At 44.4% G+C, this 66,589-nt stretch overlaps 1 protein-coding gene across 2 annotated transcripts; it reads left to right on the plus strand.

Moving 5' to 3' along the window:
- Positions 1-17,012: 17,012 nt before the first annotated feature.
- On the plus strand, positions 17,013-58,661 carry PLA2G12B (phospholipase A2 group XIIB). Of its 2 annotated transcripts, none has more exons than XM_068255333.1 (4): positions 17,013-17,295; positions 23,180-23,268; positions 28,669-28,834; positions 57,722-58,661. In XM_068255333.1, the coding sequence occupies exons 1-4, from the start codon at positions 17,064-17,066 to the stop codon at positions 57,838-57,840; spliced, it is 606 nt and encodes a 201-aa protein (XP_068111434.1). In that variant the 5' UTR covers positions 17,013-17,063; the 3' UTR covers positions 57,841-58,661. The 2 variants fall into 2 exon arrangements, with proteins under 2 accessions (XP_068111434.1, XP_068111435.1); XM_068255334.1 differs by having other exon boundaries at positions 23,180-23,256.
- Positions 58,662-66,589: the final 7,928 nt, after the last annotated feature.

Genomic DNA, 66,589 nt, shown 5'->3' on the forward strand with positions numbered 1-66,589 from the left:
TGCCAGCAGCAGTAATAGCCACTGATTAGCAGCTGCCACTGTGCCAGCAGTAGTAATAGCCACTGCTTAGCCGCTGCCACTGTGCCAGCAGCAGTAATAGCCACTGATTAGCAGCTGCCACTGTGCCAGCAGCAGTAATAGCCACTGAATAGCAGCCGCCATTGTGCAAGCAGCAGTAATAGCCACTGATTAACAGCTGCCACTGTGCCAGCAGCAGTAATAGCCACTGATTAGCAGCTGCCACTGTGCCAGTAGTAGTAGTTACTGATTAGCCACTGCCACTGTGCCAGCAGTAGTAACAACCACTGATTAGCAGCTGCTACTGTGCCAGCAACTGTAATAGTCACTGATTAGCAGCCGCCATTGTGCCAGCAGCAGTAATAGCCACTGATTAGCAGCCGCCATTGTGCAAGCAACAGTAATAGCCACTGATTAGCAGCCGCCATTGTGCAAGCAGCAGTAATAGCCACTGATTAGCAGCTGCCACTGTGCCAGCAGTAGTAATAGTCACTGATTAGCAGCTGCCACTGTGCCAGCAGCAGTAATAGCCACTGGTTAGCAGCTGCCACTGTGCCAGCAGTAGTAATAGTCACTGATTAGCCGCTGCCACTGTGCCAGCAGCAGTAATAGCCACTGATTAGCAGCCACCATTGGGCCAGCAGCAGTAATAGCCACTGATTAGCAGCTGCCACTGTGCCAGCAGTAGTAATAGTCACTGATTAGCTGCTGCCACTGTGCCAGCAGTAGTAATAGCCACTGATTAGCAGCTGCCACTGTGCCAGCAGTAGTAATAGTCACTGATTAGCCGCTGCCACTGTGCCAGCAGCAGTAATAGCCACTGATTAGCAGCTGCCACTGTGCCAGCAGTAGTAATAGTCACTGATTAGCAGCTGCCACTGTGCCAGCAGCAGTAATAGCCACTGATTAGCAGCTGCCACTGTGCCAGCAGTAGTAATAGTCACTGATTAGCCGCTGCCACTGTGCCAGCAGCAGTAATAGTCACTGATTAGCAGCTGCCACTGTGCCAGCAGCAGTAATAGCCACTGATTAGCAGCCGCCATTGTGCAAGCAGCAGTAATAGCCACTGATTAACAGCTGCCACTGTGCCAGCAGCAGTAATAGCCACTGATTAGCAGCTGCCACTGTGCCAGCAGTAGTAATAGTCACTGATTAGCCGCTGCCACTGTGCCAGCAGTAGTAATAGCCACTGTGCCAGCAGCAGTAATAGCCACTGATTAGCAGCTGCCACTGTGCCAGCAGTAGTAATAGTCACTGATTAGCCGCTGCCACTGTGCCAGCAGTAGTAATAGCCACTGATTAGCAGCTGCCACTGTGCCAGCAGTAGTAATAGTCACTGATTAGCCGCTGCCACTGTACCAGCAGCAGTAATAGCCACTGATTAGCAGCTGCCACTGTGCCATCAGCAGTAATAGCCACTGATTAGCAGCTGCCACTGTGCTAACGGTACTTCGGTTATTTCCCATGGAAATGTTTTGAGAAAATGTCACAGGCATAGTATGCACCCTGAGGGCCCATTCACACTTGAGCGTTTTGGCAAAACGCTCAAACACTAGCGCTTTTGAAAGCGCCAGTGTAATTAAACCCTATGGGCCCGTTCTTACTTGAGCGATTGGCACTAATCGCCGCAAATCACCCAAAATCGCGAAACGCAAACACGTCACCTGCACCATTTTCAGACGATTTCCCAGCGATTGCGTTTCAGTACTATAGAAGCGCTTAACGCGATCCCGGAAAAATCGACATAGGGCCTGTTTCCACTACACGCAGATTTGATGCAGAATGGATGCAGAAAAACTGACTCCAATGAATGCCTATAAAAAAATCTGCATCTGAAAAATCGCATTAAGTGGAAACAGGTCCATGGGCTTTCATTGGAGTCAGTTTTTCTGCATCCAATCTGCATCAAATCTGCGTGTAGTGGAAACTGGCCCATAGTGTTCAGTGATTTTTACGCTGAAAAATCACTCATGCAAAACTACCTCCTGCGTTTTGCGCTTTCAAGTGTGAATGGGCCCTGAGACCTTATTTCCCCTCTGGTGCTGTCTCCGTTTCTGAATCGCACGTGGCACCTGTGCTGCTACAAAGCCACAGCCGAATTGCTATAGCCGTGCCGGTGGTAAACTGCCACATGCCATCCACATTCGGACTTTGTGCTATTGACGGAATAGGCAGCTTTTTCCAGTGCAACTCTGATGCGGGGGAAGCGCTGTGTATTCCGCACAAGTGGAAATGGGCCCTAAATTCTGGTTTGGGTGGCGAAAGATTGCAACCCTAACCTGGCTCAAATCTGAGCATAGAGAGTATTGCTAAATGGTTTGTGAAATAACTGCCACAAGATTAGTCATGTGCAACACCTGCAGTGTAAACTTTTTATAATATATCCAACCAGTCCTGTATTTATGAGGTTTTCTCTGCAGGTGTGTGTGTGTGCGCTATTGCAACTGCATAACCACTTTTTCACCTTTCTGCAGTCCTCCCTATCAGTGTTCCCCAAGGGCCCTCAAGACCCACCAACAGTGCACGGTTTGTGGAAATCTACACAGGTAGTTAATCAGCACTGCTAAGGCACTACCTCACCAATACATGTGTGTAATTTCCTGCAAAATATGTACTGTTGGTGGGCCTTGAGGACAGGGTTGGGGAGCTCTTGTATGGCTCGTGTGCCATACAAACTTGCCACCTAATAGCAGGCTGCAAATGGGGAACAACACATGAAAATAGAAGTAAATGCCCAAGGGAGTTGTACATGAAAGAGGGGCTGCTGTACATTGATGTCACTCATAGAAGAGGGGGCTGCACATGGAATGGGATGGAAGGGGAGCCCCAGCATACTTGACCTAGGGGCGGAAAAAGTAAAATTCTGGCCTTGTGCAGACCATGGCCCATATGCAATTAACTTTTTCTCCTGAGTTTTCTCCTAGGTGATATTTTCACAACTTGTAATAAAATGAGTAGTTTCTTGCTTGCTTGCTAGCTTAAAAGGCAAAGTAAATTTGATAGTACTTTTTCACCAACTTTTGGGTACTTTCTCAATTGTAAAATGCTGCAAAATTTGTTTAAAACCTCTTAAGGACCAGCTAACGCCCATAGGCGAGCGGACTTTCCATGTCAGTTCACGGAGGGTGTCTCCGTGAACAGCCGGAGAGCCGCCGATCGCGGCTCGCCGCCAAAATGTAAACACGCGGGGAAGAAATCCCCGCTGTTTACATCATACGGCGCTGCAGCCGTAGAGCAGATCAGCGATCCCCAGCCTCTGATTGGCCGGGGATCGCCGTCATTTGATAGGCTGAAGCCTATCCTACAATGCGCAGGATGGATATCCGTCTTGCGCTGCTCACAGGGGGAGGGGGAGGGAGGGAGAGAGCGCCAAAAACGCTGCGGAGGGGGGCTTTGAAGAGCCCCCCCGCAAAGCGCAGCAAGCCGGCGGCGATCAGACCTCCCCAGGAGGACATCCCCCTAGTGGGGAAAAAAGGGGGGTAGTCTGATCGCCCTGGCTCTATCCTGATCTGTGCTGCGGGCTGGAGAGTCCACGCAGCACAGATCAGGCAAACCACCCCTGGTCCAGAGAACATAAAAAATTATCTCCTAGGAGATAACTCAGGTGAAAAAGTTAATTGCATATGTGCCCATGTTTAATAAATCTAGTCCAGGATAACAGATTTAAAGGAAACCTAAAGTGAGAGGGATATGGAGGCTGTCATATTTCTTTCATTTTAAACCATATAAATTGCCTGGCTGTCTTGTTGATCCTCTGCCTCTAATACTTGTATCCATAGACCCTGAACAGGCATGCAGCAGATCAGGTGTTTCTGACTGAAGTTTGACTGGACTTGCTGCATGCTTGTTTCAGTTGTGTGATTCAGACTCTGCCTCTAATACTTTTAACAATAGCCCCTGAACAAGCATGCAGGTTAGATGCTGTCACTGCAATCTGACTGGATTAGCCACATGCTTGTTTAAGGGATGTGATTCAGACACTACTGCAGCCAGAGAGTTCAGAATGGCTGCCAGGCAACTGGTATTGTCTAAAAGGAAATAAATAAGGCAACCTCTCACTTCAAGCTTCCTTTAGCCTCCCTGGTGGTGCATTTCTGTCTGGATTGATGGGTCTAAAAGTGGTACATTTTTTTCAACAATTCTAGGCCTCCAGTTCTTAAAGCGGAACTGAAGATTATAATAAATCAAAGTGTTTCACTTATGTGGAACTTCTGCCAGCCCCGTGCAGCCTTCCTGTCCCGCATCAGTCCTCCATGATCCTCACTTCTTCAACACTTTGATTTATTATAATCTTCAGTTCCGCTTTAAATCATAACTCACCAAAATACTGTATATCGGAATAAAGGCCTGGTAGACATTCTGCATATAAATAAGACTGGAACACAAAATTGTTGAAATAATTAAATTTATCAATAAACTGAAAAAATAGCAAAACTGTACAAATAAGCCACCGTATTATAATATAGTATGTACATACAGTACAGTATATACCTAATAACCGCCCGCTTGTGGTATATCTTAAAACAGGGAATGGCACATACCGCTCCCTCCGACGTCACACGGCCCCGACATCATGCCACCACTGCTGCTCTGCTAATCTGATTTGCCGCCTGGACCCCGGAAGAAGAGCGGGGATATGGGGATCCCAGCATCCCGGAGAAAGCTGCAGACAGCCGGGGAGAGAGGCTGGAACCCCGCTGAGCAGCACCGATCGCACGCGGGACTCCAAAACTGCAAGGAATGCAGGTATTTCACTACCCTGAACTGAGCTCGGGATTACTGCTTTGGGCATTTTTTCCTACACCGAGCTCAGCTCGGGGTTACTGCTAGGGAGGTGAAGGTAGCCACACACACATCAGTTTTGAAGTTTGATTCCCAGCAGATTCGATCACTGATCAACCATAAATCTGTACTGCAAGATGTCCAATCAAAGTTTTTGGAAAAATCGATCAGACAGGACAGAAAATCTCGATGGATTGGAGTTGATGGACAGCTTATAGTGACTTGTAGCTAATGAAATATAAAACCAGCTATTTAAGACTTGAGTATCCCTAAGTCTACTTTCACACTGGGCGTTGCATTCTCTGTAAAAACAGGATCACATCAGAGGAGAAAAGTCGCTATGTATGCAGTGTGACGCATAGAGAGTAGCATAGAAAGTATGCTTCGCTGCTACTCTTAACACGGTTCTGCACTGCATGCATTGCATTATGGCAGTGGATTCATTGCACCGCACCGCTAATGTGCCAGTGTTAACCAGGGCTGTGTAGTTGGAGTCGTGGAGTCGGAGCAATTTTGGGTGCTCGGAGTTGGGAAAAAATGCACCGACTCCTAATGAATTTAAACTGTAATTAAAATAGAAAAAGTGAACAATCCTGCCAATTCCGTGGTCGGATCACGACATGAATATTCTCTCCATTCACTCGTTGATACAGCGCCCCTCGGAATATAGATGGATTCTCAACCAATATCTTCTTACAGATGATACCATCACCCAGCAAATAAAAGACCAGCTAACTGATTATTTTAAGTTAAACGCTCAAAGTGAAGGCCTCTCAGACTTGACTATCTGGGAAGCTCACAAGGTGGTAATTCGGGGTCTCCTGATACAGCTTGCATCTAGGCGAAAGAAAGACAAACAGAAAATCCTCACAAAATTAGAAAAAGAACACAGACTCAAATTTGACCAATTCACTACCTCTCCTAATCCAACAACCAAACGTGAACTATCCAGAGCAGAAGAGGCACTCAACTTATGTTTAACTGAATTAGCAGACAGGCATTTATCAAAGACCAAACTAAAATTCTACTTAAAGCGTAACAAACCTGATACCCTTCTAGCAAAACGATTACGCCAATCAGATAATACTTTTAAGCCAATCAACCTACAAATAGGAAAAAACCAGTGCTCAGCGAACCCAATTAAAATTGTAGACACTTTTTGAGCTAACCTTGAGCGGTTATATAATGCCCCAGAATCAGCTACAACTAAACAAATCAATGATTTCCTATCGGCAATTCCTTTCCCCCCTCTCCCATTAGGATTCAACGAACGATTAGAAGCAGAGGTAACCCTTCTTGAAGTGCATCAGGCAATCAAATCCCTTAAAATTAATAAACAACCTGGTCCTGATGGCTTTCAGGCTACTTATTACAAAAAATTTGCAGACATCTTAGCCCCAGAGCTAGTAAAAGCTTTTAATAGCATACTTCATGATGCCCATTTCCATGCAGATTCCACTACAGCCAGTATAAGCATGATTCCTAAACCCGGTACAGATCAATCTCTTTGGTCCAATTTCAGACCAATCTCATTGCTCAATATAGATCTCAAACTCCTAGCAAAAATTTTAGCTTCACGTTTATCCTCAGATATCACTAGTCTAATATCCAATGATCAAGTGGGCTTTATGCCTCACAGGCAAGCAAGTGACAGCATTAGAAGATTATTACATTTAATTCATCATGCTAAATCTAGCCATCAACTATCTTTGCTTTTGTCTTTAGACATTACGAAAGCCTTCGACTCGGTCTCCTGGGCGTTCTTAATACAAATATTAAGCAAATGGGGTTTTGGTAATCACTTTCTTACTTGGGTCAAAGCTCTATATAATTCCCCCTCAGCTTTTATCAAATACAATGGCTTTAAATCCTCCACCTTTCCAATTACAAGGGGAACCCGACAAGGTTGCCCACTATCCCCATTATTATTTGCTCTTATTATTGAGCCACTCGCAATACTTGTCAGGAACTCCCCGGATATTAAAGGCATAAATTTAGGAGGGAAAGAACACCGTATTGCCCTCTTCGCCGACGACCTGATAGTCTGTCTTTCACGTCCCACTAAGTCTCTCTCCACATTATTTAGCCTACTCAATCATTATGGCCTTGTTTCAGGACTTAAAATAAATGCAACCAAATCCAAAGCCTTAAATATTAATCTTCCCTCTCGCCTGATGCAGGCTCTCCAGGACACTTTTGAATTCCATTGGGAACAACAAAAACTCCCCTATCTAGGAATCTTTCTTACCAATGCTTATGAGACCCTATTTCAACATAATTACTCTGGGCTTCTCAAGGAACTTACCTCATTATTAGAATGCTGGAAGAAGTATTCTATCTCCTGGTTGGGGAAGATAGCGGCGATTAAAATGACTTTCCTACCCAAACTACTCTACGTTTTTAGAGCTCTTCCAATCCCACTTCCTCCTTCCACTCTGGCCACTTTACAGAAAAAAGTACTTGACTTTATCTGGTTTCCTAGAAGACCAAGGGTTAATAAAAAATACTTATACAATCTGAAGACTGAGGGTGGTCTGGGTGTCCCAAATCTTTCACATTACTATCAGGCGGCCCAAATTGCTCAACTGACTTGTTGGCACTCAGATACTACTGCTCCTTCATGGGTAGACATAGAGAATCACCTAACACAACCAACCAATGTAAGTAATCTCCTATGGATGTCTCCCCAGTTTAGGAAAAAGATAGAAAACCCTATAATTAGGCATTCCCTTAAAACGTGGGACTCTTGCAAATATTCTGCTAGACTAATCTCCCCACATAGGCCATTAGGGTCTTTTATGGGAAATCCAGAATTCCCTGCAGCGATTTCTAATCCGAAACAATATCTCTGGTGGACAAACAATCACCGAACTAGGATACACGAGTTATCCTCAGCTTCAGGTCCTCTTTCAATTACACACCTCCGAGAACAGAACCAACTTCCTCTTTCTGAAACCTTTCATTATATCCAGATTATCCACTTTGTCAGACAGCATCTTATACACTCTGATTCTCCTCTCTCGCGGACTGCTTTTGAAAAAATCTGCGCCACAGACCCACTATCTCCTGGAACAATCTCCTTAATCTACAAAGAACTAGTATCAAATCGTAGCGCTAGTATGCCAGCTTATATTCAAAACTGGGAAAAGGACCTTAATATATCAATTGATAAAGAAGATCTTCTAGCTATCTGGAATAACATCCCTGCTACCTCTATCAACGCAGATTTGCTAGAAATTAATTACAAAGTACTCTTTCGCTGGTATTTAGTACCATCTAGACTGGCCAAGTTCAAAAAGTCTGGTACCCCTAATTGTTTCAGAGGGTGTCCCTCTCTAGGCACTCAAGGTCACATTTGGTGGTCCTGTAAAATAGTTAGGAGATTATGGATGAGGATATGTACCTGGATATCATCCTTACTCCATGTTCATGTTCCTAAACACCCGGCACATGCCCTTTTGAGTCTTCCCTACACAGACTTATCATATGCCCAAAACTCCCTAGTCAATTATATTTTTATAGCTACCAAACTCACTATAGCTTCCGCTTGGAACACTAGATCATTGTCAGTGGACCAGGTTAAAAACAGACTCGGGCGTATTTTATTCTTTGAAAAACTAAGAGCCAGAGTGGAAAATAGAATGGAGAAATTTATTAAAATATGGCATCCCCTGATAAATTACCTCTATGGCCCGGACTGCGAAAAATGGATTGAAATGACTTGACTGTATAGCAACATAGTTGGAGGACCTTATATATCTCATCGCCTTAAAGTGGATCACTCCCCGTCCCCTACCTCTTCACCTTCTTACTTCTTCCTCTTATCTTCCTCCTTCATCTTCTTCACTTTCCTCTCCCACCTTTTATGTACTTTCACTTTATGAATACTCCTCCATCCACTATATGACTAATAGTCTTAATTGACCTAATTCCCTTTTTTCTATAAACAGCCAAGTAAAGCTACGACCCTCCCACAATATACCCCCCCCCCCCCCAACACATGTACTAAATAGATAGTTCTTAGTCACGCAGGTGATTAGGCCAACTGAGCTTACAAATCTTTAGTCTTAGGAAGTCGGACCCCACCCGGCCTTTCAGGTTTCATGAATGGGTGGCTCCTGACTCCCCATGCACCGCACACAAAATGCTTATTACCATACCTTCACTACCTGGACGAGGGGACAAATGTTGGTTATTCCTTATGAGATCACTAACATGTAACGTTTGTTTCCACTGCAATTAATGTTTTCCTTATGCCTCCATGGCAGCACTAATGGGGGTAGTAGTCCCGCCCCCTACCCCCTATAGGACAGGTAACTAGATAAATTAAAGGTAGGCCTACTCCACCCTGTCTAATTTTTTCGTCCTCAAGCCTCGACAGAGTAACCAGGCAAGTGCACTCTTACCTATCAGTATTTCGTCAGGTTGGCCTCTCCTGATGTGGCATACAGGCCCTAATTAGGGTTCTCCGTGCATGACCCCATTCTGCTGGTCTTGGGGGTCGCTCGCCATACACTGCTGGGCTGTCGGGTGGGAGGCTAATAGCTTCCTTAGCAGGTTGGCGCTTTATGGTTACCGGCTAAACGCTGGTCAGGGTCTCTGGGTCCCCTAGATTGATCGGGGAGCCGCGCTCCGGCTTCCGGGAGTCTGCCTGACACGCGCGCACGTCACTTCCGGGTTGCGCTCCACGCGAACAGGAAGGCGGAAGTACGCGTTGCGGCGCTGCCTGCTGTGCGTTCCAAGCCTCGATACGGCTGAGAGGAAGGAGGAAGCTTCAGGGAAGGGCCGGAGTGGCCTACTTTAGCAGGCAAGATGGCAGAGTCGGCGTCCGCAGTTCCCAGGAGCGCAGGGAGGACGTGGACACGCTCTGCCACTTGCCAGGACTCTGAGTGGGTACTTCTCTCCGCAAAAGGTAGGAACCAGGGGTTTTGCTGGGCATCCTATTTTTCCCTCAGTGAGGTTTGTGCACACTGTGTTAAGGCTAGTGTTTTATCTGTTCTCTTTGGGCAGTGACACTTGAATACTTCCTGGATCATGGACCCATCTGTGCCCGTCATAGACCTGCAACAGACTGATAGGTGAGACTGCACTTAAGGTAGGCTTTTTACTTTATGTAGGAAAAGAGTGCGAAGATAATAAGACATTCATTTGTCTCCCGACAGCCCCATCGCAGAACAAAGCAGTCAACCTCAAGCTCCAAGGAAGGCTTCTGCTAAACGGAAACATCGTTCCAAAAGCAAGTCGCCTAAAGAACGTCATGACAAGCATCCTCCTAAACATTGTTGGGCATGTGGAGAAGACACACTCCCAGGAAAGCTAGTGTGCGCTGATTGCTTGGGCCACATTTCCAGGAAAGATCAACCACCAGTAGAAGTCTCGGACCTTATCCGACAGGCAGTACAAGAATCAATGTCACAATACATATCAACTCTTCCGCAGACAGCTGTACCCACTGAACCGACTCCATCGACCTCCCAGCAGTCAGGAGAGACGGACAAAGAAGAAGGTACTCTAGGGTTTAACTTTGCACTGGTGGAACCCTATGTCAACGCAGTAAGACAAGCCATAGAGTGGGAAGATGACTCCGAAGAGGAATGTGAGAGCGATAAAAAGAAAAAGAAGACTTATTATAAACACCTCAAGAAATCGTGCACGGCTTTTCCATTTATGGATGAAATTAGCGAAGTAATACAAGATGAATGGCAAAAAGCTGAAAAAAGAATCGCTATGACTAATAGACTGGCAAAACTCTATCCCCTACGCGAGGAAAGAGTGGAAATCTTCGACAAACCACCAGCAGTAGATGCGTCTGTCATCAGACTCGCAAAACATGTAACTTTGCCACTGGACGACGCAATATCTTTCAGAGATACGATCGACAGAAAAATGGACATGGATCTAAAGAAGTCATATACATCCTCAGGAGGCGCCATGAAACCAGCCATAGCACTTACGTCGGTAGCGAAGGCAGTGGCTGCCTGGACAAGTAATCTGGAGATAGCCATTATGGAAGATGCTGACAAAGAAACACTGATAGACGCCCTTCAAGAGTTTAAATTAACAGCAGATTTCCTGGGGGAGGCCTCCGTGGACATCATCCGTTCCACGGCAAGGGCCATGTTAACTTCTGTGACAGCGAGACGCGCCCTGTGGCTGAGATCCTGGTCGGCAGATCAGAACTCAAAGCAGAACTGGTGCAAGATACCGTTCAATGGCAAAAGTCTCTTCGGCGAACAGATGGACAAAGCCATATCCAGAGTGACCGGGGGTAAGTCTGGGTTAATACCGAGTGACAGAAGACCGAGGAGATCCTATCCATCACAACAACCGAAGACTCAGCAGTCGAGATTCAGAAACTCTAAAAATTATAGACCGAACAAAGACTATAGGAAGACATGGCAAGGGGGCCAGGCGACGTTAAGCAAGCTAAACAAACAGAGAACTTCCAGCACTTCAGGGAGTACCCCCAAGAGCTTTTGATGGTGCGCTCGCCCACTTGTGTCCAGTGGGGGGCAGACTTCGATCTTTTCGACACATCTGGGCGGAGAACTGTTTGAACAGATGGGTGGTAAGAACAGTATCAAAAGGCCACAAATGGTCCTTCAAACAAGAACCACCAAAAACACTCTTTATTCCCTCACAAATACCGACATCACGAGACAAAAAGAACATCCTCACAGTATACATAGAGGAACTGCTGACAAAGAGAGCCGTGGTCCCCGTTCCCCTGCAGGAGAGAGGAACAGGGATTTACTCCCCACTATTCTTCGTAGTAAAAAAGACGGGCGACCTAAGACCGGTGTTGGATCTTCGAACACTGAACAGCTTCATAGCGCTTCCGCGTTTCAAGATGGAGTCACTCCAGTCCACAATCCAAGCAGTAAGAATAGCAGACTGGATGTTGTCCATAGATTTAGAGGACGCGTATTTTCACATTCCCATACGCCAAAGCTTCCAAAAATTTCTAAGGTTCGCGATAGGAGACTTACATTTGCAATTTACTTGTCTGCCCTTCGGCATCAGTACAGCCCCAAGAACCTTTACGAAAATACTAGTTCAAGTAGTAGCAGCTCTTCGTCTGAGGAACCTGAGAATTTACCACTACCTGGACGACATCATCCTGCTTGCGCAAGACCCGCTAATGATAGTCCAGCACAGGGATCTACTGATAGAGACTCTACAACAACACGGGTGGCTAATCAGCTGGCGGAAGAGCCAGTTACTACCAACCCAAGACATGGTATACCTAGGTGCCAGGTTCCAGACACTCCACAATGCGGTGCGCCTACCAGAGGAAAAGAAAATGAAAATTCTTCAAAGAGTACAAGAAGTCATGTCCTGCAGTCACTTGAAAGCGAGACAGTGTTTGAGCCTACTCGGTCTGCTAACCTCAACAATCCCCATGGTGAAGTGGGCACAGTGGCACTCCAGACCCTTCCAATGGGGTTTCTTAACCCAGTGGCGGAAGTCGAATCTCGCACAGTGCATCCAAATAACACCAACAATGAAGAACAGTTTGTATTGGTGGCTGGACTTGAACAACCTGGACAGACACCAATCGATCCAGAAAGAAAAACCTCTTCTGATCACGACGGATGCAAGCTCCAAGGGGTGGGGAGCTCATATATCAACACAAGTGGTCCAGGGGACATGGAATCAGGAAACAGCACAGAACCCAGCGAACATTCTGGAGTTGAAAGCCATACTACAGGCCTTACAAGCGTTCTCCGATCAAATAGCCAACAAAGCAGTACTGGTGAAGACCGACAACAGAACGGCGGTTGCTTATATCAACAAACAGGGGGGTACACACAGCCTCCGCTTACTACAACAGACGGCATTAATCATGCAGTTTGCGGAATCGCATCTAACAAGTTTACAAGCCATGTATATTCCAGGGACGGAGAACAGGATGGCAGACTATCTCAGTCGAACTTCGATCAACAACAACGAATGGGTCCTCAATCAGAGAATGTACCACAAACTCTGCAGGAAATGGGGAACCCCAGAAATAGACCTTATGGCGACAATTCAGAACACCAAGTGCAGACGCTTTTTCTCCAGGACCTATTGTCACCAAGCGGAGGACACGGATGCCATAACAGCAACATGGACATTTACTTTGGGGTATGTGTTCCCCCCGATACCCATGATCCACAGACTACTCAGGAGACTGGAACAGGAGAGCATAACCTTAATCGCGATTATACCATTCTGGAACTATCGTCCCTGGTTTCCCCTCCTGTGGCAACTGAAGGTGCTACCACCGTGGAAATTGCCAGTGACTCCGGATCTACTAATGCAAGGCCCAGTACATCATCCGGATCCCAGCAGACTTCATTTAATGGCGTGGCTCTTGAAGGGCAAAGGTTAAAAGATGCAGGCTGCTCTCAAAGTGTGATCAATACGATCTTGCGGTCACGAAAGACTACTACAAATAAAACGTACCATCGCATTTAGGAAAGATTCATATCTTTTGCAAAGACAAGAAATTTTGATCCTAAACAGCCAGAGGTTCATCAACTGTTAGAATTTCTTCAGACAGGTCTTGAAAAAGAATTAGGTTATTCATCACTTAAAGTACAAGTAACTGCTTTATCTGCCCTGACAGGCGTAAGGTGGGCACTGAACCCATTGGTAATCCAGTTTTTGAAAGGAGTGATAAAAATTAGACCCCCAAGGAAGACCATATTCCCTGCCTGGGATTTACCGCTTGTACTAGAGGCCTTGAGAACCTCCCCTTTCGAACCTCTGGAGGAGGCCTCCCTGTGGCACGTCACCTTGAAAGCAATCTTTCTAACAGCCCTGTCATCTGCACGCAGAGTCTCTGAGCTTGGAGCTATTGGAACAAAGGAACCTTACCTTTGCTTTTTTTCTGACAGAGTGGTCATTAGACCCATGCAAAATTTCATCCCGAAAGTGGCTACCTATTACCACTTTAATCAAGACTGGACTCTCCCCACTTTCCAAGACGAGGAGTCACAATCTTTGCACACTTTGGACGTAGGACGCATACTAAAACGATATCTGGAGATAACAACGGATCTTCGTAAGGCTGAGAACCTTTTTATTATACCGGCTGGATATAGAAAGGGTCAAGCTGCATCGCCAAGAACAATCGCGTCATGGATTGTAAAAGCAATACAAACTGCTTACAAAGCTATCAGTCTAGAACCTCCAACCGAGCTAAGGGCACACTCGACGAGGTCCGTCTCGACATCTTGGGCCGCCTACTCCAAAGTGTCGGCGAACCAGATTTGCCAAGCGGCGAACTGGAAAACTATTCACACCTTCATACAGCACTACAAAGTGGATCCTGCAGCCAATTCTTCTGTTACATTTGGAAGGACAGTGTTGTCAGCCTGTCCTTAATTATATTTTTCCTTATTTCTTCCAAGCTAATTAGGCTAATAAATTGGTTTTTTTTTGTGTGCACTTGCAATCAGACTCTCCCTCCCTATGTTATTCTTTCTCATCGCTAGTTAAATCCCATTAGTGCTGCCATGGAGGCATAAGGAAAACGGAAAATTGAATACTTACCTACCGGTAATTTTCCTTTCCTGATGCATCCATGGCAGCACGTGGGACCCACCCACGTCTCGGCAAGTCCGAAATATTAGACAGGGTGGAGTAGGCCTACCTTTAATTTATCTAGTTACCTGTCCTATAGGGGGTAGGGGGCGGGACTACTACCCCCATTAGTGCTGCCATGGATGCATCAGGAAAGGAAAATTACCGGTAGGTAAGTATTCAATTTTCCGTTTTCATGTTTCTTGGCTGCTTTACTCTGTTTTATTAAATGTTATTGTAAACTTATAACTTTATCGTAATGCCTTGTCAACAGCTTTCCTCTCTTACACATGAGTGTCTATTCACTTATGTACATACTATTTGTTACGAAAATGTCACTGTTTTACATGCTCTGTTAAAATTTAAAACCTTAATAAAAATGATTGAAAACAAAAATAGAAAAAGTGATAAGATGTTCTATTTCGCAGAGAATAGTCATCATAAATTATTTGTAAATACAGTAATAGATCTGCTTAGTTCACAAAAATGAAATAAACCAATCAAAAATAGTTACTTGTGCTGCTTCAATAAAGCAGTCCTTGTATTTTTAAAGTCAGATATACATATCTGATTGTGACTGTATATATGATGTGTACACAGGAATCTCTTATATATACTAAATAACATCTATGCTGTAAGAATAAAGCCTGATGTGTAGCTGTGTCACTAATAGAGATGGTCAATGAGATGGAAATAATTTTGCGTTGATGCTGATTTATGCAAATGTATGCACTCTCTTTGCTCATGAAATCAAATAATTTGATATGCTGTTAAAATTTGGTTTGGTGACTACGAAATAAAGGGTACCTGAGACGGATGAAAAGAATAATTTTATACATTCCTGGGGCTTCCTCCAGCCCCCTTCAGGCCAATCAGTCCCTCGCTGTCCTCCTCCACCACCTGGATCTTCTGCTTTGAGTCCCGGTAATTCAGCCAGTCAGCGCAGTCTGGCCACGTGCCGCTCCTACAGCCAGGAGCATTCTGCACCTGCACAATAGTGCTGCACAGGTGTAGTACGCTCCCAGCAGCAGAGTGTGTGCATGCGCACTACGCCAGACTGGCTCAAATACTCTTAGTACTAGTACTCTTACCAAGGACTAGTTTTAGTCTATGAATAAAGGGAATAAATATGGCAGTCTACATATCCTTCTCACTGCAGTTGTCTTTTAAATTTCCTAAGCGTTGGCAGTTAAAGTAGACGTATTTCATGTTACATAATTTCAATCAACAAGATTGTAATATGCAAATTAGAGGAGGAGGAGTCGGTGGAATCCTAAACTGAGAAGTCGGAGTCGGTGGATTTTTGTACCGACTCCACAGCCCTGGTGTTAACATATCATTACAATATACCATAATTACATTGCATTAACAATGCGATTATATTGTCTGATGCAAGGTGCCAGAAAACACCAGTGTGACAGTAACTTTACTCCAGGAAATAAATATGGCAGCCTCCATATTCTTCTCACTTCAGTTGTCCTTTAAAGTTTGGAAGGCTCAGGTAGCTTTCAGTGAAATACCATTTATATGGTTGGTGGACTTCTGCGATAAAGGTACATTCATGTTTAACATTACACATTGACCTCAATTCTGGTAGCTACAATATGTGCGGTAAATATTTTTTTGTCAGTTAAATACCTTGTGGTATTTTCCGTTTTTTGGGGGGGGAGGGGAGTAATTCTGCATTTCTGCAAAAGCGGTAAAACATGCGGTATTTCAGCGGTAAGTCATTAATTGTCTTCCATAACTTAGGATACTCTTTGGAAGATGTTTGTTTGGGGGGAGGTGTATTTGATTATGTAGCAACCTATGGAAAGTATATTTATAGGCATCTCATAAAACAAAATTGAGTTTTTTTTCTACTATTCTTCTCTATTACACAGTCTAAATAGGAATTCCACTAAAACAGGAATAGGAACTCCACTAAAAACTGCAAAATGCACATAAATTGACTTTACCGCCAGGTTCAGGCGGGTCCTAAACTGATCAGTAAATTATGTGCTAACATGCCCCCCATTTTTCATGAGAATTCAAATTTTTTCGGTAAAAAAAAAAAAACAGCACATTTTATGACCTAATTTATTGCATGCTGTAAATTGTGACTAAAATTTACCAGAATAGCAAACTGCTTTTAGATTTACAAGTCAAAATAATTTTTTTTATATATATTATCTTTTTTATAGAATAATTAGAAGATATGCATATAGGCATTGTGCAGAAGAAACAAAGGAAACATCATTTAAAATAGTATACAATAAGTATGCAAACTAAAATAAATGGGTCAAAATTATTTTTAATTTGTCGTCTTACAAGGCTATGCCTGCCTCGCAATTTTTTGGATAATATTTTCTGAGATCCATACAAGGGTTCTGGAAAAACTAGATGTGTCATCATTGCTAAATACATTTTGGCATCGCTAAATGAGGAAATAATGGCAGGTGCCGCATTTGGCATATTTAGGGTCACGCAGAAATGTAGACAGTGCTGAATTTGGAAATCTCACCAGTTCTGAAGCTGACTTATCAGCTTCCATTAAGGCCAACCTTTGAACTGTGTGTTCTGTGTGTTTTTATTATTGCAGTGACCTCACCTCCATTCCAGTGAGTAAAGTCCACCACTCAGACTATATACAATCTGCAGAATCACTGTCCAGATCACTTCTCTACCTTTGTAGCCGAGAGCTCTGCTCAGACATGAAGTCGCTTATTAGAATCGCAGTGCTTTGTTCAGTGCTAAGCATAGCAGTGGGTAATGAAGAGGCGGCTCAGAACAGCACAACCAATTCGATCCCACCTGAAGATGCCTCCTCTGATTGGGGTATTGGAGTAGTTCGGGATGGATTTGAAGCAGTTAATGGTTATTTTGACTCCTTTTTGGAACTCCTTGGTGGAAGAAACGGTGTATGCCAGTACAAGTGTCGATATGGTAAGTATGTTTTGTGATACGTATTCCAAGTAAGTGCTTTCCCATTAAAACAGCAGGAAAGTTTACTACACAGTTAAACATCTGACTGAGTTCCTTGCTTCTGGAAAGTTATTTAATTTAAAGTACACCTGCAGAGAGAGGTATATGGAGGCTGCCATATTTATTTTCTTTTGAGCAATACCGGTTTCCTGGCTGGCCTGCTGATCCTTTGCCAGAGAGCCAGACTGGTGAAATGAAACACAATTTTTGCTGATTTGCTGTTAGGTACACTATGCCTGTGATATTTTGTCAAATAAAACATTTCCATGGGAAATAACCCATGTACCGTTACCACAGTGGCAGCTGCTAATCAGTGGCGGTTACTGCTGCTGGCCCAGTGGCAGCTGCTAATCAGTAACTTTTACTACTGCTAGCACAGTGGCAGCTGCCAATCAGTGGCTGTTACTGCTACAGTGGTGCGTGATAACCTGCAGGTAAGCAAAGGGGGGGGGGAGGCAGAGTGGTGACACAAGGTGCCCCCTGCATGTGGCACTGCAGATATGGCCTGTGGGCCGCATGGAATGAATAAATGTAGAGGGCTTTGGGGCCGCATCTGCCGGACTTTGGACATGCCTGCTTTAGTGCAATTTGCAATGGATTTTCATCATTTCACTGATCTGAATTTATCTATAACACATATAAGTACCTCAGAGTACTTGTTACAAACTACATTGAGGCCCACTATGTAGCGCCCAAGGCTATCTGGATACCTGCAGCTTATCACATGGGGTGTCCGCTTTTGTAGTCTCAGGAAACACAAAATAACTATGTTCTTTCAATCAAAATAGGGGTAAGCTGGGCTGAAGCCATTTGCCCCTCAGCCCCCTTTTTATCATTAAGTACATCCTAGTAGTGGTTTATAGGCCCACAATATGGAAATCCTCAGTGATTGGACAGTGGGTGGTAGAGTAGAACAAAAGCTCAGAAAGGAAGTAGTGAGGGATCAAGTAACTGCAGCAGTGTGGTCCCCCATCCTCTACTTGCGGTCACATGTAGGCCCATCCAAATCAGTTTATTGCACCGCTAGATTTCTTGCTGTTAATCAAGTTATAATGCAAGCAAGATATGGTGGTGAATTGGACCTTTGCTTGGCTAAACGAAAGAGAAATGGAAACGCCCAATTGATTGGATATAACCACTCTCTACTACAGTGTTTGGGGGTTCAGGGGAGGGAGCTAGTTATCTTTTGGGATAACTTCGGGCGGGGTTATAGTTATCAGTAAGGCATTCCCGGGTGCTTAAGGTCCAGTATTATTTAGTGAGGGAAGGAGGGGCATTTGAGCAATGGCAGGGATAGCTGAAAACTGCTAGTGATGAAAGTGCATAGCCAATATTACATGGAAACACCCAGTCTCTTGTCACATAACCCTTGATTCAGAGCTGGTTTGATGAGATCAAGCACATTAGAAGAATAGAGGAATTCATGTTTGAGGCCCTGGGGAATGAACCTGTCTGTGTTGACCTGGGGAGCTTAGGTAGACTTTAACCATGTTTGAAGGAAATTGGGAATGATGCACCAGATCGTTAATAGTAAACCTAAGAATGCTATGACGAAGGGGCTTTCTTTGGCCAGCTGACGTATGGGCAGAGTTTCCAAATTATCCCTTTAAATACTGGCACATCTAAGTAATGCAAGTTCTAGGGCTACCTTCACTTAATCAGTGCCTGGATAATTTATATGTGTCAGTGATTAAAGGGACAAGTTGGCAAAACTGTGTGTGGGCCTTGTTGAGGACTGGAGATGTGGACCAGCAACAATAAACTTGGTACATCCTGTGGGGTTTCTGCTGCACTATTGTGAAGGAAGTGATTCTCTGACCCCCCCCCCCCCCCCCCCCCCCCAGCAAACTGCATAACTTTATTTGTAGTTTTACACCGACATCTGTTATGCATCTTTTAGCTGTGCTTGCTTGCCTGGTTAATGTTATAGCCTCAAAATGAACTTGCTTGTGGCTTAATAGAAAAATCTTTTCATAGTCTGTTATTTTATGCTCCCAGATGATGTTTGTTTATTGCAGACTATATCTGAGGATGACAATCCTGTTTTGTGTCTCAGTTGTATTGCTGTAATTCTATCATAAAACTTTATTGGAAAGGTAATAGTGGAATGAGGTGACTAAATGTGATTGTCAGAGGCTAAGCACATGACCTTTTACAGCTAGCTATACAATTTTTAGTTGTCATAGAGGACACTTGAAAAATGAGTGACCTCTTTTGGATTTACAGTGATAATAATACAATGTTATTGTGACTGAAGCGAATCTGATGCAATAGAATGGCCACATTACAATCACTGTAATAAGGTCAGTTGTGACAGAACCTGAAATGTCAGATTGTGGTCTGATATAAATTCCCTCATTTCTTATGCCAATATTATCCTGTGTATAATATACTTTTGTCTCAACATCAATCCCTCAAACATGGGGTGGTTTTAAAAATATTGATTATTGTACATGTATTAATATCTCTAATTGAGATACAAGATAATTTAAATTTTAATCTGTGTCCATTAATGCTGTCTAAACTTGCATCTATGTTGTTGTTGTTGTTGTTGTTATTATTATTACAAATGTCTGTGGTGCCAGTATATTTCATGGCATTTTATAATTGCAGTGAAAGCGTGAATAGTTAAGTGCCGTGATATAAATAGGGGTAATACACATGATGCAGGCTATGGCCTCAATTCACTAAGATCATGCTAGAGATAATAAGGCAAGAGAAAACTTACCTCCACACGTGAGAGAGTTATCTTACCTCTTCATTCCTTAAGTTACCTCTCCTGTAGTTAATTTACCTGCTCTGTAGTTAATTTACCTCCTCTGTAGTTATTTTCACATGCAGCTAATTAACAGCTTGTCTTTAACTCTGGAGTTATTTTAAGGATTGGAGAGTTAATTTAAAGACAGAAGAGTTAACTTTAGGCTTGCCTGAGGTAAAATGTTTCCTGAATACTACATGCCTTATCACCATGGTAACAACTCTAGAAAAGTTATTAAAGACAGGAGATAAGTTTAGTGAATTGAGGCCTATGTGAAAGTACAAGTCAGAAGTGGCGGGTTCATTTGCAGCAATACATTGACACAACTGATGGGGATGGCCCTGTTTAAATGAGCTTAGTCTAAAGCAACTCTAGTCCTCAAGGCCAACATTGGCCAATTCATGCCAATGTTTAGCATGGACAGAAATGGAGAAATGTGTTTTAGTTGATGAGCCACGCCTTTCCTGATTCAGTCCCATCAATTAATTTGAGCTGTGCCAGAAATGTGTGAAGACCTCTGCCCTTGAGGACTGGAGTTGGACATCCAAGGTCTATGGCAATTGGTGACATGTTGTTGGTCAGATTATAAGCTTACCTGAAGAGGTACTTTTTTTTAAGCTTACATTTAAGAATGATGATGGATGTGGAGTATCAAAAGAATTGCAGTGTAGTGTTCCACAGGATAGGAGAAGTGTAATAGATCGCGGAAAAGCCGCCGCATGTACTGGCGGCAAGGCGGCCGATTCCGCGTCCAGCACAGCGGTTTGCACGCAGCAGCGTGCGTCTGGTGTGGCTGGGTCTGTTAGTTCACACAGGTTGAGGAATATGCGCGCGCGCTGAGAGGCAGAACCTTTATGACAAAAGAGGAGGGATCAGCTGACCAGGTTGGTCAGCTGACCTCAGAGCAAGTGGCTATTGGTTGATCGATGATGGGTGGCGCTGGAGAGCGCCGCTCTATATATAGTCACTGCTGGTCAGTCTCAAGTTGTCTGCCATTGCGAACACTTACGTGAAAGCACTCAGACCTTAGTCAGATCTCACAGTGTGTTAGAACCAGGAGGACCTGGGAATTCACACTGAGCCAGATTACTTCTGTGTTATCATTGTGTTATACTTCAGACTAGTTCCAGGGTGTTGAGACCACGGACCTCACGCCCAAGACTAGGGATTCTGTGTTATCATTGTGTTATATTTCAGACTAGTTCGAGGGTGTTGAGACCACGGACCTCACACCCAAGACTAGGGATTCTGTGTTATCATTGTGTTATACTTCAGACTAGTTCCAGGGTGTCAAGACCACGGACCTCACACCCAAGACTAGGGATTCTGTGTTATCATTGTGTTATACTTCAGACTAGTTCCAGGGTGTCGAGACCACGGACCTCACAAACCAAGACTAGGGATACTGTGTACCATCATTATACTTCAGACTAGTTCCAGGGTGTTGAGACCACGGACCTCACACCCAAGACTAGGCATTGTTTTGATATCTGTCATGACCTATTGCATTTCTGACTATCCCTCTGCTCTCTGATTCGGTACCTCCACATATCTGATTACCTGTTGCCAACCCTGCCTGCCCTTGGTTACTGAATCAGCCTTCTGTCTCTGTACCTTGTCTGCCCGTGTGTTGCCGACCTGGCTTGCCCGACCTTGAGAGCTATCTCTCTCCATTGAGAGATCAGTCTCCAGACCTGCTTGTGCCACCCACCTTCCTGGGGTCACTCAGCCACAGGTCCTTCCTGCTATCCAGCCTGGGGCTCCACCCCTTTGGACGTCTCAGGCTGCTGGAAGGTATTGGCACTTCCCAGAGGGAGGTATCTCCCATACTGCCAAGGACCACCTGCTCCTCGGGTGGTCCCACTCAAAGTCATTACTGTTGCACCAAACACTCACACTATATAGGTGTCCAGAGGTTAGTCATACTTGGATTATTGGTGATTCTGCAGATCATCAATAATCAGGTAAATATCTGTATCCTTGGTGATACTGCAGATCACCAATAATCAGATTCTCTCTGTGTGCTGACACCGATCGTTACAAGAAGATTGTGAGAAGTTTTAAATGCAGGTGTCAAAGGAGGTGACTAGACTAGATTATACAAGAAGTTTCTTTCTGGACTGGATGTTACGTTTTGAGTGGGAAGTGGGGATTAGTGTAGTCATATAAAAGGGCTGCGATATAGAGGGCTGTAACTTTAAAGGACCACTGTTACGAAAATCTTAACATTTTAAATATTTTTAAACATATACAAATAAGAAGTATGTTTCTTCCAGAGTAAAGTGAGCCATAAATTAGTTTTCTCCTATGTTGCTGTCACTTACAGAAAGTGGTAGAAATCTGAAATTACCGACAGGTTTTGGGCTAATCCATCTCTCCACAGGGGATTCTCAGCATGGCCTTTATTCTTTATAAAGACACTCCCTGGAAAAGATTTATACAAAGAGCCTCCGTGCTTGCTGCACACTTTGTTGGCAGTTGGACAGAGCAACTGCCATTCACTAAGTGCATACAGTTATTCAGCATATAAACACGAGTCTGCCATCTGGTCTAGCTATGAATTCATGTTTTCCAGTAATTCCTTGTTGAATATTTGGTGCTGCAGGACCAGTGGTGACTCATCACATACCTATGCAACCAAAACTACAACGTATTTGTTCAAGGACATCAGGAACTACCACTAAACCATCTATCCTCTTTATACTTGTTTGGAAAGTGTAGCTACATTGTTGTGGGATATGGTGCTGGTGTTTGTGGGAAGGGGCTACTTAAACTATAGGAGAAAGGTGTGGCCAGAGGAGGAGGCAAGTAATGGTATGAGCAAAGTGGAACAGTGGCAGGGGTGTCCCCATGACACTAAAGTTGAGAACCTTGTTAGACACTAGGTTAAATGTTAGTGGTCTAATGGCTGTGATGGATTGTATTTTCAGTGATACAGAACACCATGGAGATCTTGGTGTACTTGGAAGAGCAGGTAGAGCCTTCACTGAAAGTATGGCTTTGCTTTGAGTTTAACTCAATCATAACTCTAGTTATCCTGTAAAGAAAAACAAACCCTGTCTCTAACCTGTTTTCTTTCTATTTCAGGCAAAGCTCCACTTCCCCGACCAGATTACAAGCCTGCAGAACCCAATGGCTGTAGCTCCTATTTCCTGGGTCTCAAGGTACCAGAGAGTGTATGTACAGCTAACATCTACTGGCATGCTCCATTACTAAAGCCTCTTCATTAATCTATACTAAAAACACTAAAACAAATCCATCCTAAAACTAATGCGGCAGCTGTTACCTGCATGCACTCAAGTCCATATACCTGTAATAACTTTTATTGTTTGCTTCCAAAGTGTGTTTTATTGTTTCCAAATTGAGCTTCAAGACACACAGGGGGAAAATCCAATATTGACTTAAGATTTAGATCTTTGTCTGCTTTATTTCATTTTTGTGATAGTTCCCAATGTTTTGCTTGGCGCAGCACATGAAGAATGTCTGGCTGATATTGCAGTATGTAGTAACTTGGTAGCTTTCAGCATTTTATGGCTCCCGGTGCCCTTAGAGTTATTGATTGACCTTAACAATAGGTCAGGGCCTTTGCCGCTGTCTGGCCTTAAGGTCTCCTTTTGCTTGTGATGTACGCAGCATTTGTACAATATAAGAAATACAGAATTCTGTGTATTTTTCTTATAAGTCACATACCAGTTACTGTGTTTTCCATTCATATTATATAGATACTGCACGTTTCATTTTGGGCACTTTAACTGGCATGAATATAAAAGGGCAAAGTTGGCTGAATCGATCATATTGCTTGAAGAGGGTCTTCTGTAGTAAAATATATCTATAGTATAGAAAAATGTCCGATTGCAAATGTATTAGGATTTTATGCCATCACTGACATGGCTTTATGCTAGACTCGTGCTAGTGGAGCGCTTTATAAGCTTTATAAGCATTTTCCTTAAAAGCAAAGTTCTGTCTCTTGATAGATCCCAATTTTAAAGACAACTATCGCAAAAAATTGTAAAATTAAAAATACTTGCATATAAGATGTACATTTCTCCTGAGTTGGGTGCATTAGTTGAGTTGAGTGCACTAGAAATGTTTCCTTTGTCGCTTATGACTTACACAAGGTAGCGATATTCTGATTTGAACTAGTCCATTGCCTTAGGTGGCATTCTCGGGTATTGTTCTATTTTCAAAAGCACTTACTGAACTGCAGTTGCTCAGTCCAACTGCCAAAATAGCGGGCAAACGAGTAGGAAGGCTGGTCAGTATCTTTGCAAAGATTCTTTCCAGGGAGTGCTTTTGTAAAAAAAATAAAGGTAATGGTAAGAATCCCCCATGAGGAGATTAACAGATGTGACAGATTTTGGACTAGTCTGATTTCTACTATGAACTGTGTCAGCAACATAAGAAAATAGTAATTTCTTGTGCATTTTAAATTTAAATATATTTTTTTGCAATAGTGGTCCTTCAAATGCACAGTTTAGTACGCACCTCCACCCAAGCCTTACCCAACTATGCAGGTTGAGTGGCTCCTTCCATGCTAAGCTATCTCTCCACAGGGTTGTCAGTTCACAATTGGCTTCTCTACATCATCATCACCATATCCTCCAATGCAATAATACCAGGAAAGAAGGTAATAAACAATCCTTCATCCTTTGGGAGAGGAGGAGACCCCACTGCTGCCTACCATATCTATAAGCTAGTATAACTTGAAGGGGTCCTTGTGGTCTGGCCCATCAATGCAAGTCATTCATTTTTTTATGTGATAACGTTTTTGTTTGCACAATGTATACTGTATTTGTGAGCTGTGCCAAGCTTATATACGAGAAAAGATCAAAGGCTACTGCATAGAGGAAATCTGCACTTACTGTATATTTTGGCGTATAAGACTACTTTTTAACCCTTGCAAATCTTCTGAAAAGTCAAGGGTCGTCTTATATGCTGGGTGTCATTGATGACGGGTGATATGCCCTATCCTCTCAGATCTCGCTGCTGAGGACTGTAGTGAAGCAGCGCAGGCACACATGTGTAAGATCTCAGAGGCATAGAAGGAGGTAAATAGGATACAAGGGGGGGGGGGGGTCAGAAGGGTGAAAGAGGCGTGTTTTATGGGCACAGCGCAATCTATTCTTCCATACCGCTCTGATAAACAGGTAGACAAGGAAAGCTGATCATCACTCCACTTAGGGAGAGGGAGAGTTGACCAATCCAACCAGTCAATCGCCTATATTCTGTAATATACTGGGTACCACATACAGTACAGCACCAGTATCTGTTCATACATACAGGCAGCACGGTGGCGTAGTGGTTAGCTCTCTCGCCTTGCAGCGCTGGGTCCCTGGTTCGAATCCCAGCCAGGGCACTATCTGCAAAGAGTTTGTATGTTCTCTCCGTGTCTGCGTGGGTTTCCTCCGGGTACTCCGGTTTCCTCCCACATTCCAAAAACATACGAATAAGTTAATTAGCTCCCCCTAAAATTGGCCCTAGACTACAGTACTTACACTACATAATATAGACATATGGCAATGGTAGGGATTAGATTGTGAGCTCCTTTGAGGGACAGTTAGTGACAATATATATATATATATATACACTGTACAGCGCTGCGTAATATGTTGGCGCTATATAAATACTAAATAATAATAATAATACATAGCACCAGTATGTCATTTTTTTTTAAAATTTGTATTAGGTGTATGTTGGAAGTCTTATACAGCGAGTATATCCCAAACTCTATATTTTAACTAGAAAAGTTGGCGGTCGTCTTATACGCCCAGTCATCTTATACGCCGCAATATACGGTAGATCATTTATTACCTTCTTCCCTATGCGTACTGGGACCGTTGCATTGGAGGATATGGTGATGATGATGGTGTGGAGAAACCTATTGTGAACTGTTAACCCCTGTGGAGAGATATACATGCACTAAGACTTTGTTCGGGTCACCCGTGATGCGGTAAGCATATCCATATCCCAGGTGGTGGGCACTTCCTATGTGCTTAAGCGCTTATAGTGAAAAATCCTGTGTTTTAACTTGGAGGACCATGCGCTGCAAATTTGGACTATATTACTTTATATACTACTATATTACTATATTACTGCACTGTTATTGAGGAGCAATCATTTTGGCTGCATGTCTCTCTGGAATACCCTGATTGCGCTGACTTTTGTACTGTTTGTGAAAACCAGTTGCCTGGCAGCCCTGCTGATCTCTTTGGCTTCAGTAGTGTCTGAATCACATACTTGAAACAAGCATGCAGCTAATCTTGTTAGATGTTTACCAGAAACACCTGATCTGCATGCTTGATCAGAGTCTATGGCTAAATGTTTTACAGGCAGAGGATCATCGGGAAAGCCAGGCAATGTGCATTGTTTAAAAGTAAATAAATATAGCAGCCTCCATATCCCTCTCATCTCGGGTTCCCTTTCAGGTTAGGCTGATTTTTTTCTTCATTTAAATAACTATATCTCAAGTGCCCTTATTACAGGGTGTAGGAATGTGTAAGACTGGCTGACCTATTATTCATGCTATTGCAGTATCAGCTGAACATCAGAGATGTTAAATCTGCATTGATTTTCTGAAAATACGGCCAGATTGTAGTGGGTGTGCTGTAAGTCACTATTAATGTTCGTCTCGATAAACCTCACTTGTGAATGACTTATTGAGTATAACACTTTGTATCATGAATGCTGTGTATTTATGGGAATAATACAGTCATAGGAAATATTTATCATTTTTGACACCCCGGGTCAAGGTGGAATACTACTGGGTACTGAAGCATAAGTGGGATCAATAGGTATTGATAAGCTGTTAGAACAGTCCTATGCTGGGGTTTTTGAAAATTATTAGTGTAAAAATAACCTAGGCTATTTTTATCCGTTTTATTGGTGAGAATTAACATATATAGTGTTTATCTATAAACCAGTTGTAAATCATAAATGTTTACTGGTAGGAGATAGATATTATTTGAAAATCACAGTGATTCTAACATCTTTTGTACGGTAAGGTCCATGGAAAAAGACCTTCTCTACTCTCTGGATAATAGCAAGGAGCCTGTAGGGGGAGGGGGAACCTTACATGACAGAGCATCAATCATTATGACATACAGCTTCAATGTCAAATGACAGGACAGTCCCTCGGATTAATTAAACAGCCTCTCAAGGAAAGCCATAGGGTTCAGCAATACATGAGTTATACACAAGTGTAAGGAAGAGATTTGGAACACAAAGTTACTGAAGGGATATTTTGTGCTATTAAGTTGCAACTAAATTTAAAGGGTGCCTGTCATCAAGAGAGAGTATATGTATACTTACCTGGGGCTCTGGGCTCCCTTGCCACCCTCTCTGGCCACTCCGTCATCTTCTAATCAGCCCTGGTAATCTGGGCAGTCGTAGGCCCGTGCCCTGAAACGTTCTGCGCCTGTGCAGTACTACTGCTCATGCCCAGAATGCTCCCGGCTGCTGGAGCGCAGCGGGGGTGCTTGCTCCACGCATGCACAGGAGAGCGTGGCCGGCCCAATTATCAGGGCTGATTAAAAGATGACAGAGGGTCTGGAGAGGACAACAAGGGAGCCCACAGAACTCATGGGGCTGGTGGAAGCCCCAGGTAAGTATAAATTTACTCTTTCTCTTGATATCAGGTACTCTCTAAGTAAAGAAAGCAAAAGAAAAGCAACAACAATGATTAAATGACCACTTTAAAATGCATGTGTAAATGCTGAAATGAGGGACCCTAGCAGTCTGGGCCACAATGCTGCATTTGTCTACTTTGGTAGTTATCTTTAACCTCTTGCCAACCGCGTCACGCCGATGGGCGTGGCCGCGGCGGCAGCCCCAGGACCGCCTAACGCCAATTGGCGTAAAGTCCTGGGGCTCTGTTTTGAATGAGATCGCGCGCACTCTGCGCGCGCATCTCATTCTCGGAGGGCGGAGCTCCGCCCCCTCTTCGCTCGGGAGACTGTTAGACGGCGTGATCGCCGTCTATTTACCCGTACAACGCTGCGATCGGCAGCAGCGCTGTACTGGGGACAGCCGTGTGACACGGCTGTCCCCCTGGGACACTGGAGAGCGATCGGCTCTCATAGGCAGAAGCCTATGACAGCCGATCGCCACAATTGGCTGGCTGTGGGGAGCGAGGGGGGGAGGGAGGGAGGGAATATTCTTAAAGTAACACACTTTTTTTTAATAAAAACAACAACAAAAATATTTGCACCAAAAAAAATTAACAATCTGGGGGCGATCAGACCCCACCAACAGAGAGCTTTGTTGGTGGGGAGAAAAAGGTGGGGAAATCACTTGTGTGCTGTGTTGTGCGGATCTGCAGCTTAGTCTTAAAGCTGCAGTGGCACATTTTGCTAAAAATGGCCTGGTCACTAGGGGGGTTTAGCCCTGCAGTCCTCAAGAGGTTAAGTTATAGTGTGTGTTGGGTGGGGGGATAAGGGGTCGTTTTGGAGTTCCTCTTTCATAGCAAAGCAACTACCATAAATTCTGCATGTTTAAGGTAGCGTCTTAATCTTTCCTAAATGTTATTATTCATTGACACCTAAATGCCTCTCCTCTGAAGGTTTTCTTCTTCTCTCCAGTTAGATATGGGTATCCCGGCAATGACAAAGTGCTGCAACCAGCTGGATCTTTGTTACGATACCTGTGGGGCTAACAAGTACCGCTGTGATGCAAAGTTCCGCTGGTGCCTGCATTCCATCTGCTCGGACCTGAAGAAGAGCCTGGGCTTTGTCTCCAAAGTAGAAGGTAAGAACATATAAATGCAGTGCGGGTTCTCACCCATGCTTTCATGATGAAATACTGCTTAGAAATAATAAAGCGACACACAAAAAGCAAATGCACACTCCCAGCTAGCAAATTCCTACCTTATATCTGATCAGTAGACGCCTGTCGGCCAATCAGGTGCAATGGTATACACCCTTTGTCTGCCATATTAAATCTAGCAGGAATTGCATACATTTAGCAGCATTAAGGTGGGAGGCTTCGGTCGGACGTAATCGTAGACGTAAACCGTGTGCAGATACAGCCCCCACTTGGTCCCCTCCCTAACCACTTACCTATCAACCGCAAAAAGCTGCAAAAAGAAATTTTAAACCACAAAACACTGGTTCACACGGAATCTGCCACAGACCGGGACCCCTAAACTACCATGGGATACCCAGAGGGAGATACAGGTGAGCCCTGGACCTCTCACCACCAGAGGAATCACTCTCACTGCCTCTAAACTGAATGCCGATTGCAACACACACGAAAAGCAAATGCACATTCCCAGCTAGCACATTCCTACCTTATATCTGATCAGCAGCAGGCACCTATACTGGGGGTACGTAGGCCTGGCCAGCCTATACTGGGGCACCCATATCTAGCTAACCTATACTGGGGGCACCCATGCCTGGCTAACCTATAGTGGGGGTACCCATGCCTGGCTAACCTATACTAGGGGCACCCTTGCCCGTCTAACCTATTATGGGGGCATCTATGAATGGCAACCTATATTTGGAGCACCTATACCTGGCTACCTATATATACTGGGGTGAGGAAAGTCTGTTTGATAATGTGGGTAGTAGGGAGAACGAATCTGCATCTTCTTTATTGTGTTTTGATTGAGGGGGGGGGGAGGGGATTCTGCAGCTGCACAATCATGCTGCAATATGAGCGGGGGGGGGGGGGGGGGAGGGAGAGAGAGAAATGTGCAAAGTTTAGCATTTTAAATGTTGGTAGAGTTCTGTGCTCTGTAATTTTCACAGTAGCTCGTGATTCAAAAAGTGTGGGCACCCCTGCTCTAAATCGTAATGGAGATTTTGTGTTATCAATTTTGGCGAGTCTATCTGGGGTATTTGCCAAAGCTGAGCAGCAGTGAGCCCAGAGTTTTTCATAAATGGTACGGCCCACGTCCAGTTCCCCTTTATGCTTAAATTAAGGGCTCATCTCGTGTAAAGGGGTGTTGAGAATAGCATAGAGCACCAAGATTAATCCATTATCTAAAGGACAATCTTTACAGCAAGCCTCAAAGTGGGAATAGGAAACAGTGTCCTGGTCAATTTTAAATAGTTTAATGAAATGGAAGACTTGCTGGATTCTGAAGTATTCCGAAACCAGTGGAAAAAATTCTTCTAAAAACTGTTTATTTTGTTATCAGTTTATGGTGTCTAATAAAATTGCAGATAGTATATAAATGTTTATTAGTCCACCAGGTAGATACTTTAGAGTCCCAGCTTGGAAAAAATTTGGGATTATGAAGCAACTCAGTTATAAATGATGGTTGAGACTGTAGAGCATTGTATGCACATTTTAAAGCAAACTGTATGCAGCTTAAATTTTGGCCAATCAAATGCACTCCCTGACTATTTTGTATGGCCTATGCTGCATATACTTTGCATGTAAGTTGTAATTGGCAATCTTATGGACCATCTCTACTGATAGAGTAAACTATTTAGGAAGACATGGTAAAGTCTATTTCTAGTTTTAAGAATTGTGTAACCACATTGCTCCCCAAACTAACCAGAAATGGTATGTCCATTATAAACACAGAAGAGCACCCTTTTCAGTGTTGAGTCACACAACAACAGTGCTTCTGTACCTCCTACACTGCCTTGTGGGAGGGGTCTTGATGCAGAAGGCTATTCGCCCCGTTCACAATGACACTAAAGGACGGAAGACCGTGGCTTGAATAGTGAGACTCCTAGAGAGTACCAGCGGAGCCTGGCAGTACAGACCAGAAAATAAGAGAGAAACAGGTTCATCTGTAAGAAGATGAAGCCTTTTTGCTACTTTTTTTTATTCGGGGGAGGGGGCAGAGCTACAAAGCTTTAAAGGACAACTGAAGTGAGAAGAATATGGAGGCTGCCATATTTCTTTACCTTTAACCATTTCAGGACTCAACCTTTACCCCCCCCCCCCCCTTAAGGACCAGCGCTGATTTCGCTGATCTGTGCTGGGTGGGCTCTACAGCCCCAGCACAAATCAAATACCAGGCAGAGCGACCAGATCGCCCCCCTTTTTTCCCCACTAGGGGGATGATGTGCTGGGGGGGTCTGATCGCTCCTGCCTGCGTGTGGCTGGCGGGGGGGGGGGGCACCTCAAAGCCCCCTCCACCGCAGGATTCCCCCTCTCTCTCTTCTCCCTCCCTGCCCCGGAGATCGGAGGCTGCACAGGGACGGATCTGTCCTGTGCAGCCTCTAACAGACTCCTGCCTGTCATGTGACAGCGATCCCCGGCCGCTGATTGGCCGGGGATCGCTGATCTAGTAGTACAACGCTGCTACTGTTAGCAGAGTTGCAAAAATGTAAACAAAGCGGATTATTTCCGCTTGTGTTTACATTTAGCCTGCGAGCTGCGATCGGCGGCCCGCAGGCTATTCACGGAGCCCCCCGCCGTGAATTGACAGGAAGCAGCCGCTCGCGCGAGCGGCTGTTTCCTGATTAATTAGCCGGCGACGCAGATGTGCGTCGCTGGTCCTGCAGCTACCACTTTGCCGACGCGCGTTATGAGTGCGCGGTCGGCAAGTGGTTAAATACTAGTTTCCTGGCAGCCCTGCTGATCTATGTGGCTGTAGTAGTGACTGAATCAGGGATGCTCAAATCCGCTTCGGGAGAGATCCGGATAGTTGAGTAAAGCTGTGCAGGGGTGGGGGGAGGGGAGGCAGGGGGGGTCAATCTCACCTGTATGACGTCTTCTTCGGTCCGTCTCTGGCGCCTCCCACGATGCGCTCCAAGTGCCGCGTGTGCCGGTCACGTGACTACAAACACTTCCTCCTTCAACCCGGAAGGAGGAATTGTTTGTAGTTACGTGACTGGCGCATGTCTCCCGGAGCGGATTTGAGCATCCCTGGACTGAATAACTCCAGAAACAAGCATGCAGCTAATCTTGTCAGATCCGACAATAATGACAGAAACACCTGATCTGCTGCATGCTTGTTCAGGATCTATAGCTAAAAGTAATAGAGACACAGGATAGCCAGGCAACTGATATTGTTCAAAAGGAAATAAACATGGCAGCCTCCACATACCTCTCACTACAGTTGTCCTTTAAAACATACAGGTAAAGAGTTAAAGTGAACCCGAGGTGAGAGTGACATGGAGGCTGCAATATTTATTTCCTTTTAAACAATACCAGTTGTCTGGCAGCTCCGCTGATCTATTTTGCTTCAGTAGTGTCTGAATCACACCAGAAATAAGCATGCTAATCTTGTCAGTTCTGTCAATAATGTCAGAAACACCTAGGGGTAGATTCACTATAACCAATAACGTGCCTTATCAGAGTTAACATGCCTTATCAGAGTAGCATAGCCTGCTAACTGGCAATGATGAAAGCTCCACTCGTCCTGCCCTGAACCCCTGCGGGTCCAATCACTTTAAAGGACATTAACCCCGCACTTTGATTGGCCCAATAGGCTGCCTGTCAAGTTTCCTGTGAAGTGACAGGAGGCTATTGGGCCAATCAAAGTGTGTGGATAATGTCCTTTAAAGTGATTGGACCCGCAGGGGCTCAGGGCAGGACAAGTGGAGCTCTCTTCATTGCCAATTAGCAGGCATACGTTTGTAGCGCTCACTATGCTACTCCGATAAGGCATGTTAACTCTGATAAGACGTGTCAAGTCTGATAAAGCAAGCTATTTGTTACAGTGAATTAACCCCATAATCTGCTGCATGTTTGGTCAGGATCTATTATTACAGGCATAGGATCAGCAGGATAGCCAGGCAACTGGTATCGCTTAGAGGCAATAAATATGGCAGCCCCCATATCCCTCTCACTTCAGGAGTCCTTTAAAGACTGGTGGATTTAGTGGTGTGGTATCAGATTTGTTGAGTTTGCATTGTAAGGTCCGTGCATATCCAGTAGAACAAAGCTCTCATGCATGGAAGAAAATGCTGCTGGATAAGTGAGCTGGACCAGCCAGAGGCTTCCAACTACTTAGGTGAGTATCTCACATCCACCCCCCTCCTTCGGGTTTGCCTGAAATGAATGCCAGCATAATATGGTATTTTGTTTCAATAGTTTCATTGAAAATGTTTAATATAACAAAAAATAAAAATAAAAGTTACACACATGCTGTAAACTCGGAAGCATCACTAGCTAGACCAGGCATGGGCAAACTTGGCCCTCCAGTTGTTGAGGAACTACAAATCCCACAATTAATTTGCAGTTACATGACTGTGGCTGTCAGACTCATGCAATGCATTGTGGGACTTGTAGCTCCTCAACAGCTGGAGGGCCAAGTTTGCTCATGCCTGACCTACAACATGGTTCAAGTAATCTTATAAAACTACAGAGCATGGCTGAAGAATATTCTGTTGCCTTCATAGATAGTGTGGTAAATGTATGCAAATATTTCTCAACATTCTTCAAGTTCCACTGGTGAGCAGTGGCTGCTCCAGCTTCATTTTTTTTCAGGGGGAGGGGCACAAAGGGGGCACGATGGCTGGCTGGTGGGGCCCATTAGGATGATCAAAATCAATGTTTGTATGGCGAGCTTTAGATATTTTTTGCCTCTGGTGATACAATTAAGGCTAACTAGTTCAGCAAAGATAGGAACCAAATGTTAACATCACAAGCAGAACTCAGAGGCTGTTGAGTAGAACAGATTGTCCAAGCGATGGTGCTATAATTGAAGCAAAGTTACCTACAGATGTACTTAGCTAGTTTTCTGCCATGCTTTATTCCTTATTAGCAAGCTGCTCCTGTGTGGGCAGATCAGACAAATCATTCCAGCCCCCAGCCTGTGTCTTACGACTCTACAAGTAAGCGAAAGGATTAGGAGGGAGAGAAACACTGTGTGTAATTACTTATCTTAGTAGCTAAGCATTGCTGGAGACTAGAGCTTGTATTTTACAGACAGAAGTTTTGAAGAAGGATTATTAACCTGCTTCAAAACTTCCTGTTTATAAGCTCTAGCGTAAGCTCTCAGCTTGTAAGCCTTCTGCAGACTCTATTCCTGTTGACTGACAATGTTAGAACATACAATCAGAAGGCGGTACAGAGATTTTTCTTTTTTTGCAAATATAAGTGTCATTCAGATACATTCATTACAAGGGATCTTGCAGGGATTGTGAGGTATTCATGGCAAATAGATAAAACCCTTGGCTTACTAAATGCCTACATAGACTCAGACTGACATGGAGTTTTTTTTACAGACCCTATCCTGTTCACTGTATGCTCCTGGAGCATAAACACAGTTAACTATATGTTACTGAGCAGAGGGGGGGGGGGGGGGGGGCATTCAGGGGGGGCACAGTGACTCCTGGGGGGGAGGGGCAGTGCCCCAGTGTAACGCCACTCATGCTGATGGGTTGTGTACCCCAGACTAATCAAATCCCTTTAAGGTGATATTTGGTCCATTTTCAAACTGTATGAATTTGCATGCAGATTTTGTATAATCCTGCATCAACTATGAATTATTTGTATCTTGCTGACTATATCTACTCAGGGGCAAACCCAGTATTTTCAAGGGGGGGGATTCCTGAAAGGTCTCCCTCAGCCACGCACAATACAGTATAATAACATGGTGGGTACACATAATTCAATTTCCTATCCATCTGACCGATCAGGAGCAGTTTGGATGCAGATAATAATGAGGACAGCCAACATTGCTAATGGATGGGAAAGTGAAGCATTCACACAGCAGGACACAGGGCTGTGCTCATAACTGCCTGTTAAGTTACCCAGAGCTACTCCATGCTCTGTACACACGCTGCTGCTCCATCCAAAGTCAGCTGTAGTCGGTAAAGAAAGGGGGCAGTGCTGTGAGCTGCAGGATACCTGCTGCAGATATTTTGGTGTCTCAGCTTGTGCCTCTCCCCAGACACTGAACCAGGCCTTGTCTGAGGGGGGGATTATCCCCCTGTGTTTGCCTATGCTATTCTTGAGCACTTGATCCTTTAGATTAAAACTTTAGGGTGTGTACATACATCCAATTTTGGTTGGACACTTTTACCACTTCCTTGTCATACGAGAGTTTACCTACAAAATTTGTTCATAATATTCAAAGTCTGTTGGTCATTATACTACCTGGAGGTGGTAAAATTGGCCAGCAATTGGCCAATCAAATTTGCATGTGTGTATGTGCCTTTACCTTCATGCTTTAGGCCTACAGTCCAACCTGCTCGCGGAAGTATCAGAGCTCCAATACATTTGCGGGTGGGACAAGTTTGACTGCATGATGATTGGCTGCATTTTGGAGAGAGGCTGCATGATTGGTATCAGTGGTCTGACTGACTCTGTGGTGCTGATCACTGGTGGTGCAAAATGACTCCCAATTATTGACTTAATTAAAATACAGCAATATAGTACACTTTGGGCTCTATTCATAAAAAAGTTGTGGCGAGAAAACTCCTGGAGAGAAAATACCGCAGCGGTATTTTACACTTCTGGGTGGTCATTCAAAAAAATCTTGCCAGCTGCGATGCAAGTGCGGAGATCTCCCGCTGAAAGCTGGCGGTAAGCTGTCGGAAGGCATGCGGAAACACTTCAGCCGGCAGAGTCCCTCCGTGCACTGCTCTCTCTGGGAGGTCTGTCCCATTCACTTGTATGTAATCCGCAAAATCAGAGGAAGCGGTATTTCCCGTCCACATACTGCTTCCTCTAAACTTCATGAATGGCCATTTTGTTACTTTTTTCTAGATAAATCTAGAAAAACACTGGAGAGGGCGGAAATTTCTCGCTCTGCTGGGGGATTGTAGATTTTCATGCGGGAACAGCTTTTATGAATGCCCACTTTGCTAAATGGACGGGAAAATCCGCTATTTTGAGCGGAAAACTTGCGGTAACTTTTTATGAATAGAGCCCTTTATGTGCATGTAAATGACAATTTCTGATATAGTAAACCACTTTTCCCTGGTGCTTCCATGGCAGCATACTATGGGTTGTGGCCCCGCCCCTGAACTCTATTGGACACCATAACTATAAATTTGTTGAGAGTATCACTCACCAGTATTCTTTTTCCTTTGTCCTCCCCTTTGGACACTATTTCTATTTTCTTTCCTTCTCTTCATTTCTTTTTTTCGGTCCCCTTTCTACCCCAGGGTTTATCCCTTTCCCTGGGAAGTCTCTGCATAGGTACTAAATGTACCTCACATAGAGAGCCCGGTCTTCTGGTCCCGGAGATATACATGTGTGCTAAATGCATACGAATGAGCAATGCCTGCATCAGTATCCTGTGCTAAATGCATACGAATGAGCAATGCCTGCATCAGTATCCTGTGCTAAATGCATACAGGTGCACTATGAGGTGAACTATGGCTACATTACTTTCATGTGCAAGATGCATACAAATGAACTATGGCTGCATTACTTTCATGTACAAGATGCATACAAATGAACTATGGCTGCATTACTTTCATGTGCAAGATGCATACAAATGAACTATGGCTGCATTACTTTCATGTGCAAGATGCATACAAATGAACTATGGCTACATTACTTTCATGTGCAAGATGCATACAAATGAACTATGGCTACATTACTTTCATGTGCAAGATGCATACAAATGAACTATGGCTACATTACGTTCATGTGCAAGATGCATACAGATGAACTATGGCTGCATTACTTTCATGTGCAAGATGCATACAGATGAACTATGGCTGCATTACTTTCATGTGCAAGATGCATACAGATGAACTATGGCTGCATTACTTTCATGTGCAAGATGCATACAGATGAACTATGGCTGCATTACTTTCATGTGCAAGATGCATACAGATGAACTATGGCTGCATTACTTTCATGTGCAAGATGCATACAGATGAACTATGGCTGCATTACTTTCATGTGCAAGATGCATACAAATGAACTATGGCTACATTACTTTCATATGCAAGATGCATACAAATAAACTATGGCTACATTACTTTCATGTGCAAGATGCATACAAATGAACTATGGCTGCATTACTTTTATGTGCAAGATGCATACAAATGAACTATGGCTGCATTACTTTCATGTGCAAGATGCATACAAATGAACTATGGCTGCATTACTTTCATGTGCAAGATGCATACAAATGAACTATGGCTGCATTACTTTCATGTGCAAGATGCATACAAATAAACTATGGCTGCATTACTTGAACTATGGCTGCATTAGTTCCTGTGCTAAATGCATACAGGTGTGCAATGGCTGCATGAGTTACCTGCCTGTCTGTCCTTTTCCTCCCTGCTTTCTATCTGGTTCTATCTCCGTCCATCCTTTCTTCCTCATCTCCTGGCTGGAGTAGTCTCATGGTTTTGTAAATACCAGTTCTCTGCTTTCTGCAGTGGCAGGACAGTGTGGATTGGTGGGGAGTGTTCACGAGCATGCAGGCGTGTATAGCGCGCGCGCGAGTGTGCACTTCCTTTTATAGGCCAGTAGCTTTTTCCTCTTTGCCCATACTTGGGTCATGTTGCAACCATCTTGGTTGTGGGCAGCTTGCTTCTGAGCATGCTCACAGCCTCCTGGAGGTTTTTGCAGGGACACTGCTAATACTCCTGTGAGAAGTCATTTTCTCCCAAGGGATTCATTTACTCTTCTTTAAAGTATCTTCCAATAATATCCTTAAAAAAAAACAAAAAAAAAACTTTCTTACTATTTAACTCTTGCAGCCTATTCCTGCTGGAAATATGGCACGCAGCTCTAAAGACCAGACGGAAGCCCATAGAAAGGGGACTCTTGGGCAATGTTTAAAAAAAAAAAAAAAAAAAGAGGGTCATTGGGTGTTGCAAATACGAAATTATATTCCATTTCAGCCCCTCTTGACCTAATAACACTGAAGATTGGCGTTCTCAAGAAAGTTCCTGACATCGTTGGCATTCACACTCTTCATTAAGATATTCTGATGACAGGAGTCATTGGGCTTGATTCGCAGGGGGGTGCTGGCTGTTGGCGCGCCCGTTTTCACGTTTTGCGCGCGCTCGCGGGTTTTCGCACGGGGCGGTGGCGTTTTCGCGCGCGGGCGCAGATTTTCACGTGAGATGGATGTCGGTTTCACGTGGGGGTTTGCGTTTGCGCGCGGCGGCGTTGTCGTTTCGCGCGGGGGGTTGTGGATTCGCGCAGGGGCGTCCGTGCTGGCGGTTGGCGCTCTTTTGTGAATCAGGCCCATTGTCTGAATAAAGGGCATTCTTGAAGATCTCCTTCCTCAAGATTGAATTGTCATTATAGATCCAGGTCGACTCGGCACACTCCGCCACTGATCTCCAACCACTCGACAGGAAAATCAGCTTACTGGAAGTGTAGAAAAATGACGATGCCGGATAAGACTTGTGTGAATTGTTATACTGAAAATTCTGAAGACAAATCTGAAGACTCCTTTTAAAATGTTACATCTTTATGAAGCAAGCAGTAAGAGGGGAAATGCGTTCCCAAGCGCCAGTTGCAGTTTTGTCAACTTCACAGAATGTCAGATCTTTCCAAGTCAAATCTAATCAAGAGGTTGTTTCTGAAGCATAAGGTAATGGTATTTTCCACTAAAGAACCTTTTACAGTGGAAAGAACCAGAAGATCCTTCCATAGAAGTAGATAAATATTATCCACATCTTACCGAGGTTGGACTTGCCTTTCCTTTAATGAAAGAAATCATAAGAGTGATTCTTGAAGAAACGGGCAAAGTCGATAATAAACAGAAGGAACATCTGGAGATCTTCCCCAAGATAGAAGACTCAAGTTACAAAGATTTGTACAGAGAAATCCGTTCCAGCAAAGATTCAGGAATTTTTGTTCCTATAAACCAGATGAGAATTAAAAAAATAAATTAAAAAAAATAAAATTAAATTGCAGATTTCTCAGTCAGCCCTCTCTAAGGCAATCAAGATTGCTCCAGCTAATCGACAAACCCAAGGAAAGTCCTTTTGGGTCCCCATCCGTCCACACTTCTGGGGGCGGGGTTTCAAGCAATCTCTGAGGGTTATCGGTGGAGATTTAAATCACTCTGCAAGATATGTTTATGCCTACCCGGAGAGAGAAGTCTGTCGTCTTCAATATGCCAATTAATAGTGCAAGATGCAGTACTGGAGGTACCTTGCTCACAGAGAGGCAAAGCGATGTACTCTCCTCTGTTTGGCAAGAAAACAGGAGTTTGGCAACCTGTCATAGATCTGGAATATTTTAAACAAGTACACACTGCTTCCAAAATACAGGATTGAATCTCTTCAATCCATTATCCTGACAGTCCAATAAAACTATTTTCTAGTTCCAATAAACTTAAAAGATATTTATGTATTCCCACACATCCTTAGTATCAACAGTTTGTTTGGTTTGCAATTAAAGACATTCATCTTTTAGCAAGGAAATGTCTTCAAGTCTTGGGAATGTTAGCAGCTACAATAATGATGAAGTGGCCACACTGGCGCATGATGCATTTTTCAACTCCCTTTCTTATATTAGTGGGGCAGAGTGTCTCTACAACATAGAACAGTGATTTTACACATCAATGAATAATTCTCTTATCTGGTGTGGCAATCAGGATTATTTACTCAATGAATTCTGATTCTGTCTCAATTGACTTATGTTTCAGGGATGCTGGTCTATTGGGATGGGGTGCATGGTGCCAAGACCAGGTTGTTCAGTCCAGATGGCCATGTCACCCCTTAACAAACAATTCAAATCCTTTGGAATTAAGATCCGCCTGTTTAGCCTTTCAAGCTTTTGCACATCTTCTAGTAGGGAAAACCTAGTGCAACAGGACAGTCAATTATACCACAATTTTCTCCCGGAGTTATTGTCAAGCAGCAGTGGGAATAGATGCTCTATCACAGTCTTGGCCGCCTCCTGCTTCGGTACGCTTTTTCTCCAGTACCAATAGTCTTTCGGTTTCTGAAGAAATTTAAGAAGGAGAAATCAAAAGTTCTTTCAATAATTCTATACTGACCGTACAGACTGTGGTTTCCACTTCTTCTTCTCCAATTATCTCAGACGGAGCCAATGTTTCTCTCGGTCTGTACGAAACTGTTGTCTGAGCCATGGTTATCTCAATCAGCACCTCACAAATTTTGTCTGGTAGCCTGTATATTTAAGGGGAGAGGTTAACTAAGTTGGCATGTTCCAAGACAGCAAGTAAAGTATGAACAAATGTGGTATGCCAGAAAGTCTGGAACCGGTTTCAAGACTTTGTTTCTGGAGACAATTTTGATCCATTCTCCCCATCAGTAAATAATACTTTAGAGTTTCTTCAGGCGGGATTTGACCTTGGTTTTAGCTACAATACCTTGGAGGTCCAGGTGACGGCACTGTTCTCATTTTCTGGAGACAAGTGGGCCTTAAATCCATTGCAGCAATTGTTAAAGGCAGCTCTTAAAATTAAACCTCCTAGAAGAAATGTATATCCCATATGGGATTTAATGTTGCTGTTGGATTAACTTAGTTTTCCTCCGTTTTATCCTATGGAAGGCTGTCTCATGTCAATAATATCTGCTAGAAGAATGTCAGAATTGCATGCTCTAGGTTGTGAAGATCTAAGCTTTTATCATGATCAAGCTACCCTAACACCAGTGATGAACTTTTTACCCAAAGTGGTATCAGTGCTCTACCTAGATAATGATTGTCTTTATCAAAGAAAAAAGGGTAAAATCCAATCTGCCTCTAATACATCCTCTGGACGTGTCATGCTCTTTTAAAAGTTGCAAAGTATCAAAAAACAGTGAGATAGAGAAAAAGTGGGTATGACCCGGTTGAGCACAAATCACAGATAATCAGTTGCTATATCAAAAAATAATACTTTATTAATCCAAATATATATCACATTAAAATACATGATTCAAAATGTGCCCGCCCCACACCCCCAATAGTCCCCCCACAAACCTGAACCCCCAAACCCTCACAGCAGACCCCACTATTGGATCTATACCTCCACTGATTATTTGGAGAGATGGAGCATCAAAGCCCCTATCAATGGTTTTGTCCAGCTGTAAAGTAAAATATCACTGATTTAGAGGTAAAAGTTAATGTGCATGTGTATCAATGAAAGCAGAAAAACATGGATAAATCCGTATTATTAGCCGGACTCAGGCGCTTGGTAAAGACAAATTCTGCAATTTTCCAGCAAGTCACATGATTATGCATCCAAGCCAAAGAACAGCACAGCCACAGCAGATCCAACGATCATGCATCTGTATAGTTAAGTCTGTATGACAACAGCCTGGTTTAGCAGCAGCGAGAAGCATTAGAAGAATATATGCAGCACAGTTCCGTGCAGAGCAGAATTAGTGAGGCAAAGGCTCCATACTGGTATCAGGCAGACACAAGCAGCGATCCAGCCTTGAAAATGGGAGACACTTGCTCATATGCAGGCAGAAAACGGCAACAGGCAGATGTATTGCAGAAAAGTTGCTGTCTCAAAGAAGTAGGCTTACATGCTCCAGGGATAGCTGTGCCAAGATGGCGATGGGATGCTTTGTTTGTAGGCTCAAACAGGAGTACTGATTGCCTTGTGAGATCCGGAGTCCGCATCAGAGGCTAGGCCAGGTCCACGTGCAGGAGGACAATGGAGGTCGGGACGCAGCACATGCGTTCTCAACCGGTTTCGCCGGACTTCCGGCTTCCACTGGAGGTATGCGTCACTTCTCTAACCTCCCCTATGGGGATCTTAACTCCCCGCCGGCCCGACATCACTAAAGGGCCGGCCACGCCCGCCCCCACAGGCGGCCAATGCCGGGCGGGCGGGGCAGGCTTGCAAAGTAGTTGTCTGAAGTCTATCCTAAAATATGGTGAAGGTAAGGTTGTATATCATGGAGGCAGAGACGGGACAAGATCCTCCAGCACCCAAGGCTGAGACACCAAAGTGCGCCCCTCCATCCCTGCCACCCCAGCCGTCACACACTGGTTGCTATTAGACTAAGAGGTGCCACAAGGCCCACAACCTCCCCAACATCTTAATATCTAGTTATCTGGCTTGCAGTCACTGCTATGTTTTCCCTTTTCTTATTTCTTTCTGCTTCAAACACAATTAGGAATGACAGCTGAATGAATTGTGTGTCCCCTCCTTCACTACGCCCTGAGGCTGGAGCCTCTCCAGCCTATGCCTCGGCCCGGCCCTGCATGGAGGGTCTGTGTACTGCAGTGATTTCCCTGGCAGACAATTTCACCATAAGCAAATCAGGAGCTGACTGGCATAAGCAGAGTTCATTTAGGACAATCTTTTTCTATTGCTACCCAAGAAAGCCAGACAGATCTCCAGGTGTTTCATCTATGATGGAGGCCAGCCTTCGGGCTCTACAATTAACCACTTGAGGACCTAGGGCTTTCTACCCCTTAAGGACCGGCCACTTTTTTTCCATTCAGACCACTGCAGCTTTCACAGTTTATTGCTCGCTCATACAACCTACCACGTAAATGAATTTTGGCTCCTTTTCTTGTCACTAATAAAGCTTTCTTTTGGTGCTATTTGATTGCTCCTGTGATTTTTACTTTTTATTATATTCATCAAAAAAAGACATGAATTTTGGCAAAAAAATGATTTTTTTAACTTTCTGTGCTGACATTTTTCAAATAAAGTAAAATTTCTGTATACATGCACCGCGAAAAATGTGGACAAACATGTTTTTGATGAAAAAAACCCCATTCAGTGTATATTTATTGGTTTGGGTAAAAGTTATAGCGTTTACAAACTATGGTGCAAAAAGTGAATTTTCCCATTTTCAAGCATCTCTGACTTTTCTGACCCCCTGTCATGTTTCATGAGGGGCTAGAATTCCAGGATAGTATAAATACCCCCCAAATGACCCCATTTTGGAAAGAAGACATCCCAAAGTATTCACTGAGAGGCATAGTGAGTTCATAGAAGATATTATTTTTTGTCACAAGTAAGCGGAAAATGACACTTTGTGAGAAAAAAAAAAAAAAAAAAAGTTTCCATTTCTAACTTGCGACAAAAAAAAAATGAAATCTGCCACGGACTCACCATGCCCCTCTCTGAATACCTTGAAGGGTCTACTTTCCAAAATGGGGTCATTTGTGGGGTGTGTTTACTGTCCTGACATTTTGGGGGGGTGCTAAATTGTAAGCACCCCTGTAAAGCCTAAAGGTGCTCATTGGACTTTGGACCCCTTAGCGCAGTTAGGCTGCAAAAAAAGTGCCACACATGTGGTATTGCCGTACTCAGGAGAAGTAGTATAATGTGTTTTGGGGTGTATTTTTACACATACCCATGCTGGGTGGGAGAAATATCTCTGTAAATGACAATTTGTTCATTTTTTTTACACACAATTGTCCATTTACAGAGATCTTTCTCCCACTCAGCATGGGTATGTGTAAAAATACACCACAAAACACATTATACTACTTCTCCTGAGTACGGCGATACCACATGTGTGGCACTTTTTTGCACCCTAACTGCGCTAAGGGGTCCAAAGTCCAATGAGTACCTTTAGGATTTCACAGGTCATTTTGAGAAATTTCGTTTCAAGACTACTCCTCACGGTTTAGGGCCCCTAAAATGCCAGGGCAGTATAGGAACCCCACAAATGACCCCATTTTAGAAAGAAGACACCCCAAGGTATTCCGTTAGGAGTATGGTGAGTTCATAGAAGATTTTATTTTTTGTCAAAAGTTAGCGGAAAATGACACTTTGTGAAAAAACACAATTAAAATCAATTTCCGCTAACTTGTGACAAAAAATAAAATCTTCTATGAACTCGCCATACTACTAACGGAATACCTTGGGGTGTCTTCTTTCTAAAATGGGGTCATTTGTGGGGTTCCTATACTGCCCTGGCATTTTAGGGGCCCTAAACCGTGAGGAGTAGTCTTGAAACGAAATTTCTCAAAATGACCTGTGAAATCCTAAAGGTACTCATTGGACTTTGGGCCCTTTAGCGCAGTTAGGGTGCAAAAAAGTGCCACACATGTGGTATCGCCATACTCGGGAGAAGTAGTACAATGTGTTTTGGGGTGTATTTTTACACATACCCATGCTGGGTGGGAGAAATACCTCTGTAAATGGACAATTGTGTGTAAAAAAATCAAAAGATTGTCATTTACAGAGGTATTTCTCCCACCCAGCATGGGTATGTGTAAAAATACACCCCAAAACACATTATACTACTTCTCCCGAGTACGGCGATACCACATGTGTGGCACTTTTTTGCACCCTAACTGCACTAAGGGGCCCAAAGTCCAATGAGTACCTTTAGGATTTCACAGGTCATTTTTGTTTCAAGACTACTCCTCGCGGTTTAGGGCCCCTAAAATGCCAGGGCAGTATAGGAACCCCACTAATGACCCCATTTTAGAAAGAAGACACCCCAAGGTATTCCGTTAGGAGTATGGTGAGTTCATAGAAGTTTTTATTTTTTTGTCACAAGTTAGCGGAAATTTATTTTAATAGTTTTTTTTCACAAAGTGTCATTTTCCGCTAACTTGTGACAAAAAATAAAATCTTCTATGAACTCACCATACTCCGTACGGAATACCTTTGGGTGTCTTCTTTCTAGAATGGGGTCATTTGTGGGGTTCCTATACTGCCCTGGCATTTTAGGGGCCCTAAACCGTGAGGAGTAGTCTTGAAACCAAATGTCGCAAAATGACCTGTGAAATCCTAAAGGTACTCATTGGACTTTGGGCACCTTAGCGTACTTAGGGTGTAAAAAAGTGCCACACATGTGGTACCGCCGTACTCAGGAGAAGTAGTATAATGCGTTTTGGGGTGTATTTTTACACATACCCATGCTAAGTGGGAGAAATATCTCTGTAAATGACAATTGTTTGATTTTTTTACACACAATTGTCCATTTACATAGAAATTTCTCCCACCCAGCATGGGTATGTGTAAAAATACACCCCAAAACACATTATACTACTTTTCCTGAGTACGGCGGTACCACATGTGTAACACTTTTTTGCAGCCTAGGTGCGCTAAGGGGCCCAACGTCCTATTCACAGGTCATTTTGAGGCATTTGTTTTCTAGACTACTCCTCGCGGTTTAGGGCCCCTAAAATGCCAGGGCAGTATAGAAACCCCACAAGTGATCCCATTTTAGAAAGAAGACACCCCAAGGTATTCTGTTAGGTGTATGACGAGTTCATAGAAGATTTTATTTTTTGTCAAAAGTTAGCGGAAAGTGACACTTTGTGGAAAAAAACCAATAAAAATCAATTTCCGCTAACTTTTGACAAAAAATAAAATCTTCTATGAACTCGTCATACACCTAACAGAATACCTTGGGGTGTCTTTTTTTCTAAAATGGGGACACTTGTGGGGTTCCTATACTGCCCCCGCCATTTTAAGGGCCCAAAACCGTGAGTAGTCTGGAAACCAAATGTCTCAAAATGACTGTTCAGGGGTATAAGCATCTGCAAATTTTGATGACAGGTGGTCTATGAGGGGGCGAATTTTGTGGAACTGGTCATAAGCAGGGTGGCCTTTTAGATGACAGGTTGTATTGGGCCTGATCTGATGGATAGGAGTGCTAGGGGGGTGACAGGAGGTGATTGATGGGTGTCTCAGGGGGTGGTTAGAGGGGAAAATAGATGCAATCAATGCACTGGGGAGGTGATCGGAAGGGGGTCTGAGGGGGATCTGAGGGTTGGCCGAGTGATCAGGAGCCCACACGGGGCAAATTAGGGCCTGATCTGATGGGTAGGTGTGCTAGGGGGTGACAGGAGGTGATTGATGGGTGTCTCAAGGTGTGATTAGAGGGGGGAATAGATGCAAGCAATGCACTGGCGAGGTGATCAGGGCTGGGGTCTGAGGGCATTCTGAGGGTGTGGGCCGGTGATTGAGTGCCCTAGGGGCAGATAGGGGTCTAATCTGATAGGTAGCGGTGACAGGGGGTGATTGATGGGTAATTAGTGGGTGTTTAGGGTAGAGAACAGATGTAAACACTGCACTTGGGAGGTGATCGGACGTCGGATCTACGAGCGATCTATTGGTGTGGGTCGGTGATCAGATTGCCCGCAAGGGGCAGGTTAGGGGCTGATTGATGGGTGGCAGTGACAGGGGGTGATTGATGGGTGGCAGTGACAGGGGGTGATTGATGGGTGGCAGTGACAGGGGGTGATTGATGGGTGATTGATAGGTGATTGACAGGTAATCAGTGGGTTATTACAGGGGAGAACAGATGTAAATATTGCACTGGCGAATTGATAAGGGGGGGTCTGAGGGTAATCTGAGCGTGTAGGCGGGTGATTGGGTGCCCGCAAGGGGCAGATTAGGGTCTGATCTGATGGGTAACAGTGACAGGTGGTGATAGGGGGTGATTGATGGGTGATTGATGGGTAATTAGTGGGTGTTTAGAGGAGAGTAAACGCTGCGCTTGGGTGGTGATCTGATGTCGGATCTGCGGGCGATCTATTGGTGTGGGTGGGTAATCAGATTGCCCGCAAGGGGCAGGTTAGGGGCTGATTGTTGGGTGGCAGTGACAGGGGGTGACAGGGGGTGATTGATGGGTGATAGGTGATTGGCAGGTGATTGACAGGTGATCAGTGGGTTATTACAGGGAAGGATAGATGTAAATAATGCCCTGGCGAATTGATAAGGGGGGGTCTGAGGGTAATCTGAGCGTGTAGGCGGGTGATTGGGTGCTCGCAAGGGGCAGATTAGGGTCTGATCTGATAGGTAACAGTGATAGGGGGTGATTGATGGGTGATTGATGGGTAATTAGTGGGTGTTTAGAGAAGATAACAGATGTAAACAATACATTTGGGAGGTAATCTGACGGCGGGTTTGCGGGCGATCTAATGGTGTGGGTGGGTGATCAGATTGGCCGCAAGGGGCAGGTTAGGGGCTGATTGATGGGTGGCAGTGACAGGGGGTGACAGGGGGTGATTGATGGGTGATAGGTGATTGGCAGGTGATTGACAGGTGATCAGTGGGTTATTACAGGGAAGAACAGATGTAATGAATGCACTTGTGAATTGATAAGGGGGGGTCTGAGGGCAATCTGAGCGTGTGGGCGGGTGATTGGGTGCCCGCAAGGGGCAGATTAGGGTCTGATCTGATAGGTAAAAGTGACAGGTGGTGATAGGGGGTGATTGATGGGTGATTGATGGGTAATTAGTGTGTGTTTAGAGGAGAGAATAGATGTAAACAATGGATTTGGGAGGTGATCTGATGTCGGATCTGCGGGCGATCTATTGGTGTGGGGGGGTGATCAGATTGCCCGCAAGGGGCAGGTTAGGGGCTGATTGATGGGTGGCAGTGACAGGGGGTGATTGATGGGTGATTGACGGGTGATTGACAGGTGATTGACAGGTGATCAGGGGGGATAGATGCATACAGTACATGGGGGGGGGGGGTCTGGGGGGGGTCTGGGGAGAATCTGGGGGGTGGGGGGGGGTGATCAGGAGGGAGCAGGGGGCAGGGGGGGGGGTATAAAAAAAAATAGCGTTGACAGATAGTGACAGGGAGTGATTGATGGGTGATTAGGGGGGTGATTGGGTGCAAACAGGGGTCTGGGGGGTGGGCAGGGGGGGGTCTGATGGGCGCTGTGGGCGATCTGGGGCGGGGGGGGGGGGGGGAAATCAGTGTGCTTGGTGCAGACTAGGGTGGCTGCAGCCTGCCCTGGTGGTCCCTCGGACACTGGGACCACCAGGGCAGGAGGCAGCCTGTATAATACACTTTGTAAACATTACAAAGTGTATTATACACTTTGTATGCGGCGATCGTCGGGTTAACATCCCGCCGGCGCTTCCGTATGGCCGGCGGGATGTTGCGGCGAGTGAGCGGCGACAGGCGGAGGCGGAGGATCGCGTCACGGATGACGCGATCGCTCCGCCCATGCCCAAACAAGGACCGCCGCATTTTGTCAATACGGCGGTCCTTGCGGCGTCTGCTTCCCAGCCGCCATTTGTCTATACGGCGGTCGGGAAGTAGTTAAGGCTAGAGTCACACGCTGTGCATGGGCGTAGCAATCACCCCTGCATCCCCTGCCATCGCAGGGGGGCCCAGAGGCTTTGGGGGCCCTTCTCCTCCCTCTCTCCAACTGCAAGTGCAGCCAGTTAGCAAAAAAACCTCCCTGTTCACTCACAAAAACGTTCCCCGCCACCTCCTCCCACCATACAGAATAGGGAGTGGTGTCTCATTTTTTCCTGCTTCTAGAAACTGCTTCATAGCAGAACACTCCCAATCACGTGACCATCATGGGGTTCAGGGACCAAGGGGGGCCAATGTTATCATTTTGCAGGGGGGCCTATTAAATCTAACTACGTCTGTTACGCTGTGCATTGCTGAATGCACATATTAGAATGTGTGTGTATTGCAATAGACACTGCATATTATAAAACGTTATTTCAAAGCCTGGTTAATGTCTATGGCATGTGCAAATATTCGTATGCAATATCCAGAAATTTACTGCATGCACAGAGTTAGAATAATGCAATCTGTGACCCTGTTGTTCTCTTTAAAGGGACTCAGAGCTGATAAGTTAAAAAGATTTTATACATACCTGGGGCTTCCTCCAGCCCATCCACTCCGATCGCTCCCACGCCGCTGTCCTCAGTAGAGATGCAGCGAACGGTTCCAGGCGAACTTTGGTGGTTCGCGTTCGCCTGCACCATGCGAACTTTTGCGGAATTCGATTCGCCCCATAATGCACTATGAGGGTCAACTTTGACCCTCTGCATCACAGTCAGCAGGCACATTGTAGCCATTCATATTAGAAGGTGAACAGAGGCGCCAGAAGGATAAAAGTACATAAAACTTTTTAAAAAATTGCTGGGAGGAAGTGGTGGACTCGCCTCCGTTAAAGCAGACACCAAGGACTGTAAATATATAGATATACACATTTATTGAAAATATTTTTTTCAATAAATGTGTATATCTATATATTTACAGTCCTTGGTGTCTGCTTTAACGGAGGCGAGTCCACCACTTCCTCCCAGCAATTTTTAAAAAAAAGTTTTATGTACTTTTATCCTTCTGGCGCCTCTGTTCACCTACCAATATATTTGAGTCCACCCCAGGTGGAGGGGTGATCTACCCCCTTTCTTCCTATCTACAGAGAGCGACTTCTTAATCCTGAGTGAGGACAGGTCTAATCTCCTCACCTGCCTAATGAGTGGTTACCTAGGTGGTAACACGTGTTTGTGAGTATTACCATCTCACTGTTTCATTTATCCAATCAATTTTGACATACTACACCATATTGGGCTCTCGATTTCTCTTTAACTTTAATTGTAGCCATTCAGGCTACACAGAGCCCTGGAGCCCCCCCCCCCCTTATATAAGGCAGGCTCGCTTGCCATGACACTCACTCGTGTGCCTGCTGCAAATAGACAGACTAGGGAGAGCTGCTGCAGATTTTTTCTCCTAGGGAAAGATTAGTTAGGCTCTTGGCTTGCTCCTGGCTGATTGTTATTGCTAAAATAGCACCCCTCAACAGCTCTTTTGAGAGCTAATGTTTTCCTGATGTGTTTTTTTTTGTGTGTGTGTTGCTCAATGCTCACTGACACTGACATTATACAGCCCTATCTGTTGCAGCTGGACCTTGGTAATTGTTATTACTGTGCCAGCCAGGCCCTGCCTAACTATCTATACTGGGACACCTACCTATGCCTACCTAACTACGGGGACACCTACCTACCTACCTACCTATACTAGGGGACCTACCTATGCCTACCTATCTATAGTGGGTCTCCTACCTATGCCTAGCTAACTACTGGGACACCTACCTATACTGGGTCTCCTACCTATGCCTAGCTAACTACTGGGACACCTACCAATGCCTACCTACCTATACTGGGTCTCCTACCTATGCCTAGCTAACTACTGAGGCACCTACCTATGCCTACCTACCTATACTGGGACTCCTACCTATGCCTAGCTAACTACTGAGGCACCTACCAATGCCTACCTACCTATACTGAGTCTCCTACCTATGCCTAGCTTACTACTGAGGCACCTACCTATGCCTGCCTACTTACCTATACGGGGACACTTACCTACCTACCTATACTAGGGGACCTACCTATCTATAGTGGGTCTCCTACCTATGCCTAGCTAACTACTGGGACACCTACCTATACTGGGTCTCCTACCTATGCCTAGCTAACTACCGGGACACCTACCTATACTGGGTCCCCTACCTATGCCTAGCTAACTACTGAGGCACCTACCTATGCCTACCTACCTATACTGGGACTCCTACCTATGCCTAGCTAACTACTGGGACACCTACCTATGCCTACCTACCTATACTGGGTCTCCTACCTATGCTTACCTACATACAAGAAGATAATAAGGTCGTTGCTTCATTGTGGACAGACCAAATTTGATCAGCTGGACAGTCACTGTTGTTCTATCATTGAGCTACCACAGCCCGGCGACCATATGGGCTGAAAAACTGCCACGGCCTGCACTCTGGCCATGTTGCGCATCAGTCCAGCATGGCCGTCACTACGCAAACAGCTGTTTGCACTGCGTTACACAGTGAGTTTGGTGTGTCAGTGTGAAGCAGAACTCTAATTACACTCCCTGATTGATGTATACACATGCAAGATGTTTGAAAGCAAGCAGTCAATGTAATTTCTGCCCTTAAAACGCTGCTTTGCGTCACATCCAGATTTTCCCCGGGACTTTGGCCATATATCCCACTCTGCCATGCCCCCCTCCAGGTGTTAGACCCCTTGAAACATCTTTTCCATCACTTTTGTGGCCAGCATAATTTTTTCTATTTTTCAAAGTTCGCATCCCCATTGAAGTCTATTGCGGTTCGCAAACTTTTACGTGAACCGAACCTTCTACGAAGGTTCGCGAACCGAAAATCGGAGGTTCGCGACATCTCTAGTCCTCAGCTTCGGGAACAAGGGCCCGTCACTGAGGTCAGTCGTGGCCAGCTGCGCAGGAGAAGTGCGTCCTCTACGGAGCTGGCCACGCAGCTGCTGGAGCGATACGCAAACAGCGCACTTCTCCTGCGTAGCTGGCTCCGACTGACGGAAGTGCGGGGACCCGGCTCCCGAAGTTGCAGGCAGCGGAGGATGGCGGTGTGGGAGAGATCGGAGCGGATGGGGCTGGAGGAAGCCCCAGGTATGTATAAAATCTTTTTAATTTATCAGCTCTGGTACAATTTAAAGAGACACTGAAGCGGAAAAAAAAAATTATGATCTAATGATTTGTATGTGTAGCACAGCTAAGAAAAAAAAAAGCAGCAGAGACACAAGTCTAATATTGTTTCCAGTAAAGGAAGAGCTAAGAAACTGCAGTTATCTATGCAAAATTAGCCATTGAGCTCCACACTTTCAGTGCTGGAACCCACTAGAGCAGGGGTCTCAAAATCGCGGCCCATTTGCGTCCCTCGATACAATATTTTGTGGCCCGCGCCGGCAAAAGCTTCCTTATAGTTCGCTTCAGTGCTCCCAAGTAATCCGCCGCATCTCCGCCGCTAAACGAGGGCTGCAGAGCCCCCAAATCGCCTGGGGGGCAATCCGCCGGCATTTCCTGGAAGGGGCAGAGCTTTCAGCTTCAGCTCTGCCCCTCCTCATGTCAATCGCGGCGCATTGCCGCCTCTGCCCGCCCCTCTCACTCTTCCAGAGAGGGGCGGGGAGAGACAGCGATGCGCCACGATTGACATCAGGAGGGGCAGAACTGAAGCTGAAATTTCTCCCCCTTCCAGGAAATGCCGGCGGATTTGGGGGCTCTGCAGCCCTCGTTTTGCGGCGGGGACACGGCGGATTACTTGTAATGGGAGCTCTGAAGCAAACTATAAGGTAAAATAGGCAAAATAGTTCACTTCAGTGTGAATTTAATTTTGAAATAAAAATCAATGCAAGGGCCGGGGGGGGGGGGGGGGGGCTGGATATTGGATTGAGGGGGCGGGAGCTGCTGATTGACTTTTTTTTGTAAAAATCCCTTATGCGGACCAGCATCATCCTGACTTTGCCTCCTACCCCCAGGTAAGTTGAGTTTGAGACCCCTGCAAACTGCAAATATTAGAGAATGATGAACTGTTATAAAAAAAACAACAACACTATATAACTGAAAATAAAAATATTAGAATATTTTCATTGCTACTAAAATTCTAGTATCTGTCCGTATTACACAACCAATTCATTATATCATCATTTCTTTTTCGCTTCAGTGTCTCTTTAAGTCCCCTGTACTAGAGCTAATGCAAAATGGCCCTTATTGTAGATCTATATGAAGTATTGGCTGAGCATACTGCACTTAAACATGGTCCTCCGTCCAAGTTGAAATGGTTGGCGCTGATTGCCGACTTGGACGATGAAGACTGGGAAGAGGCTCTCTCAGTACCAAAATAGGTTTCTCCAAATTTGCGTGAACGGTTAACACAACTATATATACTACATCAGACATACCTCACCCCCTCCAAAGTCTGCAAATTCATCCACAGTGTACCTGATTCATGTCCAAAGTACCAGGCTTTAGCACCTTCGTTTATTTATCTACTATGGGAGTGTCCGCCTATTAGCGAATATTGGCAGCAGGTCAGTTAAATTTCTCCATGATAAGATAGGTTGCCCGATGTCTGTTGATATGACTCAGTGCATTCTTCTTGTGCCCTCACTTGAGAGTGAGTGTTCAGGTAGACACCAAGAAACTACTCAGGGCTCGTTTCCACTGTAGCGGTGCGGAATCGCCTGGATTCCACCGCTGAAGAAATCGCATGCAGCTGCGTTTCCCCATGCGGATTTACCCGCGATTTCGCATGCGATTTCGCATGGCAAGGAGCCAGGTGAATTTAACCATGTCACTGCCTGTGTAAAGTTCCATTGCCTTTCATGCGAAATCGCATGCGAAATCGCGGGGAAATCCGCATGACAAAGCCGCATACGATTTCCCTATTGAATGCATTAGCGGCGATTCGCCGGCATTCCTGCCGCACGCGAAATCTGACGACCCTGTCGTGCAGATTTTTCCCGCACTGAAAAACGCCGCCACCGCCGCACACGTGGAAACAGCCCCATCCACTAACATTGAGTATGCGAATCCGCATGCAGTGCCCGCATGCGGATTCGCTATAGTGGAAACGAGCCCTCAGGGCTCATTTCCACTATCGCGAATTCGCATGCGTTTTTCGCATGCAAATTCGCATAGCAATACAAGTGAATGGGACTGTTTCCACTTGTCAGGATTCCTTTGCGTTTTTCTGTGCAGAAAAAATTCGCATGGCAGAGCCATCAGAATTCGCATACCGCTATGCGAATCGCATACAATGTATTTAATAGGAAATTCGCATGAGGTTTGGGTATGCGAATTTCATGCGAATTCACATAGAAACAATGGAAAAGCACACCAGCACTGCCATGGTTAAATTCACATACATCGTCATCCATGCGACTTCGCTTGCAAATTCGCATGAAAATTCGCATGGACCCGCATGCAAATTTCGCATCCGCATGCGAAATTTTACCGCGGCGATTCGCACCGCACAAGTGGAAATGCAGCCTTACTGAAGCCCCATTCACACTAGAGCGTTTTGCCGCGATTTTGGCAAAAGCTCAAACGCTAGCGCTTTTTAACCACTTCGCCATATCTGGACGCATATATCCGTCCAGATAGGCAGTGGTGCTGCAGCCGTGTGGTGCGCGCAATCGGGCGCGTGCCCGCGTGCGCTCCCGCTGCCTCCCGCTGCCCCCCCGATCAGTGAATGGGAATATAATTCCCATTCACCGATCTAAGTCCCCGGCAGAAATACCGACGCTTTCTCATCAGAGAGCGTGGTATTTCTGCCCCCAGGAAACTTCTTCTCTTCTTTTTAGTTCCTAGATGCGACATCGTTCGCATCTAGGAATTTTTTGAATGTGGCCATCTTGTGGCCAAATAGTAAACTGCACCCACATACCTGTATTGAATAAAAAAAAATACATTACATTACATCTAAAATTGGCTATTTACCTCCCAAACTAAAATTACCCAAATACATTTTTGTATTAAAAAAAAATAAAAAAAATTACAATTAAAAAAAAAAAAAACTACATAAATAGTTACCTAAGGGTCTGAACTTTTTAAATATACATGTCAAGAGAGTATCTTATTAAATTTTTTAAAATTATAAGCTTGTAAATAGTGATGGACACAAATTGAAAAAATGCACCTTTATTTCTAAATAAAATATCGGCGCCATAAATTGTGATAGGGATGTAATTTAAATGGTGTAATAAGCGGGACAAATGGGCACATAAAATGCATGGGTTTTAATTACTGTAGCATGTATTAATTTTAAACTATAATGGCCAAAATCTGCGAAATAATGATTTTTTTCCATTTCTATCTTAATCTTCCTGTTAAAATGTATTTACAGTAAAGTGGCTCTGAGCAAAATGTACTACCTAAAGAAAGCCTAATTAGTGGCGGAAAAAACGAGATATAGATCAATTAATTTTGATAAGTAGCGATAAAGTTATTAGCGAATGAATGGGAGGTGAACATTGCTCGGATGGATAAGATTTTCGAAGCTGTAGGCTGAAGTGGTTAAAAGCGCAACCGTAATGAAACCCTATGGGCCCATTTTTACTTGGGCAATTTGCGCTAATCGCCACAAATCGCCCAAAAACGGGCAAGAACACGAAACGCAAACATGTCGCCTGCACCATTTTCAGGCAATTTCCCGGCGATCGCGTTTCAGTGCTATAGAAGCGCTAAACGCGATTGCGCCAAAATCGCCGCAGTGTTCAGTGATTTTTCCGCGTGAAATTGTGGAAAATCACTCCTGCAAAACGCCGGCAAAATAGCCGGCATTTTGCATTTTGTAAGTGTGAATGGGGCCTGAAACTCTAATTGCTGCGCGACAGGAAACTGCACTGAGGTGTCCCAGTTCTGACGTACCGACAAAAGCAGAATGGATTAAAAGGGTGGACAGAGGCCTACCCTATAAGTTGGTATTTTTTCACAAAAAGACACCCACTAAATTTCACAAAGTATGGGATAAATGGCATGAGAGAGAAGTCCAGAAGTAAATTGACTTTGTTGAGGATATGTCTATTATTGGTTTTGTTAGTAGAAGCTGAATGCCCGTGACTGCCCTAAATGTTGCTGATGCATTTACTGTATCTAATGCTTAGTAAGGGCCCGTTTCTACTAGTGCATTTCGATTTCTTTGCGGAGAACGCATAAACGAATTTGCATGTGGATGTGAATTAGTATGCATTTGTATGCGAATTTGCATGCGAATTTGCATGCGTTTTCGTGTATTTTTGTAAGTATGCAATTTTAACCATGTCAGTGCCTTTGTACTTTAACATTGATTTTACATGAAAACGTATGCAAATTCGCATGGAAAACTTACATAGCAAAAACGCATGGAAATTTCCTATTAAATACATTACATACGAATCTCACACTAGCCTTGCGGTGTGCGAATTCTGATGGCTCTGCTGTGCAGATTTTTTCTGCGCAGTCCACGGCACAGATTTCCTGACAAGTGGAAACCGGTCCATTGACTATTATTGGCTATGCAAATCTGCATGCAGAAAACGCATGCAGATTTGCTCTAGTGGAAATGGGCCCTTAATAATCTCTACTTCCTTTTTCCAGTACTTCATTGTTATTTACTGCCTCATATAGAGATGTACCCTATGTCAATATTTTCTGTTGTGCTTCAATAAAATCCTTGGTACTTATCCGTTAGCCGGGCGCATCCTCTAGGTGGCGACAAAACTCCACCAGAGTTACATCTTTCCCTACTATCCATGTCGGCCTGGAGGGGGAATAGTAATTAGCGCCACCTGCCGGATGCGCCCGGCTAACGGATAAGTACCAAATCCTTTTTTGGTATTAAAAAAAAAAAATGAATAACATGATTAGTTACAATGCAGAGATGCGAACAGTTGCACAGAATTGTATGCAGAATTATTGCGCAATGCAGCGGATGTAGTGTGAATACACCCTAAAGCTGGAAAATGCTGGTGTTTGGTATCTTTTCCTGGAGAAATCAACAAATCCTCTGTAAATATTTAGAAAAGCATGAAACTGATCTCATTTTCCTTTTTAAATCAATTGAAAGTGCTTTTGAGTCTGAGTACTGTGAGGTTTGATGAACTATGTTAATGAATAGGGATGTTCAATAAGATGCATATAATTCTGAGTTGATGCAGGATTATGAAAATTTTGTATGCAAATTTATGCAGTTTAAAAATTGACCAATCTAATGACTCGAAAGTGGAATTTCATTGGTCCATTTTCTCAGTTGCATAAATTTATATACAGAATACATCAACTTAGGACAATTTGCGTCTCATTGAACATCCCTGTTAGGCTCTTTTCGTACTGGGTCCATTGCGTTTTTCGTTGCAGCAATGTGAACGTGCTATAGACATATAATTGCATCTGCGTTGCGGTACATCAGAATAATGCACAGTATGCTGTGCGTTTACCAGACAACATGCATATTTACAGTGGCAGTGAAGCATACTACACAACATAATGTATGCTTCACTGTATGCATTGTATTGCACTCCTAAGGTGTGATGCGACTTTTGTTACTGTTTTGCCACTGTTGCATTGCAAGCACATTTGGTGTGTAGTGTGAAAGTAGCCTTAATGATATGTTTGGGGTTCTACCGGTTTATTTCCTAGAGGCCTCGTTCACAGTGGGACATTGCATGGTGTTAAGGAACACAATACAACATGACAAAAAAGTCATACCACGTGTTATTGTGCATACAGTGAGGTGCAGTGAAGCATACAGACAATGAACAGTATGGTTCCCTGTACCTGTTAACGTGTGCGTTTAGCACTACATCATTGCATGCAATGCGTTACCATAAGGCTGCTTTCACAGTGGGACGTTAAAGTCCCACGTTACAGCAGCCAGTAACGCAGCCTAACTCACAGCACTGTAAAATCAATTGTGCTGTTCACAGTGCCCACGTTGCTTTATAAACAAAGTGCTGCATGCTGTAAGTTATACTGAGCTAAGCAGCGTTAGACTGCTTGCACCTGCTCAGTAATGTTGGAGGAGGAGGTCTCCCCTCCTCTGTGGCCAGCCACATGGCTAATTAATATTCACTGAACTGCAGAGACTCGTGGTAGGACTGTAATGTTGTCTGGATCATGAACGAATCGTTCATTTGATCCAGATCTTTTTTGTAAGTCGAATCATCCGGATCATCACAATGAAAGATTCAGTTCACAGTGGATGTCTGTCTAGAAGAAACAGGAACATACAGAATGTACAGTGCAGGGAAAGTCCTGTCCTGCTAGTCATTTCACCCAGTCTGCTTCCCTAGTAAAATGATTCAAATTATTTGGTTCAAAGATCCAGATCTTTTCAATGATCCGATTTAAATTATCCGAATCCTTAAAAAGATCCGGACTTCCTATCACTATCCTGGAGCGGCTGCTTTGAGAGCCACATAACGCAGCTCAATCTGACATCCAACTTCAACACCACCATACGTTGCATTAGGGGCACGTAATGCGACCATAACGTCCCCTAAAATGCAACGTCTTGGTGTGTAAGTAGCCTAATGCAACATGTTACACCGCAATGCTAATACCACAGTGTGATGTCACATAGACTTATCATTGCAGCGCGTCGTTCTGCGTTGCAATGCCTCCCTAACGTTGCACCTTGACGTCCCACTGTCTTGGTCACCAGGTGCTGAAAAACCTAGCTGCCGTCCACCCAGTCATGTTAGCTGAATTTCCCTATGAGGTTTCCTGCTGTGCCCCCAAAGTAGACTAGCACCAATATATCCAATAAGGTTAAAACTAAAGATCATCTTAACATACATGTAGTATTGTCTTATATATTGCATACTTTCTCTTTGCAGCCTGTGAAGCAGTGGCTGATACAGTCTTTAACACTGTCTGGACCTTGGGCTGTAAGCCATTTATGAATAGCCAAAGAGCATCGTGTATATGCAACGAGGAGGAGAGGGATGAGCTATAGGAAAATGGACCCATCAGTAATCCTGGAGTATTAATGTTGTGCACAGCTTCTGGATCAATGGAGACCATCCAGTTACCACACAAGCTAAGAACACTGAAGCATTGCACTGCTGCTGTATTGCTGCTCAACCTGCCTGAGCTTGCAGCTTGTCTCTGGATTGTGGAGATCTTCAGAAATGGGACCAGTTTCATTTGTAATGCGTGAAGAATCCATTGTGTTCTATTTCCATTCACTGGGCTTGATTGTGTCTCCAGTTCTGTCCCACTTTGGCAGTGTGAATTACGGTTGTACTATACAGTTTCACTTATACCTGAGTGTGTTGTTAACTGTCAGAATTACCATTGTAGTCATCTCTGTGTAAGCAGTACTGGATTTTCGGGAGGTTCTAACCACACAAGCTGTGAAACCTTAAACTTCTCCTCTCAGTAGATGCCACAACTAAAGCCCCACCATTTCATGCGAATTAGCACAAAGGAAAAACCTTTGCTGAATTAGGAATAATGTTATCAGTACCATGCAAAGAAAATTATGTATAGCCTGTGCAGGTCTTACTTTTTTCCTGTATAATTAGAGCAGCCATGGCTTCTGTACAGCAAATATAGCCACAATTACTGTTCTAGAGAAGTGTAGCCATAATTATCCCAAATAAGGCCATACCACGGCCCTTGGACCGGTGGGGCCCCCTTCAACCGCTTGAGTAGCTTTTTATTGGTTCTAAGCTGGTAATGATCACCTTAATATGTGCTTTAATTATGCTACATACACCCTTGAAAGATAAATGAAAGATAGCTGACCAATTTTACCCCCTTCCATGTAGTATGGGAGCCATACTCTACACAGTCTATTCTATGGAGCTGAACTCTCCATCAGGTAAAACTCTTTGCAAGATGCTGCTTACAAACACGTTGTACACATTCAAAAGATCAGTATTTGCAAAACATCTGTTCCTGGCTCCTGCAAAAGATCCATTCCTGCAAAATGCGTTCATAGTCTATGATATCTGCAGATCCTCATACACACCTTGTTTTAACAGACTTCATCTGCATATCTGACAATCATCTTCAGATCTGAAAATCCATCCTGGTGTATCTGATCTGCAGTTAATGTCAGTTAAACAAGGTGTGTATGAGGATCTGCAGATATCATAGACTATGAATGCATTTTGCAAGGACGGATCTTTTGCAGGAACAGATCTTTTGCAGATACTGATCTTTTGAATATGTACAGCATCTTTGTGTGCAGCATCTTGCAAAGATTTTTTACCTGATGGAGAGTTCAGCTCCATAGAATAGACTGTGTAGAGTATGGCTCTCATACTACATGGAAGGTGGTAAAATTGGTCTGATACCTTTCATTTATCTTTCAAGTGTGTACACACCATTAGTTGTATTCAATTAACAGATAGACTGTTCTTCTCCTCCAGCTTACACCTGACACTGCAGCTGTTCTTGGCAGGCTTGGGTGCTCCATATCAATTATCATGTATAGAACGCTTGAGGGGGTCCAATGGAGAACTCGCAGTGGGGCTCAGAGCTCCTAAGTTATGCTACTGGCTAACCCTATCAATGCGCCTTAAGGCCTGGAACCCACTAGCAGCTCTTTCCTAAGCCCTTGTGATTTGAAAAGCTCTGGCTAATGTAATGCTATGTGTGCGCATCCCTTAAGTGGAATCACACCCATAGCATTACATTAGCAAGACATTTTCAAATCACAAGGGCTTAGAAAAGGGATCCATCTGAAAAGGGGCCTGCGAATAATGGCTCACGGCGTTTCCGCTAATCCGTTTGTCGCTTATCGCTATTTAACGTTAAAGCCTTATCGTCATTTAGCTCTGTTTATTTTATTGAAATTTTGTGTTAACACACAGAACCCTCTCTGTACCCATCCCTCACCCATAGACCCCCCTTCCCTGGTGGTGCCTAACCCTAACCACTTCCCTGGTGGTGCCTAACCCTAACCACCCCCCTGGTGGTGCTTAACCCCAACCACCCCCTGGTGGTGCCTAACCACTTCCCTGGTGGTGCCTAACCCTAACCACCACCCTGGTGGTGCCTAACCCTAACCACCACCCTGGTGGTGCTTAACCCTAACCACCCCCCTGGTGGTGCCTAACCCTAACCACCTAACCCTAACCACCCCCCTGCTGGTGCCTAACCCTAAGACCTCCCTGGTGGTGCCTAACCCTAAATCTCCCCTGGTGGTGCCTAACCCTAACCACCCCCTGGTGGTGCCTAACCACCCCCCTGGAGGTGCCTAACCCTAAGCACCCCCCTGCTGGTGCCTAACCCTAAGACCTCCCTGGTGGTGCCTAACCCTAAATCTCCCCTGGTAGTGCCTAACCCTAACCTTGACAGTGTTACATTAAATCCATTCACCGTTTTGCAGTTAAATAACGTCTGCAGTTTGGCTTATGTAAGTTAGCTATTGATAAATAACTTTACTGTGTGCTGTTTTTCTTCTTTTTTCCCTGTGCGCCATTATTATGCAGTATTAATTATAAATAGCAATAAGCGTATCTTTTTAATGCGGCGCCATGTTTATGCATAGGCGCTGTGCGCCATTATTTACTGATCCATTACAAAAATGCTTCTAGTGGGTTCCAGGCCTGAGTTTCCATGACCCGGCATATTGATTCTTCAGTTGTCTCTCTTTGGGATACTTTTTATAAATTCTAACCCCTGCATGCTGTGAACTTGCCAAAAGAAGCTGGAAGTTTGGAGATGCTCTCAGTCATCATGCCAGCACAGTTTTACTTTTGGGAAAGTTGGTCAAATTTTTATGCTTGCCATTTTTCCTTGTTCCCACACTTCACCTTGAAGACTGTTCCGTTGATGCCTGATACATCTCATCCTTAGATAGGTACCTGTGTAATGAGCTAGTATCACCTGTCACTAGCTTTAAAGTGAACTTCGGTTCTATACTTACATGGGGCTTCCTTAACCCTCCTGGCGGTCAATTAAAACCGCCAGGGGGCAGCGCAGCATTTTTTTAATTTGTATTTTTTTTTAATCATGTAGCTAGCCTAGCGCTAGCTACATGACAGCCGCTGTGCAGCGGCATCCTCCCACCCTCTTCGATCGCCTCCGGCTATCAAGCCCGTCCAGAAATCCCGTTCTGAACGGGATTTCCATTAAGGCTTCCCCCGTTGCCATGGCGATGGGCAGGGTGACGTCATCGACGTCGTGTCGTCAAAGGGAGTCCCGATCCACCCCTCAGTGCTGCATGCACTGATTGGCCAGGCAGCGCATGGGGTCTGGGTGGGGGGTGCGGGGGCGGCACGGCGGGTAACGGCAAATCGGCGTGGAGCGGTGGCGATCGGGCAGTACACGCAGCTAGAAAAGTGCTAGCTGCGTGTACAAAAAAAAAATTATGCAAATTGGCCAGGCAGGGCCTAAGAAATCCTCCTGCACGGCATAGCCCGAGCTCAGCTCGGGCTTACTGCCGGGAAGGTTAAGCCCCCTTGAGGCTGCTCAGTACCCGCGCATTGGTACTGTGCAAGGGCAGAACTGTCAACTGTGGGGGTGCAATAGAGCGTGACTTGGCCAGGCTTTCAGGCCATATTGCGGTGGACATAGCAGCTTTAAGGGGGCTTAAGGAAGACCCAGATAAGTACTGTACCTGAGATGTCTCATCTCAGGTACACGTTAATGATTTGGCTGATCAATGTATATTTAGAACTGAATTGGTTTATGTACTTCATATTTGCATTTGTATAGTCTGTAGCAGGTTTCTTGTAGGTTGTGATAAGTATTTAATGAAATAAAGCTTTTGAAATACCCATTCTGATTGCTGAAAAATGCAGGTGGTGTAAGAAACATATGATTGTGTTCTGGGTAACTTTCCGAGCATAAAAACAGAATACACAACAAGACTGCTTTTCTGGGTGCTATAATCTCACCCCAAACCCTTGCAACAGCATCTTAGGATCTTGAACAATTGGCTTATGAACGGCCTTCTCCTAAATCTTAGCTATGCATTCCCAGTACACTTTAAGAGGACAGGTCCAGACCATATGGATAAAGTCACCAACTCTTGTCACACACCTAGGGCACTTATTCTTCCTCCCTACAAACATTTTGCCAGCCTTACTGGAGTATAGTAAATCCTGTATACATTTAATCAGAACATTTGTATAGCACTTTTCTCCTGTTGGACTCAAAGCGCTCAAGGGCTGCAGCCACTGGGACGCGCTCAAGGGGCCATCCTGCAGTGTTAGGGAGCCTTGCCCAAGGACTTCTTACTGAATAGGTACTGACCCTAGCCAGGATTCGAACCCTGGTTTTGGATGATCCTCCTCCTCGTAGTATGAGAGCCATACGCTACACAGTCTATTCTATTGAGCTGAACTCCCCATCACATAAAAATCTTTGCAAGATGCTGCAACACAAAGATGCTGTACACATGCAAAAGATCAGTATCTACAAAAGATCCGTTCCTGCAAATTGAATTCATAGGCCCAGTGCACACCAAAACCGCTAGCAGATCATCAAAACGCTAGCGGTTTTGGGAGCAGAGAGCAGATATTTGGCCGGGTGCACACCAAGCGGATTTTGTATGCGATCCACCAGCCGCATCAGCCAGTGAAAACACTTGGCTATTGTATTTCAATGTGTGGTGCACACCGGCGGTTTGAGGTTTTTTAGCAAACCGCAAACGCGCAGCAGGAGGCGCGTTTGCGGCTTGGCAAAAACCTCAAACCGCCGGTGTGCACCATCCCATTGCAATACATTAGTCAAGCATTTTTCCAGGCGGATGCGGCCGGCGGATCGCTCCAAAAACCGCTCGGTGTGCACTGGGCCATAGTCTGATATCTGCAGATCTCATACACACCTTCTTTAACAGACATTCATCTGCAGATCAGACATTAATCTGCAGATCTGAAGATCCATCCTGGTGGATCTGATCTGCAGATGAATGTCTGTTAAACAAGGTGTGTGTGAGGATCTGCAGATATCAGACTATAGCTGGCCACTAACGGTCCAATTTCTAGCGAAAAATCGTTCAAGCGATCAGAAATTCTGATCGGACGAAAAATCGTTCACTACACCATCAACTAACCAATCATTGCTTCCTATCTATCACGACCACCAAGAAAATCCAAATTTTCGTTCGACGAAAATTCATTCGGGCGACATTTTTTTCACTCGTTCATTATCGATTGTGTCCACCAATGGAGATTATTTACAACCAATCCGATCAGAATTTCTGATTGCTCGAACGATTTTTCGCTAGAAATTGGACCGTTAGTGGCCAGCTTATGAATGCATTTTGCAGGAACGGATCTTTTGCAGGAACTGATCTTTTGCAGATACTAATCTGTTGCATGTGTACAGCATCTCTGTGTGCAGCATCTTGCAAAGATTTTTATCTGATGGGGAGTTCAGCTCAATAGAACACACTGTGTAGGTGTGGCTCTCATACTACATGGAAGGGGGGGGGGGGGTAAAATTGTCTGTGATCTTTCATTTTCCAAAGACTTTTATCTGATGTGTGTACCCACCTTTAGGGGAATTGGGCTGCCATGGCATGCTGCACCTGGAAGAATCTTATTAGGGAGAACAAAGCTTACTTTCAAGTCACTGTACTGGGGAGGGTTAAAAGCTTGATTGCACCCTAAACAGGAAGTGATGGTGGCTGCCGCACAGGAAGGAGGTGGCTGTGGTCAGGTGATCTGCTCTATGCTGGAGAAGGATGTCCCATTCCCCTGCCCACATGAAGATAAATTAAGGTGGCAGCAGCTGGGTACTGTAAGTACATTTATTGCAAAAAAATGTACAGCTGTGCAATGCATCAAACTTTGTACATTGCTAATCAATGTAAGTTTTCAATTGTATGCATAAACAAAGGGATGCTAAATGGTGTTACAAATGCATTATTCTCTCTCTGAAATACCTCCAGGGAAGAATTGCCTCTTAAAGGATACCCGAGGTGACATGTGACATGATGAGATAGACATAGGTGTATACAGTGCCTAGCACACAAATAACTATGCTGTGTTCCTTTTTTCTTTCTCTGCCTGAAAGAGTTAAATATCAGGTATGTAAGTGGCTGACTCAGTCCTGACTCAGACAGGAAGTGACTACAGTGTGACCCTCACTGATAAGAAATTCCAACTATTACAGTTTCCTAGCAGAAAATGGCTTCTGAGAGCAAGAAAGAGATTAAAAAAAAGTGTCAATAGTTCAAAGAGTTTAGTTCTGGCATACTTCAAGGAATGTGTCATTGAGCAAACACAATAAACTAGTTAAAACTTAAGTAGATATAAACAAAATAAAACTATGGAATATCTTAAAGTAATTTTTAGGAGAAGGAAGATAGATACAATTGTTTCTTTCATTCGTTTATTTTCGCCTCGGGTGTCCTTTAACTAATGATTAGAGATGGTCACTGAGATGCTAATCATTTTATGTGAATTTATGCAGGAGGGGATTGGACCAAATCAATTCATCAGCTCTTGCATTTGATTGGCTTAATTCAAACTGCGTCAACTCAGAATGATTAGTATCTCATTCACCATCGGTACTAGGGTTGGTCAATGATATGCAAATAATTTCAAGTTGATGCAGTGTTATGTAAATCCTGTGTTCAAATGTATACATCTTAAAGTACACCTGAAGTAAGAGATACAGGGAGGCTGCCATAGTTATTTCCTTTTAAACAATACTAGTTGCCTGGCAACACTGCTAATCCTCTGACTCTAATACTTTAAGCCATAGACGCTGAACAAGCATGCAGCAGATCAGGTGTTTCTGACATTGTCAGATCTGACCAGATTAGCTGCATGCTTATTTTTGGTGTTATTCAGACACTACTGCAGTCAAATAGATTAGCAGGACTGCCAGGCAACTGTTATTGTTTAAAAGGAAATACATATGGTAGCCTCCATATTCTTCTCATTACAGTTGTCCTTTAATGACAAATCAAATCACGCAAAGGTGACATTTGATTGGATGTGGTGTTATTTTCAAACTACATATATTTGCATAATCCTGCATCATAGTTACATAGTTAGTTGGTTGAAAAGAGACGTCCGTCCATCAAGTCCAACCAGAAAAAAAAAGTAAATATAATAATAACAATAATAAAATCATCCTGAACCTGCACATATCCCTACTGATCCAGGGGAAGGTGAAAAACCTTATAAGGCCTGGGCCAATTAGCCTTAAAGAGACTCTGTAACAGAAAAAAAATCCCCTGGGGGGTACTTACCTCGGGAGGGGGAAGCCTCAGGGTGCCAATGAGGCTTCCCCATCCCTGTAGCTGCAGGCAAGCCAGCGCTGGCTCCCCTGAAGCATCCCGCAATTCTGGCTCCACAAGGCTTGATATATTTACCTTCCCTGGCTCCAGCAGGGGTGGTGTTGCGACTCTCAGTGCGGAGATAGGCGGAAATAGCCGATCTCTGTTGGGTCCGCTCTACTACACAGGCACAGGAGACTTGCGCATGCGCAGTAGAGTGGACCGACAGCGATCGGCTATTTCCGCCTATCTTCGAGTGGAGAGCCGATACTGCGCCTGCACTGGAGCCGGGAAAGTAAATATTTACATCCCTGCTATTTGGAGGGGCACAGCGAGACCGCTGTGGGACCCAGGAGGATGGGGGAAGCCTCACTAGGATCCGGAGGCTTCCCCCTACCAGGGCAAGTAGCCCCCAATGGGAACTTTTTAAAGTTACAGGTTTTCTTTAAAAGGGAAAAATTCCTTCCTGACTCCAGATAGTAGTCAGATAAATCCCTGGATCGACACTACTGGGAATTACATAATAATTATGGCTGTGGATGCCCTTCAATGCAAGGAAAGCATCTAAGCCCTCTTTGAATGCAGATATAGCCACAGATACAGTATATGCCACAATTACTTCCTGAGATAAGATGTTCCGATTTTAACCACTCTCACTTTGAAGGACACCATTCCTAATAGATGGCAAAAACTTTTGTCCTTCATACGCAAATCATGTCCCCTTGTCCGTCATACAACCCTAGGGACAAAAAGCTCATCTGCCAAGCTTCTGTACTGCCCTCTGAGAGGTGACCTGATTAACATGTATAAATACATCAGTCATCTTTTTCCTAAGCTAAATAAGCCCAATTTGGCCAACCTTTCTTCGTAAGTGAGATCGTAAATCCCTCTGATTAATTAACTTGCCCGTCCTGTACCTGTTCTAGAAGGTCAATGTCCTTTCTATTGTGTGGTGCCCAAAACTGTATCCCATACTCCAGATGTGGCCTCACAAGTGATTTATATACAGAGAAAGTAGTAGACTAGCATCTCAAGATATCATTTCCCATTTTATGCATCCCAGAAATGTATTTGCTTTAGCTACCACTGCTTGAAATTGTAAACATCTATCTTGGCATCAACTTGGAATTATTTGCAATTCATCGCCCATCTGTAATCACTACTAATAACACATACGTGTAACCCTCTCTCTCCTATTTCTCTCACACCCTACGCACGCACACACGCACACACGCACGCACGCACGCACACACACACACACACCTATATACACACACACCTATATACACACACACACACACACACACACACACACACACGTCACTGAAGAGATGTAGACCTGTGAATAAGTGCACCTGGCATTTTCCTTTTATTTTACTAAAACTCCAGAAAAAAATGCATACTTACTCCTATTAAATGACAAGACAAGACAAATAACATTTATAGTGCGCTTTTCTCCTGGCGGACTCAAAGCGCCAGAGCTGCAGCCACTAGGACGCGCTCTATAGGCAGT

Source organism: Hyperolius riggenbachi, chromosome 10, assembly GCF_040937935.1.
Source record: "Hyperolius riggenbachi isolate aHypRig1 chromosome 10, aHypRig1.pri, whole genome shotgun sequence".
Taxonomy (NCBI): Eukaryota; Metazoa; Chordata; class Amphibia; order Anura; family Hyperoliidae; genus Hyperolius; species Hyperolius riggenbachi.

Excerpts from the sequence above, each read along its gene's own strand:
- PLA2G12B (XM_068255333.1), top strand. The coding sequence starts at position 17,064 with ATGAAGTCGCTTATTAGAATCGCAGTGCTTTGTTCAGTGCTAAGCATA. Across the intron at positions 17,296-23,179 it reads CCAGTACAAGTGTCGATATG|GCAAAGCTCCACTTCCCCGA; the intron begins GTAAGTATGTTT and ends TTTCTATTTCAG. Across the intron at positions 23,269-28,668 it reads GTCTCAAGGTACCAGAGAGT|TTAGATATGGGTATCCCGGC; the intron begins GTATGTACAGCT and ends TCTTCTCTCCAG.